The sequence below is a fragment of the Pinus tabuliformis genome, chromosome 2_1 (genome assembly GCF_031772625.1).
Source record: "Pinus tabuliformis cultivar Carrire ecotype Pingquan chromosome 2_1, CPIR1, whole genome shotgun sequence".
In the NCBI taxonomy this organism is placed as follows: Eukaryota; Viridiplantae; Streptophyta; class Pinopsida; order Pinales; family Pinaceae; genus Pinus; species Pinus tabuliformis.
The window spans coordinates 551,994,539-552,066,627 of NC_142299.1; the positions used below are offsets into that span (position 1 = coordinate 551,994,539).

Here is a 72,089-nt window from a genome sequence, read left to right on the forward strand (position 1 = left end):
TTCATCTCATTCATAGATTCTTTGAAGCTTTGTCTAAATTTCTTTAATAGATTAAAATTGAATTACCTTAACAAGTTTTAAATTGGCAAGACCACTTATAATGGAATTCATTACTTAGGCATTATTTACAAAATATTTTTTCTCATCTACATCTATTGGAGGAATTTTTGGAACTTTATAGTCATCTACCAATAAATCCATACATCAATGCCAAAAAACATTAGATGTGCCCTTAAACTTATCATTTATAAAGAATAATGTGTTCCATGAAATAAAATGTCTCTATTTGAGAAGGAAATATCCTTTTTAGCCATTTGTCCCTCTAATATTTACCTTATAGTGGTTAGACTACTTTTGAAGGAACCTATTTTTATACAAATTATTGGATTCATGATTGTACTGAGAGCGGGGTGAATTAGTATAATGACATTTTTTAAATATTTAAAGACAAAAAAGACATCATAGAACATCAATCTCATAAAATGAGCAAGTTAGGCAAGATATATTTGGAAACCCTTATGACAAAAACCAAAGAACTTCTTAATATGAAAGATCCTGTAGGCATCAACCTACTATTACATAAATTTGTAGGCACTAATGGCACCAAATATAAGAGACACTAATCCCTTCTTTTTTTTTGTAGGCACCAACCCACAAGCAACACCAATCCCCTCTGCTACTTTGTAGGCACCAACCTAGAAGAGACACTAGTCCCATTTGCTACTTTGTAGGCACCAAATTACAAGAGCCACCAATCCCCTTCGCTGCTTTGTAGGAACCAAACTGTAGGAGACACCCGTCCCATCTTCTATTTTTTAGACACCAACCTATAGGAGACACTAATCCCCTTTGCTACAAATATTCATTAGAAACAACCTACTCCACTGATTTTTCTTGCTTCTTCACAATGTTTATTATTTGATTCTTATTTCACCTACTTTGCTTGTTTCTTCTGCCTTCAATAAAGCTATTCATTTCTTCTTCCTTCACGAGTTCTACTTCTTCCTTCTTCCTTCACCAAGTCTATTTTCTACTTCTTCCTTCACCAAGTCTACTTCTCCCAAAACTTCTTGTTTTTGGGTTATTCCCAAGAATGAACTTGCACAACATGCATGTATCTAATTTTGTAAATCTAGTGCTATTACTTCTACTATAGGTACCTAGAGATATATTATTTGTCTCTTCCATATTTCATAGTCTCAAAAACACCAAAAAGAATGTTATAACACATTTTCCAAGCTGGGAGTGTTTAACACATGTTTCATGAACATTTAGGAACATCAAATCCTTTAGAGCATATATTTGAGATTACAGTGAAAGAAGGTATGAAATTTCTACCACAAGTAAATTGAGATCTCTTATTTGTCTTCTCCATATTTAAGAGTATGAAACATAACATAAATAATATTATAGTGAAAATACCAAGATGAAATGTTTGAATTAGATTTTATGAGAATTTAGGAAGCCTAACATCGTCAGACCATATCTATGAAATTATAGTGAAACAAGGTATGAGAGTTATAATATATGTACTGTTGAGCCTCAACCTTGCACTCATTTACCTATCCTCCCAATAGCTTTTCCCTATTCACTTCTCTCTTTTGTCATCATTTCCTCCATCAACTTGTTCAATTCATTGCATTATATGTCTTTTTAACATGATTTGTTGATTGTGCTAATGATTGACTGTTGGTTTAGAATTTTGGTACAAGTGCTGCAATTCCGCAACTAATACAGCGTTTCCGCAGCCGATCAGAGATTCCGCAGCCATTTTCTTGTTTGCTATGTTCCACGTGTCCTCCAAAGGAAAGGGCCACATGGGCAAGTTGGTATGACTGTGTACATGGTTTGTGTGCTATCAGCTACGCTAACTCGCTCATATATACCCCCGGTCAACGTAGATGTAACCACGGTCAAACAACAAGGTTTCAAGCGGTGGCACGGCTCTGCGTGAGCAGGTGAAGCACGTAACCACAACTGGCATCTTCTTCGAGCCACGAAGACAGCAGGGAACAAGAATCTAACTGTGGATTTATCATCCACGATGACCGTTTCCTCAAACAGTGCACGGTGTTGCTGCGTGTCTTTTGCACAGTTAATTAGTTAGCTGGTTGTTAGCTTAGTTTACGCAGAAGACAGTTTGTCTCTGCTGCTATAAATAAAGCGTTTGCATACGCTTAGTAGTTAGTCTTCAAGTTTAGTTTTCGGCTGTAATCATTTTGTTGTAAAACTCTGTTTTAAAGACTGTTTTATACAGCGTGTACACTCTTGTATTTTGACATGCTGATTTAATATCAAGAAGACTGTTTTGCTCCTATCCGTGTAGCTGATCTTTAACTGGTTGAGTAGATGGAGGGCCCCCGTCTGCCACAACCTATGTACAGTAGTTTTTAATTTCATTTTCCTGCACTTCTTATGTTTTCATTTTCACATGTATACTAATGTACAGTTTGATTTCTGCAATTTTCATCTCTTTTGACATGTATAATATTGTACAGTTTGAATTATGCCTTTACATTTCCAGTACTTTTCAGAACTGATCAGTTTGTTCTTGCAGGTGTGTTAGGAGCCCGGGATAGTGTGTTTTTACTTCTTTTTATCACTAGTGGCATTTGAAGTTGTCTGTCTTATCTAAACTGCTGATTTTTACCTTGACTTGCATTAGTTTCATTGCTTAGTTTAATTCATCAAGTTTTGTCAAGTTGCTAATCTTTTGATGGTTCTTTTTATCATAATCCACTAACTTTTATGGGACCAAAACATCATTTATTTGCAGCTTGGTTTATTTAGTTTTAGACTCATATTGCTAATTCACTCCTAACTCTTTTTCACATGATCAATTTGGCTAAAGGCAGAATGTTAAGGGAGAATTAAGTAGTGTGATTTGTCACTTAATTTTTGTATTGCTTTAAAGGAACTAGAGTAGTGTTCTTGCTTTCAATAGAGTTAATGTAGATGTCATTTTCATTCTTATCAGCAGTAAAGGTATTGGACTAGTGCCATTGGTCTTTTGTTTGATGCTTTACTTTCATTTGAAGCTTTAATTTCATTCCAAGTTATTGTTCAAGTTTTCTCTTTAAATTTCAAGAAGCATTTAGAAATCACCACATACACACACATTCACTCACTTGTTTATAACTTCATCACATCACATTAGGAAGATAAGTCAAACACAAACTAAAAACGACAAAAAGAACTAGGAAAGGCTGCTTAAGTATATATTGTACACTTCACTTCATCAGCTTACGAGCCCCGGGTTGACAATTTATGATAGCAATTTAGACAACACTAAATTGACCAAACATTTTGGAGCCGTTGCAGGGGAAGTGAAATTAGGTAGCCAATTTCTAAAAAAATTAAGAAAATTTCAAGAAAGGGAAATTGATAACCTCTCAAAGTATGCTCTCCTCTTGCACCTAGAGTGATCTGGAGGATCAGAAAAGAGAAAGTTATTGGTTTAGTAGTTTCTTAAGTATGCTCTCTTCTTGCACCTAGAGTGACCTGGAAGATCAGAAAGAGAATTATTAGCCTGACTTGAAGAAAAATAAAAAAAATGACATGCATAGAGCTAGAGATTCTAGGGGGAGGTTTTTAGCTAGAGCCAAGAGTTCGATTTTTACAAGTCCATCTACTTCAAGGAATAGACAGGAGACACCTCCCTCATCTCCAACTGACACTCCTAGCCCTAGGATTCCTGGAATTCAAGAGGCAAGAATTGACTCTCCCACACCTTCTATTGAATTTGAATCAGAAAGAGATCCTTTCCTTCCTTCTACAGAAAGACCAATTGTAATTGAAGAAGTAGAATCATCTGAAGAAGAGGGAGAAATTCCTTCTCATTCACCCTTTGTAGAAGAACCAGAATATTCTGAAGTCTCCAGGGAAACCATTATGATAGAGGAAGGAGGTGGTAGAGGTAGAGGTAGAGGAGGAGGAGGAGGAAACGATGGAGGAGGTAGAGGTCACATTGGAGGAAATAGGGATGGGGATAACTCATTTGGGTTTCCTATCGTTGATGAGGATTCCCGAGCCACTATGAAAAACATATCACCATCTGTCCTCCCAAACTTCCATGGGTTAAGAACTGAGGACCCTGAAACATTTTTATTTGAGTTTGAAGTTGTATGTCGAACTTATGACTATCTGGATGACACTCAAAAACTCAAATTGTTCCCTTCCACATTGAAAGGACAAGCTTTGAAATGGTTCATGGGATTACTCACTCAATCCATTAGGTCTTGGAATGATATGAAACAGACATTTTTGGATAGGTACCTAGACTATTGTATGCCTACCAATCACAAGGATGAGGTATTTAAAATGGTACAAAGAGAAGATGAGAACTTAGAGGATTTACTCGAAAGATTTCAATATAACCTGAAAAGAGCAAAAATGAGTAGCTTGGATGAGGAGACCTTGAAAGCCCTCCTATTAAAAGCCATTAGAGATGAATGGATAGACATTCTGAACATGATGGGGAAAGGAGATATATCTCAACTTTCACTCAATGATATAGCAGAGCTATGTATCCATCTCTCAAGGGGAAAATCAAAAACTCAAAAAGGGCCTAGAGATCCTTCTCTCCTTAGAGCAAATAAATTTGCAACTGGATCGGTAAGTAGGGCTGAGATCGGCAATATGCTTTATGAATTCAAAACTGACATCTTAGGGAGTCTTAGTGAACAATTAGACACCCTTAAGATCCACAATAAACAGAAAGCAGAAGCCGAGGCCTTGGCCATCTTTTGCCCGAAATGTAGGAAGAAACATGCTTTAAGGGAATGTCCCTTGGAAGCACAAGTTGTGGAAACCTGTGTAATTTGCTCAGAAAACCATGAGACCAAGGATTGTCCTTCAATCCCTGGGCTCAAAGCAGTCTTTCAGGAAGATCCAAATACACTTGAATCTCTCTGTTTTGTTGCAAGGAGACCTTGGCATGGGCAACAAAATCAAGGGTTTAGCAACTCTATGAATTTTCAACCCCAACCAAATTGGAATCCTTGGCAACAACCTTGGCCTCAACCTCAAAATCCTTTTCAATCATGGATGCAAAGCATGCAAAATCCTTATGGGAGATTTGCTCAATTCTATCAATATCCTCCATCTTTTCAGAACCAGCAAGCTCCACAACTTCCAAATCAAGGTCAACAACTATCATTGCCATACCCTCAACAACAACAACCTTCTCCACAAAATCAAAATTCTCAACTCTTGCTTCAATCCCAACAGAAGTCAAATCAACTTCCTTCTCAGCCATTGCCAAACCCCAATAATAGGAACCCTCAAAATGCTTACATGATGGAAGGTCAACCATTCCCTACCTATATGATTGTTCCTCTCAATGAAGTACAACTCAGATCAGGTAGAATCCTAGATCAACCTTCTATAAATATTCAACAGCCAAGCATTTCTGAGGGAGAGTCTCTTAAAGCTAATAAGGGTTCTGAAGCATCCCTTCAAAACCCAAACACTCAAAAAGAAAAAGAAAAAGAATCAACCCCCACAACTCCCATAGTTGAACAACCTACATCTTTGGCCACACCTCCTTTTCCTGAAAGGTTACAAATTGACAAAGGAGTGGAAAAGCAAATTTGGTTGCCTGACTATAATTTTCTAGATGAATTGAAGAATGTCTGTATCAAGATTCCCTTGTTACAAGCCATTAAAGAGATTCCCATTCTAGCAAAAACAATAAAGGAGTTGAGCCTTAAAAGACCAGGAAGGAAACCAAGAGATACCAGAAGGATCCACCTGGTAGGGAAAATTGCAGATATCATGATGGGAAAGATTACCATGCAGAAATATGTAGACCCCGGTAGTCCAATTGTCAAAACACATATCAATGGGGTAGAAATACCAAATACTTTGATTGATTTAGGGGCTGCTATCAACATTATGAGTAGACAGACCATGGACCAGTTAAAACTTCCTAACCTTCTCTTTACACCTACTTTACTGCAACTTGCAGATAGATCAATCATTAAACCTGATGGTGTATTGGAAGACATTCCAGTCTCCCTAGACTCTTGGGAATATCCAGTTGATTTTATGATTTTAACTCCCAAGAACAATCTAGGAGGACATCCTGTTATTTTAGGAAGACCTTGGCTAGCCACAGCTGATGCTTTCATAAGTTGTAGGTCTGGGGATATGTATATTTCTGATGGCAATTCAACAAAGAAGTTCAATCTGTATCCTCCAGCGAAAGCAATTACAGAAATAGGAGATAATGAGTGGGTTGATGATGAAGATACTATACAACCTGTCTTTACCATTTCTGAGATTAGTGAAGATAGTCAAATTCTGAACACATTAGAAAATTTTGAACCATCTTCAGAATATGACTCTACACAATTTCAGTTGGATTCTGACATAGAGTGTCTATCATCTAGACAAATGTCTCTTTTCTCTATGGAAGAATTTGGTAGTTCTGCCATTGAGATCTTTCCAGGAAAAACATTAAACATTAACAAAAACTTGGAAAAATCCCAACAGGAAAAGCTAACCAAAGTCTTGCAAAGACATTCTACTGCTTTCGCATGGGAGTATACTGACATGAAAGGAATTGACCCTAAAACTTGCATTCATCACATCTACATTGAGGAAAATAGCAGACCAATCAGACAACCTCAAAGAAGGATGAATCCAAACCTTAGGGAGATAGTGAAAGAAGAGCTCCAGAAGTTACTCAATGTAAACTTCATTTACCCCATTTCAGATAGCCGATGGGTTTCTCCCTTGGTTATAGTACCTAAAAAGAATGGTAAATGGAGGGTTTGCATTGATTACAGAGAATTGAACAAAGCAACCTTGAAGGATCACTTTCCTTTGCCCTTTATTGATCAAGTATTAGATACTTTAGCAGGTAAAAAGTTTTTCTCATTTTTGGATGGTTTTAGTGGTTACAATCAAATTCAGGTAGCACCTGAAGATCAAGACAAAACCACATTTACTTGTCCATGGGGAACTTTTGCCTACCGAGTACTTCCTTTTGGATTATGCAATGCACCCGCTACATTTCAAAGGGCTGTACTAGGAATCTTTTTAGATCTAATTCATTATTGTGTAGAGGTCTACATGGATGATTTCACAGTTTATGGTAACACATTTGAAGAAGCATTAGAAAATTTGGAAAAAGTCTTAATTAGATGTAAAGAAACAAATCTTTCATTAAGTCATGAAAAATGTTTTATGATGTTTACTGAAGGGATTGTTTTAGGACATCATATTTCAGGAGATGGAATTAAAATTGATAGATCCAAAGTTGAAGTTATCTCCAAGTTACCTGTTCCAAATTGCCAGAAAGATGTTAGAAGTTTTCTTGGGTTTACTGGGTATTATAGAAGATTTATTGAAAACTTCACTAAGATAGCATCTCCTCTTTTCAAATTACTTACCAAAGACTGTGAATTCAAATGGGATCCTGAATGTCAGTCTGCATTTGAAACTTTAAAGACTAGAATATATGAAGAACCCATTTTGAGAGGGCCAAATTGGAAACTCCCTTTCCACATTTCTACTGATGCTTCAGATACAGCTCTAGGAGCTGTCTTGGGACAAAAGGATTTGGTCCCTTATGCCATTTATTACACCAGTAAAAATTTGACTCCCACTGAGTTAAATTACACTGTGACTGAAAAAGAATTCTTAGCCGTTGTTCATGCAATCAACAAGTTTAGACATTATATAACCGGCTATGAAACTTTTGTCCATACTGATCACTCTGCAATTAGATATCTTATGAACAAACCTGTTACTAATGGCAGAGTTACAAGATGGCTTTTACTTTTACAAGAATTCAACATTACTGTGTTAGATAGACCAGGGAAACAAAACACAGTAGCTGATTTCTTGTCTAGAATCCAAAACACTAACGAAGATTCTCCTGTAGAGGATAAGTTTCCAAATGAATACTTGTTTGCAGTAACTACCAAAACTCCTTGGTATGCAGATATTGCTAACTATCTAGTTACAGGGAAGCTACCTCCACACTTATTTCCTAATGAGAAAAGGAAAATCATTCAGGAGAGTTCACATTATTCTTGGATTTCTAATGAATTGTTCAAAACAGGGCCAGATTGTATGATCAGAAGATGTGTTCGGGAAGATGAAATGCCTGACATCCTTAAGGCATGTCATGATGAGCCGTGCGGCGGACACTTTGCTGACAAGAGGACGGCCTATAAAATCCTTTCTTTAGGATATTATTGGACTTCTCTCTTTAAAGATGCAAAGCAATATGTTAGAAGGTGTGACAGCTGCCAAAGAGTTGGGAGACCAACTCCTTCAAATGAAATGCCACTATAGCCACAGGTATGCATCGAACCCTTTGAGAAATGGGCTCTAGATTTCGTTGGACCTATTAATCAACCATCTAAGCAAAAGAAGTATATATTGGTTTGCACTGATTATGTTACTAAGTGGGTAGAAGCCAAGGCATTGCCTTCTGCCACTGAAAATTTAGTTGTTCAATTTCTTTTTGAGGATATTTTTACTCGTTTTGGTGTCCCAAGAGAAATTGTGACAGATCAGGGAAGTCAATTTACATCTAAATTGATGGAGAAGCTGATGGAGGAAGACAAAATCAAGCACAGAACATCTACTCCATACCATCCGCAAGCAAATGGTCAAGTGGAATCTACAAATAAAGTTCTTGAAAGCATCATCACCAAGACTGTTCATCTTCATAGAAGAGATTGGGCAGAAAGGCTTCCTGAAGCCTTATGGGCCTATAGAACTACATGGAGGAACACAACAGGACATTCTCCCTATGAACTTGTTTATGGGAAAGAAGTCTTGCTCCCCATTGAGTTCCAAATCAAGACCTTCAAGATGGCAGTTCAATTGGGGATGAGCCTATCAGAAGCCCAAAAACACAGAATGGACCAGCTAAATGAGCTAGATGAAATAAGACAAGATGCAATTCTAAGGACCGATCTAGTTCAGCACCAAAGAACTAAGTGGCATGATCGACACATCAAAGAAAGAAAGTTTCAGAAGGGAGATTGGGCACTATTGTTTGATTCCAAGTTTAAGGACTTCAAAGGAAAATTTCAAACTCATTGGCATGGGCCATATGAGATTGATGAAGTCTTTAACAATGGAGCAGTTCGACTGAAGACCATTGATGAGCTTCAGACTCCTCTCATTGTGAATGGCCACCGATTGAAAGTTTACCACAAGCCACTCTCAAGGTAGGAATTTGTTAAAATGTTCCAAGAAGATTCTGCAATGAGGCTGGTGGAGAAGGATTCTTCTCCTCCATCAGCCTAGTCCTTGTTCCTTTCAGATAAAAAAAAAAAAGAAAAAAAAAAATCTCTTGTATAAGCCTGAAAACCAATCTTGGATTGGCGGTCTTATGCAGAAAATATAAAGTGAAAATCAGGGTCACCTGACACTTTATATTTTCCAAAAAAAAAAAAAATCTCTCTTTCTCTTTCCATCTTACTCGCCATTTTGTCCATCTCATCCATTTCATCCATCTCATCATTTTCACTTCATTTTTCCTTCCAGTCCATTCATTCCATCTCATTTCACCAATAAAGTCCCTCTCAGGACTATTTCATTCAGTCAAGTTGTTTTAATCCTCTTTGTGCAGGCAGAAAAGTGTTGCTGCAATTTCCGCAGCTAGGAGCCAATTCCGCAGCTGATATCAAGATTCCGCAGCCAATACACTCTGTTCCTGCAAATAAAATTCTGTTTTCAAAAGGAATTTTTTTTTTTTTAGCCAGAAGCACCATCATCATCAAAGAGCAAGGACACCTACAAAGTCAGCAACAAATCAAAGGTTAGCCACCATAATCAACAAAGGGATCAAATGCAAATGCATGAAGGTATGTTCCAAACTTTTAACCAACAGTTTGATATCATTTACGTATGGTTTTCAAATTATGGTAGGGGGCACTTAATGTAATGATTGACAAGATCCCCGTCCACTCCTCGTCCATTATTCTGCGTAATCCACCTCACCACCTTCCTAACGGTTCCCTAATTGCTGTTGATTCGAACTTAATACGAACTGCTCTTCCATTAACTACTCGTACCTCAGTGACGTGTACTGGTGTACTACGGCTCTACATGTGATCATTTCCGCAGCCAAATGTACGCAGCCACCCGACGTTCAGGGATTTGGCCGTTGTATCCTCTACTCATAACTCCACTTCTCGCATGCATAACCTCATCTTCGTATTGTTATCTACTCCCTCACTCCACTGTTTTCACTCTCGTTTCCATACACCACTCTCGTTCTACCGTAAACCTCTCTGTTTTATTTTCCTCACCACTCCACTCAAAACCCCGATCACCAATCCTGCACCTTACAGTCCATTACATCACGGCCACTCTGTTATAGCCATAATTCCACTCTGTTATAGCCGTAATTCCACTCTGTTATAGCCGTAATTTCCGCTGTTGAGCATTGTTTTCCCGTGAAGCTTTCTCCTCCAGCGTTCAAACACCACTGTCAGATCTGCAAGTGAACTGATAACAGAAATGGGAAAATTGTTGAGAGTAGAACCGGAAGGTTCGAAGTTTTTAAAGGGTTACCCACAAATCAAGGAAGCCCTGCAGAAAGCCAAATGGGTGAAATTCAACAAAGAAGTTACAAAAGCGTTTGCCCGATCATTTAAGGACAATAACGTGGAGGTAGGCAACCTACAGTTTACCATCACAGAGAGCAGCCTGGCTCAAGCAACCGCTTTACCTCAGACAGGAGAACGCTGGTTCAAAAACCGAACAGTTGAAGATCAAGAGTGGAAGAATATGCTAAAGAATCCAGGTATGGATACATCCATTTTCACAAAGGGAATTCCTGTACGTGTTATTAAAGAGGAATGGACTTCATTACTATTGCTTGTTCAGAAATTTTTAACATGTGAAGGCCGTTTTGGTGTCATGTATGTATATCATGCAAGAATCATGATGCACTTCATGGATGAACATGCTATCAACCTACCTTATTTCTTGCTAGCTAGTCTAAGAAAAATGAGTGCCACTGTTCAGAAACATGTGGGAAACATTGAGTCCCACTTATATCACCATGGACTCATTAAAATCTTGATTGAGGAGCAGTTAAAAATTAAAAAGGATACATGGGAGAAGTTCCTTGTTAGAAACCATTTTCAAGAGGCGGTTGAAGCCTCTAGTGGCTCTCCTAGGGTACCAAAGAGAAGTAGAAGAAAAGGGAAAGAAATGGTTACCCAAGAAACTGTTGTAGAAGAAACTGCCCCAGAAATTGCTATAGAAGAGACTGCTGCCCAAGACACTGCTGTAGAAGTTGAAGAAACTGCCCAAGAAATTGTTGCAGAAACTCTTCAAGAAATTGCTCAAGAAACTGTCCAAGAAACTGTTCAAAAGGGAAAGAAAAAGGGAAGCAGAACAAAAAGACAAAAGAGGGATAAAGGGAAAGCCATTTTGCAAGAGTCATACCCTTCACCTGAGCCCTCAATTGAAGAAGATACCCAAACATTAGCTCATAGGCTTGCTCAGCCCCATGAAACTGCCATCTCCAAAAAGAAACAAAAGCAAAAACAGCAAAAGCCAAAGAGTACTAGCCTGCAAGTGAGAAGAAGCAGTAGACTTATAGAGAAGAAGAGTGTGACTAAAGAGAAACAGTCCCATTTCATTGATTTGGGCACACCTAAGAAGACTCCAATTCGGCTAGATATTGAGCTAAGACCTCCAAGAGAGGAAAGTCCTTTCCAGCAAGAGAGAGAAAGCAGTTTTCAAGGATTTGAATTTAGGCCAAGACAAATACCTGACATTGACCCTGTCCAGCAGGAGGCATATGATTATTTGGAAACATTAGAGCAATCTATTGCTGGTCCTAGTACTGTCTTGCCCCTTGAACAGCAGGTTCAATCTCTGAAGCAAGAAATATTTGAGCTAGAAGTCCTCAATCGCCATATCAAACAGGAAAACGAAGCATTGAGACAACAGAGCAAAGTGGACAAAATGGTCCACAACAACACAATGCTTCATTTGGGTCTTTGGCAGAGAAAGAACAGGAAGTTAAAGAGGAAATGCAAGAAATTGAGCAGGGCCTTGGTTAACTTGAAATTTAGGTGCTTGGTTAGGAAACCGAGAGCAAGTTTGGTAACAAGGAGGAAAAGGAGAAGGTTGGATGTCTTGGCAGAGGCATCTGAACATGTGGACTGAAAGATTATGACAAAGTTTTGGTTGCATGAGGACATGCAACACCCTCACAGTGGGGGTATGTTGAGCCTCAACCTTGCACTCATTTACCTATCCTCCCAACAACTTTTCCCTATTCACTTCTCTCTTTTGTCATCATTTCCTCCATCAACTTGTTCAATTCATTGCATTATATGTCTTTTTAACATGATTTGTTGACTGTGGTAATGATTGACTGTTGGTTTAGAATTTTGGTACAAGTGCTGCAATTCCGTAGCTAATACAGCGTTTCTACAACCGATCAGAGATTCCGCAGCCATTTTCTTGTTTTCTATGTTCCACGTGTCCTCCAAAGGAAAGGGCCACATGGGCAAGTTGGTATGACTGTGTACATGGTTCGTGTGCTATCAGCTACGCCAACTCGCTCATATATACCCCCGGTCAACGCAGATGTAACCACGGTCAAACAGCAAGGTTTCAAGCGGTGGCACGGCTCTGCGTGAGCAGGTGAAGCATGTAACCATAGCTGGCATCTTCTTCGAGCCACGAAGACGGCAGGGGACAAGAATCTAACTGTGGATTTATCATCCACGATGACCGTTTCCTCAAACAGTGCACGGTGTTGTTGCGTGTCTTTTGCACAGTTAATTAGTTAGCTGGTTGTTAGCTTAGTTTACGCAGAAGACAGTTTGTCTCTGCTGCTATAAATAAAGCGTTTTCATACGCTTAGTAGTTAGTCTTCAAGTTTAGTTTTCGGCTGTAATCATTTTGTTGTAAAACTCTGTTTTAAAGACTGTTTTATACAGCGTGTACACTCTTGTATTTTGACATGCTGATTTAATATCAAGAAGACTGTTTTGCTCCTATCCGTGTAGCTGATCTTTAACTAGTTGAGTAGATGGAGGGCCCCCGTCTGCCACAACCTATGTACAGTAGTTTTTAATTTCATTTTCCTGCACTTCTTATGTTTTCATTTTCACATGTATACTAATGTACAGTTTGATTTCTGCAATTTTCGTTTCTTTTGACATGTATAATATTGTACAGTTTGAATTATGCCTTTACATTTCCAGCACTTTTCAGAACTGATCAGTTTGTTCTTGCAGGTGTGTTAGGAGCCTGGGATAGTGTGTTTTTACTTCTTTTTATCACTAGTGGCATTTGAAGTTGTCTGTCTTATCTAAACTGCTGATTTTTACCTTGACTTGCATTAGTTTCATTGCTTAGTTTACTTCATCAAGTTTTGTCAAGTTGCTAATCTTTTGATGGTTCTTTTTATCATAATCCACTAACTTTTATGGGACCAAAACATCATTTATTTGCAGCTTGGTTTATTTAGTTTTAGACTCATATTGCTAATTCACTCCTAACTCTTTTTCACATGATCAATTTGGCTAAAGGCAGAATGTTAAGGGAGAATTAAGTAGTGTGATTTGTCACTTAATTTTTGTATTGCTTTAAAGGAACTAGAGTAGTGTTCTTGCTTTCAATAGAGTTAATGTAGATGTCATTTTCATTCTTATCAGCAGTAAAGGTATTGGACTAGTGCCATTGGTCTTTTGTTTGATTCTTTACTTTCATTTGAAGCTTTAATTTCATTCCAAGTTATTGTTCAAGTTTTCTCTTTAAATTTCAAGAAGCATTTAGAAATCACCACATACACACACATTCACTCACTTGTTTATAACTTCATCACATCACATTAGGAAGATAAGTCAAACACAAACTAAAAACGACAAAAAGAACTAGGAAAGGCTGCTTAAGTATATATTGTACACTTCAATTCATTAGCTTACAAGCCTCGGGTTGACAATTTATGATAGCAATTTAGACAACACTAAATTGACCAAACAGGTACCTTAAGATATATTATTTATCTCCTCCAAATTTTAGGTTCTGAAACAAAATTTAAATAAGGTTATAAAAAAGATAGCAAGATAACCTTATTGAAGTAGATTTTATGAGAATTTAGGAACCTTGACTCCTCAAACCATATCTCTAAAATTATAACAAATCGAGGAATTTTTTTTACCACATGTACATGAAGATATTCTATATGTATCCTCTAAGTTTCACATTTTGAAACATCCTAGAAGAAAATTTATAGGGAAAATACCAAGATGACATGTTAGATGAAAATTTCAAGAGTATTTAGAGGCCTAACATCATCAGAGTATACCTCTATAATTATAGAAAACCAAGGTCTAAAAGTTAACCATAGGTACATGAAGTTCTTCTCTCTAACACCCCTAAGTTTCAAAATATGAAACATTCTAGAAGAAAAGTTAGCCAAGATGACTCATTCACCCCATGAATCATATTTTCTATCCACCTTTACACTCCAAGAATCACCCCAAAAATTGGAAATCACTTTTGGGATTCCACTACGTTAAGTAAGTCAATCATCTATGACCATTTCCATGAGAGGTACTCATAACTGACTCATTTCTCATGATGTTTGAATATTCCACTTAGCACTCATTACATCGGGTGATGCTCATATTGGCGAAGAAGTGAGATTGAAACTAGTGAAATTAATCACATAGCATCAATCATCACTTCCGGGGCTTGCACCTGGTAACTAGGACTTCCCGGGGGGTCACCCATCCTAGATCACCTTTGGTTCAAGTGCACTTAACTATGGAGTTTTCACCACAATCAAGCCCACTTAGCTTGCTACCCCATTTTCAAAACCTTAGCAAGTATTGTGCCTCATTAACCATAGATTTCTGTTCACTCTTTTGAATTTAAGTATTTAGGGGTTTTCGCAGTGCATTATATTGGATATCATTTTTGGGATTCAAATGCCTGAAGTAAGTCATTCATCTATGACCATTTCCATTAGAGGTAGTCATAAATGACTACTTTCTCATGATTTTTGAATAGTCCACTTAGCACTCATTGCATCGGGTGAAGCTCAAAGGGGTGAAGAAGTTGTATTGAAACTAGTGAAATGAATCACATAGCGTCATTCATCACTTCCAGGGCTTGCATGCAGTAACCAGGAATTCCTAGGAGGTCACCCATCCCAGATCACCTCTGGTTCAAGCATGCTTAACTGTATATTTTTCACCACAATCAAGTCCACTTAGATTTCTACCCCATTTTCAAAACTTTAGCTAGTATTGTGCCTCATGAAATTATTCCCGAGCTACTCCATAAATTATTCCCCAGCTCCTCTTGAAAACTCAAAACTATTATTGATTAAATGGTGTTTAAATGTGTTCATATTACTTCTATTTATAGTTTTTGTATAATCAATTATGGGGATAGCTTATAAAACTTCTTGGGTCAACCTTCTTATACTTTGGTTGGATCATCCTAAAAAAATATTGTATATCTCCTCATCCCTATGGGATTAGAGGGAGTTCGATATACCATTAAAAATATCTCATAATATTATTTATGACCATATACCATATTCCCCTGGTTGAGCTATGTAACTAGACTAAAAATTTACTCAAAGATATTGTAACCAAATGGGGTATCAAAAGCCTAAAAAAAGAATTCTCAACAATCTTCATTTTCCAATCATTGTCTTGGAAAAAAGTAGTCTCCCTGTGTCTTTGACATAAATAACAACAATATTTCAAATGAGAATATGGAGAATTGAACTACCCTCGAATATTTACATACAAAACTTAATTTTGTACATCCTAGATCGAAGAAGTTGTATGTAGACATTAAGAATATTTTCTTTTGGGTAAGCATGATGTATGACATGGTCCACTTTTTTTCAAGTGCCTTGAATGTTAGTGAGTGAAAGATAACCATCACCACCCATGAGGACTCCCACAACCACATGAAATTCCTATGTATAAAGGGGAGGTCATTTATATGGATTTTGGTGTGGGTTTTTCACTCACGTCACAAAGGCACAATGTTGTCTTGGTTTTTGTTGATAACTTGACCAAAATTTCCATTTTCATCCTAGTGAGAAACAATTATGATTGCACCAATGTGGCATGAGTGTTTATAAGAGAATTTAGCTAGCTACATGGGTTACCTACAAATATCATTTCTGATAGAGATTCTTGATTTACATTTAGGTTTTGGATAATTTTTCAGTCAATGATGGGGAATTATATGAAATTGAGCACCTCATATCATATGGGAAAATTAAAAGAGTAAACTAGCATTTGCAGCTCATGTTGCAAAGGAAACGCCGTAAGGCATAGAGTGTGGAAGAATAGGGACATGTGAATGGGCATTGTTGAAAGCAAAGGTGGATGATAAAGAGTTGCAATTGAAATTGTTAGTTATGTGTATGCTGAATATAGATATTCTATAAATAATAGTGTGTAGAAGAATAGTGACATGTGAATGGAAATTGTTGAACGCAAGGGTGGAAGATATTGAGTTACACTTGAAACTATTAGTTATGTGTGTTTTGAATATGGATAAGTAATAGTAGTGTGTGGAAGAATAGCAACATGTGAATGGACATTCTTGAAAGCAAGGGTGGATGATAATGAGTTATAGTTAATGTCATATAGAGGTTATCCATTATTCATGTAGCAGTTGTTGTTTATGTGAACATATTTTTGTACATTATTTTAAGTTTTTTTTTTTGTATTTGGAGATTTTGTTTTTCCATATGTTACATATTTAAGAATGAATTGTTACTTTTAAAGAGGGCACACAAGGTTGCTAGCTGTCACAAACCATCATGAGAGTAAAAATTAAATGTCCTTTTCCTACTACATGGTTATGTCAACTAGGTGTTTCGAAAAATACAAGTGAAAGCCATCAAACTCCTTGCTGAAATCAAACTCTTGGTGAAATTTTCGTAAATACAGGGATGCACAAATTCCTTAACTTGCCAAAACTCTATTAAAATGACATTTTTCACTACTAACTTCATATGAGATGTCATGAACTTTGGTATTCTTCTTCTACAATGCCAAGATTTCAAATCATGAATCATACGTAGATAATCTACCATAAATTTAAAAATGAATGCATATTTAAAACATGGTAAATGCTTAGAATTTTCATTATATAGTGAATATCAGTACATTATGATATGAAATAAGGAAACATTTTTCATCCCTGTGGTGGAAAATAAGCTCGAGGGAAGCAACTAAGAGCCATGGACTGTTTTATGATTGAGAATGTTGCTGTAATCAATGCTTGACTGGCTACAATAGTTGCTAAAGTGGCAACAATGAACATTAACCAATACACAGGCTGTGGTATTGCTTTGTAAAATGTAGAGCCTATGTCCCCTGGGTTTTTTAATCAAATAAGCCGCTTGTCTCATATATGTGATAAGCAGAGATGGGTAAACCAACACACATAAAGAAAGCTGCAACAAGCAACCCAAATTTCTCATTATGGTACTAAAACTTGAGGATGAAGCACGCAGGTATGATGAAATACTAATAATTCTATCCTTGACATATAGCTTGGACCTGGATTGAGTTCATGTTGAAATGGCCCAAGTCTGCAAACATGGCCTCGGCACCTGGATCCAGTTAGAACAAAGCACTGATGTTAGTGTTTCTATTTGTATGACTTAAACATAAATAATTGGGATGAAGTTATGAATTTTGTTTGAGAAAATCATTGGTATGGATTTATCAAATGAGTTAGAAAATGGTTCCAAGTATACTATATGATAAAATGAGACACATATCATCATGCGAGTAATCAATACCTATTATACATAAGACTACACCTCCAAGCATCACCCATCCTTATTAGTGATATTCATGAAAGTAATAGTATATATAATATGAGTTGAATGCCTTCAATGCTCCAGGATAATATTTCACAATATTATATTGTCCTATCATGATGTACTTTTTTGAAACCAAAGAGACCTCAAAAGGCTCAGTTGCATGGAAGCAACTTGGAAGGGGGGAAAGAGACTCACAGGTCAACCACAGGTGCAGTTCAAACCAAAGGGTCAAAGTTTGCAGCTGCACATAGCAATGCTAGAGTCGACATGCCAACACATTCCAAGTCAATCTTTCTCAAAAATCTACCGAAGTATAACACGATCTTTCAACTCCTTCATAGGAAGAGGATCAACAGATGAAAGATGTAAGCACCCCAAAGAAACCATGTTTCTTTTTGGGTCTTACATCCAAAATGGGGGACAAATTTCAAGCTGAGAGTAGAAAATCAGCAATGTATATCAAAGAAGTCCATGACCACTTGCCATTCATCTATACTTTTATGCTCTTGGGAGAGCAGTTTCCATTGTGTGTTATTTCAAAAACATATCATATAATTATTTTTTACCAGGAAAAGTGCTTGAAGGAATTGGTTACCATATTAATTCATTCCATCCTCCTTCACCGCAAGAAATAAGAATGGAATGATAGTTCTTAGTTTGGCCATCAGATTGAGGATGATAAGATGAGCTATGAGCTAATTGAGTATCGAGACAAGAAATTAATTCTGCCCAAAAATTTCCAATGAAAATGGGATCTATGTCACTTACAATAATATTTGGGTTTCCATGTAGCTTTTGAATTGTTTCCATAAATGCAGTAGAAACTATACTGGCTTTAAATGGATGTGATAATGCACAAAAGTGTGCATACTTGGTAAGTTTGTCAACTACCACCATGATGACACTCTTTCCCTCAGACTTGGGTAAACCTGTGATAAAATCCATTGAAACCTCCTCCCAACGTTGGTTTGGAATGGATAAAGGTTGTAGTAGACTCGGGGTCTTAATTGTTTCAACTTTATTTTGTTGGCAAACCAAACATTCCGCCACAAACTTTTGAATATCTGATTTAAGGCCATCCCAAAAAAATTCCTTCTTAACCCTGTGGTAAGTTTTCAAAAATCCTAAGTGCCCTCCTAAGGGAGAAGTGTGCAATTCCAAAAGAATCTTTTGTTTGAGTTGGGAATTCTTACAGAGGTATAAGCAATCGTTGTACCATAACAAATCATTTTGCCAGCTAAATGTATCAGATGTACTAGAATCTTGTTGTAACTTTCGAATAAGTGCCCACACTTCTTCATCATTCTTCCATTCCTCCCTTGCTTCATTTATCCAATATGGTTGGATAATAGAAATGGTGCACAACAATGCTTCCAAATCCTCATCCTTTCTTGAGAGTGCATCTGCCACCACATTTTGCTTCCCTTTTTTATAGATGATTTCAAGGTCATAACCCAACATTTTTGTGACCCACTTTTGTTGCTCTTCAAATGATAATCTTTGTTCTAAAAAGTATTTAAGGCTATCATGATCCGTTTTTACCTTGAAGTGTCTTCCCATTAGGTAGGGTCGCCATTTCTTAAGCGCATGTAGTATTGCCAACATTTCCTTCTCATAAATAGCTTTGTGTAAAAACTTTCCTTTGATTAAACGACTTTCAAAAGCAATGGGTCTTTCATCTTGCATTAAAACAGCACCAATTCCATTTCCTGAAGCATCACATTCCACAATAAAGGTTTTTGTGAAGTTCGATGTAGCTAAGACCAGTGCTTGGCATATTTCCTCTTTAAGATGTTTGAAGGCCTTTGTTGCTTCTAGAGTCCATGAAAATTCATCTTTCTTCAATAATGTTGTTATAGGTGCTGCTATTCTCCCATAATTCTTAACAGACTTGCGATAACACCCTGTCAACCCGTGAAATCCTTGCAGATGCTTTATGGATGTGGGGATTTTCCATTCCTTAATAGCTTTAATTTTGCTAGGGTCTACCTTAACTCCTTCATGAGATACAATATGACCCAGATATTCCACCTCTTGTACTCCAAAGAAACATTTGGATCTTTTTGCATATAATTGTTTCTCCTCCAATAGTTGTAGCACCCTGTCAACATGGTCAACATGATCCTTCCAAGACTTGCTATAGATTAGTATATCATCAAAAAATACTAACGCAAATTTTCTAAGGAAGGGTTTGAAAATGGAATTCATCAAACCTTGAAATGTAGAAGGTGCATTGGTAAGGCCAAAGTGCGTGACCAAAAATTCATAATGGCCCTCATGAGTTCTAACTGTTGTTTTTGGAATGTCTTCAGTCTTCATTCTAATTTGATGATATCCTAAACGAAGATCCAAATTGGTGAATTAAATTGATCCATGCAATTCATCCAGTAACTCATCAATGAGAGGAATGGGAAACTTATCCTATAATCCGGACACATGCGCCATGATCCATCCTTCTTGTGCACCAATACTACTGGAGCGAAGAAAGAACTTTGATTGGGTTGAATTATACTAGCCTCTATCATTTCTGCAACCATACGTTCAATTTCACTCTTTTGGGCATAGGGATATCTGTACAGTCTGATATTCGGAGGAACACTTTCTAGCAACTTCATCCTTTCACTGTTCTCCCCACTTAGATTCTCCCTATTTTTAGTGGTGTAATGGACCCAAAGAAACATCTGGATTAGTTTCATAGTATATGCAACATTCACCTATTTGAACACATTGATGTCATGATCAGAGTCTTTCTACATACATTTATGGACCAACATATGATTGGTATCTTTCACTTCCCACCTATATAATCGCTTCTTTTGATGATATGGAGGAAGTATTCATGTCAATATTTTCTTGACCAATTGCTTATCATACACTTCTTACAAAGTTTACTTAAATCCATCTTGAGAAAAATGAAAGGCTCATAATTTCAATCTCCACTTCTTTTAGACCCTGCAAGAAATCCCTATGGAGCAATGAGTGGATGACTCAATGATATTTGGATGTTACCTTAATGCTATACCATCAAATGCAAAATATGCTCTAAATCTTCCCATATTGTACAATAGAAAAATGCAACAAGGAAAACCACTATAATGGAGAAAGACATGATCGAAAGCAATGTTAAGCTAGAAAGCATCCTTGGGCTTCTCCAGAAACAAACATCCAAATTGGCATTGCCTTCACATCAATTAGTACATATACATATGCAAGATCAATACATATACAAGATCAAGTAGTAGGAAGAGGAATTTTACAAAATAGGATTTCCAAGTAGTATTTTTCAAGATCAAGGAGTTGGAATGGGAATATTTCAAGGATAATATCTGAATATAAGGAATGTTTTAAATGATATTTTGAGAACGCAACAAGAGGTAGAAATTGTGCGACTCGATTGGACTCTAAGACAAATGAAAATGATATTACTCGTCTCAAGAGAAATGATAAGCTTATCTCATGACAAATAGGAAAAACAGTGATGTTGAATTCTAGAGAACAAATTGATTAAAATTAGAAGCCCAAAGGATATGGACCAAGAGCATTTTGTGCACCAAATCCAAATGTAGTCATTTTGAAAGAAAATGGAATGTTTGAAGAACTTCATGAGTACTTAGATCCTTCAACCAATGAAAGAATTCAAGAATCAAATGTCCTAGAATGCATGCAATGTGAAGAGAGCATACAAACTTTTACCCCGTAAAACTATGATGAACATGAAAATTATGAAAAAGATCAAGAGAATTTCATTCAGAAAAGAGCTCAACTAAGTAGGTTCAAGCCTAGAAATCAAGTAGGTAAAGGAAAAGCATTCAATAATACTCCTCATTCAACCCTTCATCAAGCTAATGAATAGCATACAAGGAACAAGCTAATGCAATGATGAAGATGACTTATAACATAATGAAAGAATTCATAGAGCTACAAATCACTCATTCTTTTGTTAAAGTGATTAAAATACCTCAACAAAAGGAGAACTTGTTGAAAGCCTAGGAGAATACAAATCCATCAAGCTCAAGAATAGAAACAACTTTTATCAGTAGTTAACAAAGACCCAAATACCTCCACCTAGAGTAAGAAGAAAGATACTCCTTTTTATCTCTCTCAAAAATCATGATTTTTATCTTACATAATTGCATGGTCCATAGTTGTCTACAAATAATATAATGCCACTTTCAATTATGAAGTTTTTAGGATTGGAACACCAAATATTATGAAGCCCCAAAAAAGCATACACACTATTGGTTCAAAATAGATTCCTTCCTATGATAAAATTAAAGATTTTTGTGCATGGATAAGCTCTGCTCCACATATAAATACAATCTTCTCTCTGATTGTAGTTGACTTTCCAATGGCTTATGGAGTTGTTGTTGGTTGTGATTAATCAAATAGCTGATTGTACCTACGGTTGTATAACTTTGTTTTACTTTTGTATGATCTATGAAATGGATTTTGAAGGGTTGTAAATCTTTCAAATGAAATATTTGCTCCAGATCTATCCTATACAAATTTTTGACAGAAATAGAGACTAAGATGACCATAAAGCGATCTCTTACTTCCATATTAAAGGTTATTTGGGCACACGTACCATGTGAAATTAGATACAGAGGTTCATTAAAAAAAAAAAGTTATATTCACTTGGAGCTGGTGCCAAAGAGGATTTGTTGTCTCGTGCATAAGCTTTCACATTCAAGCTTTGGCCTGATGATGTGGATTGCATGATGTGTTTTTTATTGTTCACTGATGAAATATTTGATGCATTTTAAAAAGAATTCTGAGAAATAGTTTGACAAACCATCTAATAGTTCTAACAGATCACTTGGTGAAAGAATTGCTTAAACCATATTCAGAATAATATTTGTATTGTTGTGTAGGTAATGAAGTATGGTACAAATGAAACACTACCAGACCAAGCCTTAAATGGCCATTCAGCACAGGTGTTATTTTAGCCAATTTGGAACCCACGAGTGCTTTATCTTGATTGTGGTCTTTTATCAAAAGGTGGCAAATCACTTTTAGACAATACTTTTATTTCAAACTGGCAATCAAATGCAAAAACAAATTTGTTTCTCCGCGGCTCTCTCCTCTTTTTTATGAAACTCTGCTCAAATGTAGTTAACTATTTATCATGCTGGAATTGCGGCTCTCTCCTCTTTTTTATGAAACTCTGCTTAAATGTAATCAACTATTTATCATGCTGGAATCATACAATTGTTTGCTTGATATATACCAAACGCTAGAAGAGAATATGAAGAGGAAGAGCAAGCTGCTTTCCTAAGTTCTTGATCACATGATATTGCTTCTTCTAATGTATTTCTGTGAGACACTGAGGGATCTTCTAACACCACAAATTGTTCAGCAAGAGATTTAGAGGACTGCAACACCCACCTCTGTGTGGAAGATCTGTCAGAAACAACCAACTTCAAGAGTTAGATTCATAGATCTATTACTTGATTAGAAGAGAAAATGAAGATTAAGTGGTTACTCTAGAGTCTAAATGACAAAATAAATCTTTAATTAATGTCTAGTTTCTATCCTTGCCATTAGGAATCATGCAGGGGAACCATATTTCCCGTAGTGGAGTGTCTAAATCTTCAAACATTTCCTGGTATGTTTCTTAAACCTTTTTAGTTTTTCTTGGATAAGTTTTCTAAACATTTTCAGGTCAAGTTTAGGATGCATTTTGAAAAGAAAGGCCCAATCCTCAAATCGAACTTATACTTATTTCAATTAGATATTTGTTTGCCGAAACTTGGTAGTGAAGAGTGCTGCCCTTGAAGCAAATTTTAAGACTTATCTATTCTTTTCAGCTTTTAGGTTGCTTGGGTAGCCTTCCAGGTTTTTAATGCTATATATTTCTTGTGGAGGAGATTATTTTCTCTTCATAGGCTGTTAAATGTGATTCGAGTCTTCTTTTTGTGTGATTCAATTCTGTTTTTTGTTTCTATATCCTTTTACTGGAGAAGACTATTTACTATTAATGGGTTGTTCAATGCAATTTGCCTTTCTTAAGTGTACTTTTCAGCGCTTTAACAAGTAATTAATTGTACAAAGATAGTTTCTTTACCTTCTTTTCACATACATTACAAAATATATTTTGATTGCAACTCAAAAGTTTTAGGTTTTACATTTCTGATTACTTGTTTTGTGGTTGATGAGGTTTACAATCTGTCAATCTGACAAGGAAAGAAAAGATTCAAGTTAGGAAATATAATCGATATCTCTAATATCTAAATGATTCGTGGTGTCATGACTGTTCGTGTGAACCAAAGATTATATTAAACATCATCAAATATGAGTACAATGATATCATCTAAGCAACCTCACCAATCTCTTCCATTTTAGTTTATTTAGGAAGTAAAGACAAGAAAGGGAATAAGTTTCTCTGTATTCAACTCCAAAACATGGGCATTACTGGCAGTGTTTTGATCAGAGGGAATAGCAGGGCACCAAAAAGAGGAAGTGGTGATGTAGTACTAAGGATAAATTATGAAAGATTCCCTAAATGCAAGTTCATAAAAAATGTAGATGCAACTACTCCCTTATTTGAAAAATAAAAAAATGCAATCAATGGTGTACTTGGGAAGAGTCAGTTAATAGCTCTCATCTTGCCATATCTCTTACATGTACAAATTCATAAGAAAAATAATAAAAACTGCACTAAATCCTATAGAATAAGAATCAAAGGTAAAAGAAGAAGGTTCAGAACTTGGGAGGATTTTGGCAGTCTGAGTGAGCCCATCCAATCTGGTTTTTCTCATTGTCATAAACAACAAGGTTCTCTTGCAAAGAGATATCTGCAAAATGCAACACACTTTTGTTACTTTATCTTAATACAATCACCAACATGTAGATTAAGAACATGCCTTAACTGCTCTAGATACAAGCCCACCCAAGGTCATTCATGACATGCTTGTAGAAAAATCAGACTGACAAACACACAAACAAGAAGCAGCAAAACAATATGCTGTTTCATTACCTCCAAGAATATTCGTGTCCACATTACTGATTGCAGTACCATTCAAGATTCCCAAGCAAATGTAACCTTTTTCCTATGCATTGAAAATCATTCAGCAGTAATCTTTTTTTATCATAGCAATCATTAAGCTTGATGAATAAATAGCTTCTTCAATAATATCTTCTTTGACAAACTCATAATGTTGATCCTTGAATGCTATCTCATGTTACAATCTCATCTAGTGGTAAAATACAGTTCTTATAGAGTATGTCAAAGCTTATGCATGCTTACACTGATGACCAAATAACCTTCTGGGAAAATTTCCATCTGTTTTGCTCTGGCACTTCTAAATTTGAGTGTTAACAACTGAAAGTATGGTGCCACCTTTGCAACAGAGCTGATACATTTCACAAAACTCGGGAAGCATTCAGGATACTAATATCTTTCCAATGGCCATAGTTTTTATAATTTGTACTCTAAATAATGCTAAGATGAAAAGGTTGACTTTCTGGCCATAGTTTTTATAATGTGTACTCTAAATAGGCCGGATATTGAAATTGAACTCACACTTGATTTTCAAAACTTAATCAAAACCATTTACCTGAACCTATTTTTCCCTCGCCAACAGAGTGGTAGGAATGAGTCTGATGAATCTTGTTCCAACTGATTCCTGGCTAGGTTTTTTTTAACATGTCAGCATTGCATTATTAGAAATAGACAAATTCCTTATAGTACAAGGGAAGGGTAATTTGTGATACTTACAGCTGGAAGGAAAGCACTATAAGCTTGATTTGTGAAGTATCTGTAGGAGCTACCACTATCAAATATTATTCTTCGTAGTCTTTTTCCATCTCCATCTTTGTCAAGGGGTTTGTTCCCAAACATCATCTGTGCATCCCCCACATCATAGTGTTTTCTGTAAAACAAGAGAATAGTATGATAATAGAAGTTCACAGATTATTTTAAATAACAGATTAAATCAAGAAAGTTTATTTTAAAGGGATTCCAAGTTCATTCTTAAAGCAGAAGACATGGGAGTTGTTTCTAACTAGAGGCCTATGATGCAACTCAGTGTCCCTAATACCTATGAATTATGGGCCAAGTCTAAAATGCAAGATGCTACGGTAAGTAAATAGCAAACTGGCTTTAGGATGGGAAGATACTTGTCAGAGAATATAGTTAACTCGTAGGAAATTCTGGACTGAGCTTCAAGAACAGATCAAAATATATTGTTAGTAATGTACTTCTCCAAGGCTTAGACAAAATGGAGTTACATGTTTTCATGTTGATGTTTCTGAAGGAAGAAATACTGTTGCAATGACATCTCTTTACTTCATCTTTTTCTTAATAAATATGCCATAGGGTATATGATAATAATAATTTCAGGTCTTAAACAAATACATCTCCTACAAAGTGGTTCTTAGTTGATTAACAATTATCTTGCAACAGACATAGTTTTACACCTACAAACAGATCATATAATGTGGAATGGACTAGAAAGCCTATTGACAACATTTGTTTAGTAATTTGAGCTTAAAGTGGATGTTAAGGAAGAAGTTATAGCCACCCATTCTATGAATCTATTCAAATGGAGTAATGGCTTCTTCAGCAAGGATGGAGATAGTTACAGAAAGAAGAAAGAGGTGGCCTCTATTGGAAACCATTTTTCCTACAAGTTTCCTCTTGCTAAACAAGGGAGTGAGCTACAAATAAAATAAACATAACAAGTAAATATGAATGGATAACAGTTATATATTCATAGTTGGGGAATCTATCATCTTTTGAAAGGGTATTTGCACAATGTCTATTGATTATTCCCCTCCAAAAAGTAAGCATCTTGGTCACATGATTGCATTATAGTTTATAACAAATGATAAATGGTCAAATAGAAACTAAGCAAGTAAAATGAATGAATTAATTCTAAAGTGTACAGCATGGAGCTAAAACAATTAGTTATTCAACACTATACATTTGGTACCAACTTCCAAGTATAAGGCGGTAGGCTAAACATATTAAAAACATGAGCCATGGAAATGGCTGATAATATGAAAGGAGAAAAAAACAACTTGCTTGAAAGCAGAAAGAGTTTTTCATATATTTAACATTATGTATATTATAGAAGTAAAAGATGAATCTTTTATCATATTGTTCAAGTTCCTTTGGAGACGATGGTGAAAATGTTCTCAGATTGTTATTCACATTTGTAATAACCTAAGATGGTCCTCGTCTTATCTGGTAATCTAACTCAAAATAGTTGGTATCCCACTCTAAGATAGCTGAGGCAAATGACATTTAAAAGGCTGCAAAGAAGAAGAAACCTTGATGAAGATCAAGCCTACTAAGTTGCATGTGAAAAAACAACTGTTTAAGATCTTAAGCTGGAACTAATGTACAGACACTTGAGTGACAACTAGAAACATGGAATCTAGCTCAATATCCTTTTCTAGGATAGCATGAGGCAAAGGAATGTTTTAAGACATCTGGAAGTTGGAACCTTAGATTTTTATATCAGAAAGGTCACAAAGAAAAGGAAGAACCTTGATGAATATTAAACCTGCTAAGTTGTATATGAGAAAAACATCTAATTAAGATCTTAAAATGGAACTATTATACTTGGGTGACAACTAAAAACATGGAATCTAGCCTTTGACAATTTTAAATTAGTCGTTATCAAAACAAGATGAAAGAATGTAGTAAATGATATTTATAGACAATATCCACACTAAAGAATAGTTAGACAGAAAATGAGATGCTAATATATATGTCACATAAAATGTGTAACAAAAATGAAGGTGGCATTGTTTATTTTGGGAAATTCTAATCTATTTACAAGCGTTTCAGGTATTTTTGTTCCAGGGCATGGAAGTAACCTTTAAGGAAAATCAAAGAGAAAGATGTAAAGATGGGATTATACAATGTGATACAAACCAAGTCATTTGTAGATAAATTGTAGAAGAGGAAGATCTATGGTTTATATGTTAAGCTAAAAGTGCAACTCTGAGTAGAAGCTATGGGTTCATATTATCACCTCAATGTACTATTATGGGTATTATTCTTCTCTTGAAATTGATGTAACTATTTTATCTCTATTTAATAATCCTCGTTGTTGTTCAGCTATGGAAATCTCTTTTGAAAAAGGGTTCGATAAGATGCTAGTGTTGTTCATGGGGCAACTCAAACTGTCAGAACTTAGACCTATGACAACATGGAGAGGAAGAAATACTCAGAGAAAATGCAGGGTTAGATAGCCTAAAAAATCTATTCCTATACAGAATCCAGATTGCTGTGGAGACTTGAGGAAGGGATGGAATAACATCAAGAGAAAACTATCAAGATTCAAAACTAGTTTAGATAGATGAAGAAGGACAATAGTTTTGGTGTTGTATCTCAGGGTACAAAAACCAGAATTACTGGAATTAACAGCAGATGTGTCTGAGCAAGTTGAAAACTCTAGGAGACCGTTTTTCTGTAAAACAGAACACAAAATGAAGATGAAGAACAACATTGTGAATATTCTGAATCCTAAAATGACCATGGGGTGGATCTGGAGGAATTTCGTCCCATCCATATAATCAAGACTGTAGATGAATAACCTTATCCAAACTCTCCATCGTTCTTGTACTGAAGCATGTTAAAGGACAGAAAACGGGAACTCATACAATTTACACAAATTTTGGGTCAATTAAATAATCAGCACAAATGAATTCAAAACAAGAGGGCTTTGCTGATTCGGAGAATTCAAGATTAGCAGTTCAATGAGGCTAAGAAGTGAATTTATACTATGTTCCTTGAGGTTGAAATTAAACGTGAATTCTACTATGTGATGAAATAGTATTTGGTGCCTATTATATTGATCAAATTTTTGTGTTGAGGGTTACTTTTATGAAATATGTCGAGAAAGATTCTACTTGATTATTCTTAACTTTAAAATGAAAATACAGAAGAGAGTGGATTTAATTTGATCTTACGTGGATGGCTTGCCAAGCATGGGAACCCAAGTCATGGCTGAGGTGGATACAAGATCATCACCAAAGAACATGTATCCCCCTTCTTGTCCTCTTCCAGAAATACAGTGACCTATCACATTCTTGACGTGGCCTTTCTTTGCCCATTGAGATGGAAGACTTGCGATACCACTTCCAAGACCCAAAACACCATCCATGTGTGTCACTGCCAAAGATCCTTGCAGGTTATATCGACACCTGTCACAAAAAACATCTATGAACATGGGTGATCACCTCGATTTATTTTAATGCCCATCACAACCACTACGATGTTCACCTAAAACACTTTTTCCATTTTATTTTTCTACATCCTGCACACCAGGATGGTCTATCAAGCCTTATTAAAATATATAGTGACATTTTTTGGATAATCAAGATTATCAGATTCCATAATTCAGTAATTTTTCTACATCCTCCACACTAGGACGGTCTATCAAGACTTATTAAAATATGTAGTGACATTTTCTGGATAATCAAGATTATCAGATTCCATAATTCAGTAATTTTCATAGTTTTAGAAGCTGTTTGAAAGAAATGAATTCCACCTGACACAAACAAATTAACTAAAAGAAGCAACACATACCCAAAAACAGAATTTGCTGGCACATCAACCTCCATTGGTGAGATTGGTGAGAAAGGCCCAAACAGTGTCTCTAACAAGGAATCCCAGAGAATAGCTATGATCGGCATAACCAATATCATAATCGCACTGTTGAGACATTCGTTTGTGGTTGTGATTATGACCACTTCCTGCCTGCACAGCGGCACACAGAGGATTGGTGCTTGGCACCAGGGAGCCTTTCTTTAGCTTGTACAATGGATGTGATCCCTGCATAGAAGACATAACCCTCTCATGTTGTCTCAAACTACCGAAACCAAGATAGAATGAATTCAAGAAATAATAAGTGTCCACTGATGACCCAAAAGCTGAGAGTGTAGTCAAATGAATCCATTATAGTAAATCAAGGAAGTGCAAAAGACATATCCAATAGAGGAATGCAGAAAGACAACTAAAAGAACATACAACAAATGCAACCCATGATGCAAATGATAACAAGTAGAAAAGAATTTCCATATGCATCAATTGGGTCCTGCCAAGCACCATGAATATCTAGAAATCCAGCATGCTCAATGCCAGATTGGAATGCATGCTTAAACAAAAAGAAAGAAATGCATGGGATACTGACCCACAATGCAGAGGCTAATAACTTGGCTTATAAACCCATGATAACAACATAAATCCCAGTGTCCAAAACGGTATTCACATGCAAATAAAGCCACTCCATTCATAGAAAGAACCTCGAAAGCGATGAACCCCGGGACCCTGAAATTACCCCAAAAAGCCCATAAGATCGGTTAAAAAACTATATAACCATCCAGAATTCACTTTCCAACACTGTTAAAACCCTTTAGTCTCATAGATCATTAAACCACATTAATGGCACCACTTAGTCATCAAAAACTGCGAGGATTTACTCTCGTACCTTAACGCCTCCTGAAGAATGAAGAAAAGGGTTTCAAAAACATTTCTTATGAATCACATCAAAATTTTTGAAATTCAACCCTACGTAATATTTAATTCCAGCATGTTAAAAAACATTTCTTATGAATCTCCAGGGATTTCTGTTCTGCAATCCTGAAGTGTCTCAACTGTCACAAAACCTTAAAGAAAATTTTGAAATCTAATGTCCATGAAACCTAAAACACAAACCACTTTATGCTCAACAGGTAGAAAGCTTGGAACATTTAATCTACCCCTTCATCTTGAGCTTTGACAAAGGCTTCTTCCTCAAGTTTGCGACCAGCAACAATTTCTGTCTCACCATAGACTGGTAAATGGGCTTCAGAATCATCTTTTCTTTTTCCAAGAACATTGTCTTTGCCAGTCTCTGTTGTCTCCTGCTCCTTTGTCTTTGCCATTCCTAACATGCATATTGAATTTATATTTTTCTTAAATGCTCAAGACAAGGAAGGCCTGAGCAGAAGGTTGGAAAAAATAAAAAAATCAAAAAAATCAAAAACCACTTTAGCCTTGAGTGATTTAAAAAGTATCGAAAGGAAAAAATTGAAAAAATAAAAAACTTCTTTAAACAAGATCAAAATAATCTAGTTTCTCTGCGAAATCCTTTCAGAATTCAAGTCTGGAATTTAACTATACATAAACTATGACCAGTATAGTAAACTGTGACCAATACAAACACGATTTTCTGCAATTCCTTGAAGCAAGCTTCGAAGCAGTGCATTATTGTTTAAATGTATAAAATATTGCCCTGTTTTGTAAATTTTCGAGCAGCGAGAAAACACACAGAATAAAACCCTAACCTTACTCGGCCTGTCTCCGATCACTTCATAAAATAGCTCAAATTGGAAGGCTAAAACAACAAACAAGCTGTCAAAACAACCATGTCATACCCTGCCATGGCCTAGACACCTCCTGGACTTTGTTTCCATAATCAGTGCGACGGACCGCTTCTTTGTTCAATTCTTCTCAATGACAGCTTTGAGGAATCAAGGGGCCGACCTGACTGAACAAACCCTTGGCCCTAAAAATTTGACAGATGAAAGAAATGCTCACTGTGGAGAGCTAATGATCCTCTGTTCCATTAGTATTGTTTTCGCTTGTGAAAGCTTCTTGGATCTTGTGATCGTTGTCCCAGAAAGGAGGAAATACAAGCATGGAAGGGAAATTACTGTGCAGGTAAAAGGGGCATTCGATAACAGTGAAAGCGTCCCATTTATCAACACATACATACAACTGATATAGTTGATGCTCTCCCTCCTCGCTTCTGTTGCATTCGATTCTTAGCAGTTGTACAATGCTTTCTCTAATGGCTTCTTTGATATTCCTCAAACTGTATTCTCTTCCGTCAGGTTTAATACCTGCAAACAAACTACCAATTACTATTACAAATCTAAATACTGATTTTGTATGAAAGAATTAATTTGGCAGCGGTCTCGTGGTATCTGATCACCTGCTTCTTTAAGCGCCCCGAGAATGTCCATATTTTCTCTCAAGGAAAGAGCCGACTCAAAGTATGAATGCTCATCAAGATTGAGAGAGCAAGTGCCATGCTTCTCCCATTCGTGCCCCCAGAATTTGTGTCCATCACTGCTAGGACAGCTTAAAGAATCCCAATATTTGTTCAGCTCTTCCTTCAGATCTGAAATCTCTAAATTCTCTCACAATACATAAAATCCGGCCATGATCATATAAGTCAAACATTATATTTTATTACCACGCATGGAAAAGTATAGAGTGAGCAGCACCTTTGAGTAATCAAATTCTCTGGAAGAATCACAGAACTGTGGACATTTCCCGTCGCTATAATTGGGCCAGAGACCATGAATGGAAAAGTCGGAAGTAGGCTTTCCTGTGCGAGGGTAACAACATCCTCTACACGTATCATAGTATGAACCAGGCCACTACATTTACAAGCAATTGATTTCCATTAACATACACTACGAGAAAGAATACTGAAGCAGAAAAGGAATTTGATGTTCAGAATGAATAGATACCTATTACACGAAATAATAGAAATCCAAGGATCTCACAATAACAACAATGAAATAGCACTCAAATATGATGAGCACCAAAATTATACTTCAGAGGAAAGTCGGGCATTTGAAATCCCCCTTCAGATCTTCTAATACATCACTATCAGATTTGCATCTGGAAAGGCAGGTAGCCCGCCAGGAGCACAAACTTTGCAGGGCCAGATGTTGGCCTTGGCTACGTCGTATCCAGAGGGTAATCACCTGCGGTGAAACGTATGACAGCGCGCCGCACGCTGTGTGGAGAAGGTCCTCGGGTATGAACTGTTCTCACAGCGCACTGAGGCATATCGCCATTTTCGTCTACTGGTTCTCCGACTTCCGGTGACATGAACCCATTTTCGTCTACTGGTTCTCCGACTTCCGGTGACATGAACCCTGGTTCTCCGACTTCCGGTGACATGTGATCCAATGGTTCAACCTTTCTCAATCGTCTAACATATAATCTAACGGTATTTAAGGGTGACAGATAGACAACAAAGGGAGTTCATTTCAGAGGGAACGCCTTACAGCGTAATTAGATTATGGAACACATGCTTATAATGTATGTTATGTATAATGCGATTTTCCTACAATAATAGTTATTACAACTCAATTGGGATGCCCATTATCAAGCTTTGTATGAGAGGCCATGTAGGACACCTTTGAATGGGGAAAGGATGGAGGACATACTAATCCTAGAGCTAGAAATTGTTCAAAAAATGGAAGATGAAGGAAAGTAGATTTAAGAAAGGTTAAAGGAAGCACACGATAGACAAAAAAATTATGTCAATGTACATAGGACTATTAAAAGTTATAAAGTGGGATACCGAGTTTTTATTCATGTATCTAGTGCAATAAGAACAACATTCAGTTACCTTCATATGTATGACCTTTTAGGATCAAAGAGAAAATTGGATCAATTATCTATCATATTTTACTCCCATCCCACTAGCTTAAAACATGTGATCTTTTTTCATGCATGTATTCTATGAAATTATGTTTTTGATGAATCTCACAAACTTGATTAGAGGGAATTGTAGGTCTTAAACATGGGATGCATTACAATCAAACTATTACGCACAATGGAATATAAAGTTTGACAACTTAGGAATCACTTGGTGAAAGAGGTTAAGGTCAAGTGGGACAAGTATATCTCAGGGAATAATACCTGGTAGAATGCAGAGACTATACGTTGAGATTACCCCTCACTTTTTGACCTCATGTGATGCCCATTTTGACCTGGATAGCTACTTATGCTAATTCCCTATTTGTATTTTCATGATGTTTTATTTATGAACACTATGTAACATTGATTAATTTCAATTGGATAGATGGACTTACTTGTATAAAACACTCGATAAATTTAGTTTATGTTTGTTAAATATCTTATATATGATTTATGATTTATTTGACGTATGATTTTCTTTTAGCATTCTAATGTTAATTTAGAAATTTTGGGGTTTGGATACTTGATCTAATAATATGATCACTAGGATCACATGTATATATATATATAATTTTTGTATAAATGCTTGGATGAGAGCTAACCTTTAGATTGGAAGTGGGCTATGTGATAGCTATAGATCTATGTTAACAACTAATGGATGTCGAAACCTCAAATAATGAATGGTACAATGTACATTGTTTTATTATATTTTATATGGATCAATGGTTTTATGTATAATTTGATGAGTAAGTGGTCTCTTCATATCCTTGTTGTATTTCATTTTGAATTCTTGTAAGTGTACCATTTCTTCTCTACTATTGGTTGTCCAAACTCTTCATCTCTTCTTGATATGTCCCTTATCAAGACTAATAACTAGTGGAGGATATTCCCCTTGATCATATTGAACATTATTGGGATAGTAGGAAGATTTATTATGGTTTGAAGTTATCAAAACCTTCTAGTGGTGTGGATATTGAAATGATTTTAAAGGTGACATTTCATCACATTTTGTTTATGTTTTATGCATGCACATGCACAGATGTTGAAGTGTCATTAATAAATATTTATTATTGGTTAATTAATATTTTATGTTTTATCTAATCATGATATCAAGTGTGCTGACGACAACAATGGTAGGAAATGACAGTGACTTGAGAAAAGGATAGCTCATGTTTAACGTTGTGGAAGATAAATATTTTTTGGTCCATGCAGATTGAGGAATTCAAACTATAGGATCACCCACTAATGGAAACATTGACTACAAAAACATAGATATTTAGGATTCATGGGAAAAATGATATCATGATGATTGTAATAGCTTATAGCTAGCTATCTTTCATCTAAGATGATTTTTATATGTAATATTTTATGACAATGATCAAGGGATAGACTCCCTTATAACCATTAAGTGAGGCTTGAACACCCTCACAAGCATTTACTAATAAAATTAAATGTTTGATGTATTTCACCATATGGGGTTTCCAGGGTATATCGGTGTCTAATGATGTGATTCTTCACTGTGCCATTCTTATGATGTTAATTTCTTTCATGATGTGATTTTTATATTATCAAGTATGCGATTTACTAATTGGGTTAATAGAATCATGGAATCAATGCATAATTATCGAAGGAAATTTAAGTTAATATGGTACAACAAAGGCAGTTAATGGTTGTGTAACTCACTATGCTTTTACTAAATATTTCTCTATGTAATGATGATGGTTATTCTAATGATAATTGAGGGAATATAGAAAGTAATTTATAAAGTTACACATTGGCAAATGCCAAAATTGTTTCCTAACTCCATGCATTTTTCTCCAAGGTTACGAGGGACGTTACAAAATTAAGAATATAATATAGTTTAGTTTTTGAAATGCTTAATTTTATTTTATACATATATAAAATTAATTTAATAAAACAGTGTAAATCCATCTTAGCTATGGATTTATCAATAGTGGAGGGATCAAATCTCTCAATGTGAAAACCTATCTTGTGAGTGCAAAACTTGAGGAAAGATTTTCCCCTAAAGATATTTGAACCCTCTAAGATGGATTTAGGATGGTTTAATTATTAAATAATAATAATTTATTTTATTATTTTATTTTATTTTATCAAAATGTTTAGTTTTCATAACATAACATAACCTTACGACAAATTTTCCATACCGAGCTAGCGAGTGTTGAGTTGGAGAGTGTCCCTCCACCTAATAATATAATTAACATTAATTTATATAATTTTTAATAAACCAACCTAGATATATCTTAACTCTAGATCTATCAAGCACTCAAAGGTATTAAATACCTCTAGGTGTAAACCTTTCCTCAAAATTTTCACTCGAAATGTAAGTTTGATCCTGAAGAGATTTGATCCCTCTTAGCAATTAATAGATCTACATTTAAGATGGATCTAGGTTATTTTATGTAATTTGGTTGTACTTCTTATTTATTTATGTGATTTTGTTAGAAATTTAAATTACTAAGCCAATGAGATCTTCAAAAGGTTTCGAAATTAAATAAAATTGACTGATCACTCAGGTGGTTGTACTCAGGCACGTATGTTTGTTTATGTGATTTTGTTAAATATTTAAACCACCTTGTCAATGGGATGCTTAAAAGGTTTCAGAATTAAATAAAAGGATTAAATGATATAGTCTAGAGCAATCCAAATTTAATATTAACAGTGGGACCTGACCAACCTCAACCTTCACATCACCCTAGAGGCTAGAAGGCTAATTGTCTCTAGGCTTAACTCTAACCCTAAACCTCAACCTTCACCCTCACCATAAATCCTAGAAAGATACATGTCTCTAATCTTTTCTCATTTGAGATCTACTTGCCTCTTTCCTTGACCCTTCACACTTATCCATCATTTTACTCAACATTTAAAGACAATGGTGGGTGGCACTATGTAAAATAGATTGTAGGTGACACTTAATTAAATCAAATCCTTTTCAACCCTCATATAAGAGAAATATAATGTATATTTGGACAAATTTCCTCAAAATTATATAATTATATATATAGCAAAATTACTTTCATTGATAATAAAATATTTTACTTTATCTATGGTTCTCGTAAATAAATTTTCAAACCTTTTTTTCAATAAAAGTATCGCCATAACCTAAACAAATGTCACTCGTAGTAAAACAAAAAATAGTGAGAAAATTCAAATAATACACAACAACTTTAATGAATGAGTTCTAGACAAAATACCATGAAAATTGTTTTAAAAAATGGTTTTCCCAACTCTAGTTTATAAACTAAGTAATTTTTCAAACCCTCTTTCCAATAAAATATGGCCATATCTTAAATGAATCTCACCAATATTGAACAATTTTACTGCGAAAGAGGATCTCTTAGTTTATCTATCCTTCCTATAAATATTTTTTCAACCCCTTTATGCCAATAAAAGTTTGTCCATAACCTAAATTAATATTTATTTTATCAAGAGGAATGATGTATGTACCTAATATCTTCAAATAATGTGATTTTGTTTTGGAAAAAAAAAAATTAATTGGAATGTAATTTGACCTAGAAAAAATGCTTAGATAACATAACATATAATGATATTGCAGAACAAGACATTTCAACATCTCTTCCATGCTAAACTCAAAAATACTCGACAAAATAATTAAATTTTATTTACATTATTAAGTTTAATTTAATTACTCAAAATATTATTAAAATTAAATTTTCAATTTAATTGTTTAAAATTATTAATAAATATTTATATCATTAAAACATTACACCATTACAAATCATTTTATTTTACACAAATTGTGTTTCCCATTTGTGATATATTTTAAAAGTTTCTTTTTTATATAGAAAATATTAAAAATTAAAAAAAAAAATTTATTTAAAGTGATTTTTTTTAGTAAGTTTGTTTTTTTATCAAAATAAATTTGTTGTAGGATATTTATACACATCTCATATACCAAAAAAAATAAAATAAAATAATAATAAAAAAACAAAAATTCTCTTCCACAAAACTTCATTATACAATACATTATGCCATTGTAATACATCTGAAATAAAATGAAATAAAATAAAAAGATTAAAAAATTCTCTTTCACACAACTTCATTATACCATACATTATGCAATTGTAATACATCTGAAATAAAATGAAATAAATAGATAATTTATCGAATAATTACATTGACCAGAAATATGCAATTTAGTTGTTGCAGTACTACTCCATGTTAACCAATTCTTTATATTCTTTCACTCTCCGATCGTCCCTCCAGGTGGGGTTGTTTATAAGAAAATCATCGTCCTTTCATGATTATTCATGAAGAAAATATGGTAGGAGCATCGATGGCGTAGTTAGTATCTTTTTCCTTAAAGTTTTAGAAGAACATTTTATTAAATTTGTTATTTTATTTATATATTTAAAGGGATATGGCAAAGTGTATTTTTATTTTTTATTTTTGAATTAAGGTTATATAGTAATTATTTGAGAAATTGTTTAAATAAAATATTGTTTTCATGATTTTAGAAATGGTGGAATATGAGTTTGTTGTTGATTTTGATTAAAATAATTTATTTCATATTTCTATTATTAAATGCCTAATTAAAATGTGAGGATATAAAATAAGTATTAGAGAAAATAAAAATGTGCTAGTCAATGATTTTGCTTCGAATTACAATAACAATAGAGGTGATGTTGATCATGTACATACTTTTCAAATATTAGTAGGATGTTATGAGTACAAGACCATCACATTATTGGTTCAATTGCAAGAACATATTACCTCCATTAACCCAAAACAACAAAATGGGACTGGCAGGTCTGGGTGGGGGTGTGTAAGGATCTTGGTTGGTTAATAGTGCCTTGTATATGCATATAAAAATTTAGACAATTAATTTGTTTGACTTACAATATTATGAGGATTCAATATTTTTCTCAATTCTTTATCTTCGTGGATGAGAAGGGAGTGAGGATATACCTTCACCTAAATTCCACTATTTTAAGGATATAATAAATATAAAATGTATTGCAATTGTGGGATCTCATTCACCGAAATATCGTGAGAAACCAAAAGGTTTTCCAATATTCGAGGTAATAGAGGCAATTCTTTTTTATTTCCTTTCATAGTTGTAATAAGTCACTTTAATGGTTTTTGGTATCGTAGATCAAATTTCCTTTCATAGTTGTAATAAGTCACTTTAATGGTTTTTGGTATCGTAGATCAAATTTGTACTATTTACGTTATTTGAACAAGACAATTAGATTTTGAAAGATATCTTATTTCTAATGTTTTTAATGATAAAATTTCATAATATTAATAATTATTAGAAACTTTTTGAGGTCTCGAGTTAGGGCGAAGATCAAACATTTTTGTTTGTTCCCAAATTTAATGCATCAAATATGCTTATAACCAAAATGCATATTTAGATACACCTCCCCAATTAATGAATGCAATTTAAAAAATTAGAATTTTTTGAATACATTAGGAATATCTTGGGAAAAAGCTAGTGTTATATATATCTATATATATATATAAAACTAACTTTAAGCTTAGTCTTTTTACTCACACATCAACATTAACATTTTGATTATGAAATCTAGCATTCCACTATCAAAACTATCAGAGTTGTCAATAAGTAGATCATTTTCATAATACATGTCCTCAAGCATAAGATTATCTTAAAATGAAAAAGTAATAGAAACTAAGACCCAAAGGATTCCTATCATTTGAGCAATAATTGCAATATGAATAAAATGCAAAAAATTATAAGATTATAGATTTACAGAAAGATACCAACAGATATGACAAAAATAAAATTTACATTAATATATTGTTTTAATTTTTATTAAGATAGGAAACATTCAACTTCTTTTCAATAAAATAAAATAATAATTTTTTTTATGAGAAAAGAAAAATAAATTAATAAAAATGAATCTATATAATAACCAGATCAAAAGAGTTTGGTTTCTTATCTTTCAGAAAGATGAGATGAATTCCTTAATGCTTAGTGATGTGAAGGTAATATTCTAAAATAGAAGTTTTTCGAAAGAGATAATTGATTTGATCTATTGATTTTACTTGATGATGATGATTAACATTCATGATCTTAAGGAGGTTTAAAAAAAAATTGTTTCCAAAATTTTTTAAGAGGAACATCCAAGATTGCCATTGGTTTATTGAATTAAAGGCTAGAAAAAAGTCATGTGATAAATATTTTGAAAATTAGATCTAATCTCTATATACATAGAATATCCTAAGAGAAAGTGTTTTACATATTCAATGCTCTTAGTGTAAGAAAGGTGATATACTCTTTCAATGCTCTTAGCGTCAGGAAGGTGATAGATTCTTTCAACCTAAGCCGTTTTGAGAATTCACTAATGATCAAATTCACTATGGTTCTCATGAGAATTAGTTCTTTTTCTAACAATTTTTATTGTCCTCTTTCCAATGATGAAAAAAAAGAGATATTTTTTATGTTTTAGATTAGGATTGATCACCTCCTTATAATATCTCAATTTAATTTTTATTGCACAAAATTTTCTAAAATTTTGATGCAATAGTATTTTTAATATTATCCTTATTTGCAAAATGATCTCTTCCTTTATTTCACAATGGTTTCACCAAGACTAGGCATCCTTATGCTATCCTTGTTTGATCCAAAGGGTGGTTTTATGTAGAGCTTGAACTAATTTTAGGAAGCCTCTTGTCTTCCAAGTTTTTTAATTTGTTCTTATATAATAGGTACTTGGTCATGGTGATTCTCTCAATTGGGGAAGGCTTGCTTTCTAGAAGAGAACATGATAAGATGTATTACCTTTAATTTTGAGATTACAAGTTATAAAATTATTTTGGATCTACCCTATCTTTCTTTGTGACTCTCTAGACATATTGTATCCCCAGACTTCACATCCAAATAATGAAAGTGTCAAAAATAAACTATTTTTCCTTGTCTCATATCAAGAGGTCTATTGATTTACAACTATTTCCAATTTCATCATAAATTTTCACCCTCTATTTCTCTTTTTCTCAATATTATAATTCTAATTTAACTTGTGATGAATCAAAATTTTGAAATAATGGTATAAAATTACTTCCTCTAAATAATTGTCATTACTAAATGATCTTATTGAATTTGATTATCCATAATTTCATTTTCTTACGGATTATAATCATAAAATCATAATCGCTTGCAAAATTGATAAAGACTATCTTCCATTAAAACAATATCATCACTACAAAGAATACAAATAATAAAAATAATAAGAAACCAAAAACCTAAATAAAAACTAATGATGTCACGCATCATTCTTAGAAATTATATGTGGTGGGACAATGCCAACCAAAATGAAAATGGACGCAATTTAAATTAGAATAAAATACCACGAGTTCCGAGTCTCTTTTTATAAATGTTCAGAACCATTATTAACACCTCCATGAAACACGATGTCCGTCTTTATATATAAATAATATGTTCTGTTATAATGCAGAAGTATTTGCGTAAACAATATTGCAGTATTGATTTTTTTAATATTGTATGCAAAAGTACAGAATATTGTATAGGGAAATTGGCAACTGAATTCCATAAGGTCAAATTTCTGTAATAAACATTCAAATGTTCAAGGCCCGCCTTTGATAGTCGATTTATCACGAGAGTTGAATTATCAGTGCAAAATTAAAGGAAAAAATATCAAATACTCGAGCCCCTCCGAGAGTTGGTTTTTCGTCTAAATACTTTGATGTGAGGCGAGGTTTTATTTGGAAGTAATACGTACGGTATATATTTATTTTAATTTTATATTTATTAGGTTTAATAGATTAGTTTTTTAGGTGTAAATATGTTTATAATAAAATATCAAGAAATGTTGGTATTGTTTGAAAATTTAATAATTTAAAATTAAGATAGATTTAAGTTAATTAAATATATATTAATATAAATGTATTTTTAAGTACGGATTTACTATGTTTTTAGAGGAATCAATTTATTTCAAGTGCAAATTTAAATTTAAAACATAATTATATCTTTCTTATTCCGTGATAGATTCGAATGAATCTATCAGTGGTTCTTTCTTTTTTTCTCTCTCTAGATATATATAGTACATAACTTAAACTTCTAAGGCCAAAAACATACCTAAAAATGACCAAAGTGTAAAATAGTAAGAATACTTCAAACATTTTAACAATTATTTTTCTTTCTTTGCTTTATGTGGTACTCACATAATTTATTTTTAAACCATATATAATATATACCTAGTTAGACATCATAATATTTTACATAACATGTGCATTGAGACATTTTATCTCTCCACTATACTATAGATATAAAATGAATGTATTTTGTTATTAATATATTTGAAGTATACATCAATATTACCTAATGTTACATACAAAAATATTTCATTGATCATTCACATTGAATCTTTTTTATTATTATGAAAAATTTAAATATTACATATTAGTTTTATTTTGAGGATTGAATAAATTACACATCACTCTTTTATTATTCTTATTAAGAATAATTTTATTTTGTTTTTTTCAATATTTCAGTTATGTTTTTTTTATTTAGATATTGAATATTTTATTATATACAACAACAAAATGTTTTCCTTTAACATATTATTTCTACATAGAGATATATATAGTTGATATCCACAAAAAATAGTTAACATATATTTTCAAATTGTTTATTTAAATTTTGTATTAAAATATTTTTGAGATGTATAAGGTTTAAACATCTTATACTCTTTTTTTACTTCTAATTATTTTATCTCATTTTAATGATGATATGAAATAATATTACATTTATGAGTGTGTGAGTGAAATATTTTCACTATATTGGGTTGTAATATCAACAGTAGGTAACCTCAATGAGGTTGGGACTTTAGCCCCAAGGGATAGCTCAATTGGTCGAGTTCCATTGGCTAGGTAGTTTTCCAATTGGGAGGTCACACTGTCAAATATCCTCAATGCCCTTGGGGTTAAGCCCCAACAGATAAGTTGGAGGGTAGATGTAGATCTCTTAGGATGGATCTGCCTGGATTATTACCCGTGGATGTAGCAGCCACTTTGCTAATTTTGGTATGTTCTATGCTAGAGCAATTTATTTAAATTTTCACAGTTAGCAATCACATCAGCATTACGATAAACTACAGATAGAACATAAATATAATATGCAAAAGACAAGCCAAGACAAGAGGACACAAGATATGGCGCAAGCCAGGGACAAACCCCACAATGTGTGGGGAAACCCTTTGATCAAATCTTCTTTTATCTTCAAAGTTCAGCAGAGAAAGAGAGAGAGAGAGTACAATTACAACAGAAGTCAACACTTTGACTTGTATAGATCTAAGCATAGATCATCTTTTATGACAATGAGATCAGTTGAAGACATATTTCTTCAACTAATTCTCCAAGGTGACTGCTTCACCTATCGTAGTGTTGCATTTCGTCCATTAGTTGCACCTTACCGTGTAGCACTATGTTGTACCATCACAGTGTTGGATCTTGACGACTAAGCTGCTCTCATCTGCTTTCATCATCATGTTTCTCCTTACTTAACATGCCTATTATGCTGCATCTTCCATCATCATGCAACCCTATTTATCCTCATGATCTAAGACTGTTCATCATTCTCATTATGTTGAGACTGTAATCATCATGAACATTACTGCTTATGATCCTTGTCATTGTGACTGCATATTAATATGCTGAGCAAGTGTATGGTACTGATATTCAAATTAAGATCATAGATCTAAATACTATGCATCATGGAAACTCATTCCATCAACACGGTTCTGCAGAGATAGTATGTCGAGAGTTACAGTTCTATCACTGTTGTTCATTGTGTTTGGGCTGCTATAGGTATGCCATCGAGATTTATATACCAAGACAATATGGTACCCTCTTCCGAGCTTTTCTCTACTTCTAATCATAGGTATGTCGAGAGTGTGTCCTCATCACACATCCTAGATCTGGTTATGACTGTCCCTCAAAGATATCTCTATGCCAAGACTGTCTATTTGGTGACCTTGCTGCTCCATCAATCTGGGATCCAGCTTGACTGCACCTTATATGATTCCTTAATTCAATGCGGATCTATTACTCCTTAATGATATCTATCACCCTGAATGCGGGTCCCTCTACCCAAGTTCAGTTCACTTCATCTGCAGATACCTTATGCTCACAGGTAATTCGAGAACGAAGTAGCACCGAGATCCATATACAATGGCTGATCTAAGATAGATCCACCCAGATTTGAGATGCTGAGATCGTTACCCTTCATCGAGATGGCTTCACTGTTATTATGGCAGTGGCTTATTGTGTATCTGAAGCCTTGTCTACTTGTGGTGAAATATTGGTCCGAGATCATGTCAATCCACGAGCAGAGGAATGTCCGAGGTTGTTTCACCCATTGGAAGTATTCGCTCTGCCAGACATCCGAGACTTGTACCATGCCTTCCTGCACCTATACCCATCGAAATTTCAGAGGAGAATACCAAGTTCTTATCTTCTTTGACTGCGTGAACATGTCTCCTCTAACTGCGTGAACATGTCTCCTATGACTGCGTGACCTGGTCTCCTTTTACTGCGTGAACAGGTCTCCTATGACTGCGTGACCTGGTCTCCTTTTACTGCGTGAACAGGTCTCCTATGACTGCGTGAACTGGTCTCCTTTTACTGCGTGAACAGGTCTCCTTTTGGCTGCGTTTAGATTTCCTCATAAGCCTACGGCTTACTGCGGCTAGGGCATTACTGTGGCTAGGACATCACTACAGCTAGGGCATTACCTGTGGCTAGGGCATCACTACTGCGGCTGGGGCATCACTATTTATCCCAGCGTAGTCTTAGTGTCTCTCTCCTTCACCAAAAACCCAAAGACGTGGAGAGGAGGAGATCACATGAAGAGTGTGTCTAAAAGACTTCACATCCTCTCTTATTTATACTAAAAGCATAAGGTTGAATAGACATGACGTTTTGGCTTCTAGAGCCTACATAAGAGCTGGTCGGCTTGATAATAATTACATAAACAAAATAAATTCATATCTCCATAAATACTTATCAGAATTGGATGATCTTTGGATCAATCCTACACCTCTCGACGAGAGGGATCCAATAAAATTATCATCTGCCATAAATAAGCTGACCCACATGGATTTTTTCCCTAGTTTCCAATTTAACACTCCCTCTCAACTAGGGGGAACTCCATCTGTTGATCCATATGTCCGACTATACTATCTCTGCCATCAGTGCCCTGCACTGCTCTGCCCATATTTGCTCAGCTCTGCTGGCTTTGCTCTACTCTACTCTGCTGGCTCTGCTAGCTCTGCTCAACGCTGCTGGTTCTGCTAGTTCTACTTAGCTCTGCTGGCTCTGCTAGCTCTGCTCTGCTCAGCTCAGCTTAGCGCTGCTGGTTCTGCTAGCTCTACTCTGCTCAGCTCTGCTGAACTATGAAGAAGAAGAATTTGATTGAGAATGTCTCATACCATTCTCCACTGACCCGAAGTCAGACTCAGAGTGTGTACCACTGGTCCCAGACCAGTCTCAACCGACCCGAAGTCAGCGTCATAGTATGTACCACTCTCAATGGTTCCAGACCAGTCCTGCATTGACACGAAGTCAGTCTCGGAGTATGTACCACTGGTCCCAGACCAGTCTCAGCCGACCCGAAGTCAGCGTCATAGTATGTACAACTCCTACCACTGGTCCCATACCAGTACTATTGATCCCAGATCAATGGAGGACATCCTAGTGTAGGGAGTACGGTAGATACAACGATGCATCCATCGGTACTAATATGGTCCCTAACTTCATTTCCCTGCTCATTGATCAGATGAGAGGTACTTCCCATGAGTCCCAAACTGCATGGGTAGGATGCCTCGACAGGAGAACTTAATCAATCCTGTCCTCACAGGAGAACACATCAATCCTGCTACAATTGCCATGGAGAACACATCAATCTAGGCCACCATGGAGAACACATCAATCCAGGCCTCACAGGAGAACACATCAATCCTGCTACACAGGAGAGAAAATCATCCTGTTCCACAAGAGAGCGAATCATATTGTCCCACAAGAGAGCGAATCATATTGCACCACCAGGGGAGGGTGACTCACCCTGTGGTCGTATGTTGCTCCAGTAGATTCTATAAGCCCCACAAAGCTCCCAGAGCTCAATGTATGCAACATGTAGGACCCTTTTACAGAGGTCTCTTGATGACTCCAAGTCATTCAGGAAAATCACAAATTTGATCTTTCCCCCGGGGCTTTAGCGACCTGTATATCATCTTAGTGCGATAGAGCCTCCTTGCTCATCGACTTTCCATATCCCAGATAAGGCAGTATCTGATGTCTGTCCGCTGGAGCAATTTTCGAATACAGGATTCCTCAATAATCGAAAACAGCTAAGAAATTCCGCAACCATGCAGCTTCATACAAGATTATACTCGTAGCCATGTATTCGGTCTTGGAAGTGCTTATAGTGACCGACTTCTGCTTCCTGCATCGAAGCAGAATCTAAAGAGAACCAACACTGAAAAGTGCTCTAGTGATCCTCCACACTGCCTGCCCACTCATCATTCGAATAATCATGTGGTTTCATATTTTCGGCAATGTATCTCAATCCATGAGAGATTGTGCCCCTGAAGATATCTCAGAAGATTCTTGGTACCAACCCAGTAAGGCTCAACCAAATATGAGCTCACCATGCCAACTGCAACACATATGTTCGAACAGAGGTTCTCCAAGAACATCAATGCGAATGAGTTTATGAAACTCAAAGGCATTTCCAAAATCCGGTCCGACATCATTACCATATAACTTCTGAAAGTTAAGATCCTCGAGGCAGTCACAAGCTTGCAGCTTATCTTCCCACATTCCGAATCCAACTCCCTCTGTCTCCTATAAATGAGAGGGTTTGCACCTGTCATACATAGGTGCTGGTACGAGAGGTTTATCATCCACAACCTTCGAGTAATGGTTTGGATCAGTTTCACTCCTAGTGAATCTCAGCTGCATTAGACAGCTATCAATCCTCTCATACTATGCCCGAGGTGTTTTTCTTCAAGCCATAGAGGGTTTTCTTCCACCTGTATACATGAGATTCCTTGATCATGATTCTCAAACTCCTCGGGTTATTCCAAACCTGTGAACCTGCTGCATGAGGGGAATGGTCCCCTTATAATATTTTCCTTCAGTACATTTTAGACATGTACCTTCATGCTTCTTTTTGAATTCAGGCATCCGAGTCACCATCTGTCTCACAGACCTCCGGTGCTGAGTCAATGGACATGGTCCCCAGTGGACTTCCTGCAACTTGATACAACCCTGAACTCAAAAACATCTTTAAAAGATCTATTTTCAAACACGTACCTTTCCATCGATAAGTGCCACCTTGTAACCTTTGACTTCCATTTTCGAGATGGACATCAGGTTCAATCAGGTACATAAAAGAGATTTTGGGGTTCCTTGCTTTCGTGGAAGAGTTGAACATTGTCTTTGATGACCCGCATCTTTGTCATTCGGTCACTCCTTCGGATAGGGGCCGAACTCATAACCAAGACATCTACCTTTCCTTCCTACCCTTAGATCTGAACTTCCCAATGAAGTGATGCCATCAGAAGTTTTGCTGTGCCATTCTAATAACATTCTCTGCTTCAACTTCACCCTAGGTGAATTATGAGGAACCCATTGATCCTTTTGTCTTGTCCCAACTGTATTTGGTGATTACTCTTTCACTCTTGCTTGGGCATTGTCTTCACCTCAGCTCTGATACCATGTTAATTTTGGTATGTTCTATGCTAGAGCAATTTATTTAAATTTTCACAGTTAGCAATCACATCAGCATTACGATAAACTGCAGATAGAACATAAATATTATATGTAGAAGACAAGCCAAGACAAGAGGACACAAGATATGGCGCAAGCCAGGGACAAACCCCACAATGTGTGGGGAAACCCTTTGATCAAATCTTCTTTTATCTTCAAAGTTCAGTAGAGAAAGAGAGAGAGAGAGAGAGTACAATTACAACAGAAGTCAACACTTTGACTTGTCTAGATCTAAGCATAGATCATCTTCTATGACAATGAGATCAGTTGAAGACATATTGCTTCAACTAATTCTCCAAGGTGACTGCTTCACCTATCATAGTGTTGCATTTCGTCCATTAGCTGCACCTTACCGTGTAGCACTATGTTGTACCATCACAGTGCTGGATCTTGATGACTAAGCTACTCTCATCTTCTTTCATAATCATGTTTCTCCTTACTTAACATGCCTATTATGCTGCATCTTCCATCATCATGCAACCCTATTTATCCTCATGATCTAAGACTGTTCATCATTCTCATTATGTTGAGACTGTAATCATCATGAACATTACTGCTTATGATCCTTGTCATTGTGACTGCATATTAATATGCGGAGCAAGTGTATGGTACTGATATTCAAATTAAGATCATAGATCTAAATACTATGCATCATGGAAACTCATTCCATCAACACGGTTCTACAGAGATAATATGCCGAGAGTTACAGTTCTATCACTGCTGTTCATTGTGTTTGGGCTGCTATAGGTATGCCACCGAGATTTATATACCAAGACAATATGGTACCCTCGTCTGAGCTTTTCTCTACTTCTAATCATAGGTATGTCGAGAGTGTGTCCTCATCACACATCCTAGATCTGGTTATGACTGTCCCTCAGAGATATCTCTATGCCGAGACTGTCTATTTGGTGACCTTGCTGCTCCATTAATCTGGGATCCAGTTTGACTGCACCTTATACGATTCCTTAATTCAATGCGGATCTATTACTCCTTAATGATATCTATCACCCTGAATGCGGGTCCCTCTACCCAAGTTCAGTTCACTTCATCTGCAGATACCTTATGCTCACAGGTAATTTGTGAATGAAGTAGCACCGAGATCCATATACAATGGCTGATCTAAGACAGATCCACCCAGATTTGAGATGCTGAGATCGTTACCCTTCATCGAGATGGCTTCACTGTTATTATGGCAGTGGCTTATTGTGTACCTGAAGCCTTGTCTACTTGTGGTGAAACATTGGTCCGAGATCATGTCAATCCACGAGCAGAGGAATGTCCGAGGTTGTTTCACCCATTGGAAGTATTCGCTTTGCCAGACATCCGAGACCTGTACCATGCCTTCCTGCACCTATACCCATCGAAATTTCAGAGGAGAATACCAAGTTCTTATCTTCTTTGACTGCGTGAACATGTCTCCTCTAACTGCGTGAACATGTCTCCTATGACTGCGTGACCTGGTCTCCTTTTACTGCGTGAACAGGTCTCCTATGACTGTGTGACCTGGTCTCGTTTTACTGCGTGAACAGGTCTCCTATGACTACGTGAACTGGTCTCCTTTTATTGCGTGAACAAGTCTCCTTTTGGCTGCGTTTAGATTTCCTCATAAGCCTACGACTTACTACGGCTAGGGCATCACTGTGGCTAGGACATCACTGCAGCTAGGGCATTACCTGTGGCTAGGGCATCACTATTGCAGCTAGGGCATCACTATTTATCCCAGCGTAGTCTTAGTGTCTCTCTCCTTCACCAAAAACCCAAAGACGTGGAGAGGAGGAGATCACATGAAGATTGTGTCTAAAAGACTTCACATCCTCTCTTATTTATACTAAAAGCATAAGGTTGAATAGACATGACGTTTTGGCTTCTAGAGCCTACATAAGAGTTGGTCGGCTTGATAATAATTACATAAACAAAATAAATTCATATCTCCATAAATACTTATTGGAATCGGATGATCTTTGGATCAATCCTACACCTCTCGACGAGAGGGATCCAATAAAATTATCAGCTACCATAAATGAGCTGACCCACATGGAGTTTTTCCCTAGTTGCCAATTTAACACACTTAAGGACCGTGAACCATATTTGAAAAAAGAAATGAGATTGAGATTATTAATATTTTATAAAACATCTTTCTATTATATATATCTATATATATATATATATATATATATATATATATATATATATTTGTTTTAAATATATCTCATATGTGTGAGAGAGAATGATAAATCTTTATATTTGTTTATTATTGATAATGAAGTATTTGATTCAAAATATCTTATTTAAAACATTATAACCTAATTTTTTATTATTTATATATTTTAAATATACATCTCTCTTATGATGATGATTAACGTCTACTAAGATCGATGCACTTTATCAGACCTTAAGAAGAAGAAGAATCTAAATGTAATTCTTTAGAATCTTATTTCTATGCTCAAAACAAAGGGAAAGAAGCACACTAATATCACTATAGTTGAGTTGACTTAACAAGTCAAGAAGAGTGGAAGTGTGACAAATGTTTTGGAAATGAGAGCGAATGTGAGTAAGGGATGAACAATCTAAAAGAAAGTGCTTTCATCCTCCACGCTCTTAGTATCGCAAAGTGTTGAGGGTGCTAGACCCACCAACATGTCAAGGGATCTCCCCGGTTAGAAGTCCCAATTAGACCTCAAACCGTTTGGTGTAAAGTCCCAATAGTAGGTCATATGGTAATGCCTTGACCACGATTTCCCATAGAGGCAAATAAGATAACTCTGTTGATAGCAAGGGTGTGATAACTGCAGTCAGTCAAGGAAGGTGCATGAGAGGTTCTAACAAACAAGGGTTGAGATGAGTGCGCCCCTTGGCAACATGTAATAGTACTCGGCTTGGAAGTGAACAAACGAGCAAAGATACATCACAACATGCATGGAAAGTTAGTGAGCAATTCAAAGTGATGGTTATTCATACATACTTATACAGAATAGTCCATACATGCATGCATAAGCAAACCAATACATATATACTTTAGAGTAAACCAAATAGCATAGAATACAATACAACATATGCATGAAATGGGTTGGCCTTTATTATATAAAGAAGTGTAAGTTCCAGTCATACAACACATCCATGTCCAACCACTAGTTCCAATAGTGGAACATTACAGCCACATCTTCCTGTTCCTCCAAAGAGATGTACTAGCTCTATACAGTGGAGAAGCCAAGGCTCATTACAATACTGTCCAAGCTCTCTCCAAGATAGTCTTATCGGAAGTTTGGTTAACTAAAGGCCTTTACAATGAGTTATGAGGTTTTATTTATAACAAACGGTGGGGTGACCCTTGACATTCCCCTTTGTGATAGTTCTTCTACCCTTATGACTCTTCATCTACTCTATGACTATTACATCCAACTATTGACACTTGAACTTCCACTTGACACGACATTACATTACAATGCACATGTTCTCATGTGAGGCATAAAAATTTCTTTAATATGCATAAGCATTTTACTGTAACTATTATTATCCTCCTACGGTTAATTTGATGTCTGTTGTTTGATATTTTTTACATACATTTTAAAGTCATGAAATAATGCACTCATAGTGCACCACAAGTAGAGAATTCAGACACATTTATTCCTAGAACATTAGTTACTAAGTTAAGGAGTGGACTTCACAAAATATGGTGTCAATGTAAAACCTACTGTCATCAAATCTCATTTCAATCATGGGATACCATATCTGCACTTCAAATATTGCAGGACACTAACACAAACATAAACAAATATTACATAAACTATTCCAGGAAATGAGGACACCAAATATTTTGGTAGAGGGAATATATATATATATATATATATATATATATATATATATATATATATATATATATATATGACCAAATTTCTTTTCTCATCCTCACCTCGATAAGATGGTTATTATTATTGTTTTAAGGCTTCTACGATCAATGCTTTGTGTGTTGTTTTCTTCTAGAGTTTTTGCATCCATGATTTGTTTGCATCGATGTTTCGAGCCCTCCACCGTGACTCATCATCAGGATAGATTAGTAATTGTGTAGGATAGATCTCCTTGGTTTCAATAAATAGGGATGAGAGATGCACAGGGAATGGAAAGCCGACTTTCTTTTTTATAGAATAATAATTTTAAATTGAGTTAGAAATATTTAATTATGTAATTGAATTGTTTAATTTTAATTTTATGTTTATATAGTTTGATTAATTAATTAATTAATTTTATTTATTTATTTATTTTTAGAAATGTTTAATTTTGTAATAGAATCTTTTAATTTTTAATTATATGTTCAAATAATTTAATTAATTAATTAATATCTATTTATTTATTTATTTTTCAATATTAGTATCATAATTGAATTGTTTAATTTTTAATTTTATTTTTATATAGTTTAATTAATTAATTATTTTTATTTATTTATTTATTTTTAGAATTGAGTTAGAAATATTTAATTATGTAATTTAATTTTTTAATTGTTTAATTTTATGCTTATATAGTTTGATTAATTAATTAATTAACTTTATTTATTTATTTTTAGAAATGTTTAATTATGTAATAGAATTGTTTAATTTTTAATTATATGTTCAAATAGTTTAATTAATTAATATTTATTTATTTATTTATTTTTCAATATTAGTATCATAATTGAATTGTTTAATTGTTTAATTTTATGTTTATATGGTTTAATTAATTAATTAGTTTATTTTATTTATTTATTTTTAGAAATGTTTAATTATGTAATAGAAATGTTTAATTGTTTAATTTTATGTTCAAATAGTTTAATTAATTAATTATTATTATTATTATTTTCAATATTAGTAACAAAATGAGTTTTTAATTTATTTTTATTTAATTTAATTTTTATATATTGTTTATTTATTTATGATTACTTGTATTATGTTTGTTACTACCATATTTCATACTTGATTTTATTTTAGTTTTGTTCTTATTATTCAGAAGATGAAAAGAACCATCTTATGAATGTATTCACAGAGAACGGATACAAAAAACACCAAGTGATCAAAGCCTTCAAGGATGCTGAAAATCCTAAAAACAAACAACCACTAGATGATCATCTAGGCAAGGTACACCTCCCTTACATATTAGGCACAACAGATAAAATTGCACACATATTAAGAAAGAACAAAATTAGAACCACATTCAAACCCATGAACACCATCAGTAGATGCCTAAAATTAGTCAAAGATCTTGTTGATCCTAAATGCCACAAAGGAGTTTACATGGTTTCGTGTTCCTGCGGAAAAACATACATTGGAGAAACTGGTTGATCTATCCATACTAGAATTCAGGAACATGCCGCCGATATAAAACATAACCGCTCAAAAACCTCAGCTCTGGCTGAACATTCCAGTAAAACCAATCATCACATCTGCATTGAAAACTCTAAAGTAGTAGCCAAAATTGATCATTATCACCATAGAAAACTAAGAGAAGCCATAGAAATAGGTAAAAACCCTAACAACCTCAATCGAGACGAAGGATGGAAAATAAGTGACAATTGGATTCCTACTCTAATGTCCTAGAACAACCCCTTCTAACCTAACCTAACCCTCTCCCCCATTAAAACTCTTCTCACCTACCCAAACTCCCAACTCTTAAAATTATAATCATTAATTTACATCTTAAAACTATAATCTATAAATCTTAGATTAACAATATTAACATTAATATTCATTAACATTAAAATTATAGAAACAAACATTAGAATTAAACTAGTACTAAACATTAAATTATTATTAAATTCAAACTAATTAATTTACTCTAAATAATAAGAACAAAACTAAAATAAAATCAAGTATGAAATAGGGTAGTAACAAACATAATACAATTAATCATAAATAAATAAACAATATATAAAAATTAAATTAAATAAAAATAAATTAAAAACTCATTTTTTTACTAATATTGAAAAAAAAATAATAATAATTAATTAATTAATTAAACAAACTATTTGAACATAAAATTAAACAATTAAACATTTCTATTACATAATTAAACATTTCTAAAAATAAATAAATAAAATAAAATAATTAATTAATTAAACCATATAAACATACAATTAAATATTAAACAATTCAATTATGATACTAATATTGAAAAATAAATAAATATTAATTAATTAAACTATTTGAACATATAATTAAAAATTAAACAATTCTATTACATAATTAAACATTTCTAAAAATAAATAAATAAATAAGATTAATTAATTAATTAATCAAACAATATAAACATAAAATTAAACAATTAAACAATTCAATTACATAATTAAATATTTCTAGCTCAATTCTAAAAATAAATAAATAAACAAAATAAAATAAATTAACTAATTAATTAATTAAACATAAAATTAAACAATTCAATTATGATACTAATATTGAAAAATAAATAAATTAATTAATACTAATTAATTAAACTATTTGAACACATAATTAAAAAATTAAACAATTCTATTACATAATTAAACATTTCTAAAAATAAATAAATAAATAAAATTAATTAATCAAACTATATAAACATAAAATTAAAATTAAACAATTCAATTACATAATTAAATATTTCTAACTCAATTTAAAATTATTATTTTATAAAAAACAAAGTCGGCTTCCATTCCCTGTGCATCTCTCATCCCTATTTATTGAAACCAAGGAGATCTGTCCTACACAATTACTAATCTATCCTGATGATGAGCCACGGTGGAGGGCTCGAAACGTCGATGCAAACAAATCATGGATGCGAAAACTCTGGAAGAAAACAACACACAAAGATGGTCATTATTTTGAAGATAATTAATTTCCAGGCTCTAGTTTCTAGTATGAGGACTTACAAAATACTCATATTTTATAAGCATGGTCCTATCTGGAATGTAAATTTGATATCACTACAGATCATGTGATGGTGGAACTTTCTGGCTACTCACATGAGAAGGGTAGCAGTAGATTAAAATTAATACACAACAATAGATAACTAAAAATTTGGATTCTCTTGTGACAACAACAAAAACCTATATTGAATATCAATATCATCAGCGAAAGTAAGGCCACTAACAACTACTATCCAGAAAATTTATGATGCTAATTTTTTTTCACTGATGACTTTCTAGTGAATTAGGAACATTCTTTCCAAATATACACATCTGACCATAGTTTCAAATTTTAATTGTTTATATTTCTGCTTATCTTAGTTGTTTCCCTTCCCTGAATTACAATTTTGTTGCTTCCAAATATATATTTTTTCACACAACTTTCAAAATTTCAATCTACTGCATCATCAAGAAATGGTTTAGAAAACTTACCAACAAACTTGAATGTTGATATTGAACTCCCCTTTCAAATGAATCTTCCAAACACTTAATCAACTTCAAAAGGCACCTTTAAAAAAATCAATTCAAATATGAAAATATGTTCAGAATGATAAAAAATAAAGTTGATAGTACAAGTTCTTTTCCACAGAACGACCATGTTTTTTCTTTGGATTTTGGCTACAACATGAATTAATTTCCTCATTTTTATTTATGGGAATCAAGAGTGATTTTTAAAATTAGGTTGACCATTTAGAGCTCAAGAGATGAGTCCATAACCACTGCAACTGAAATATGATACTAAAAAATCATAAAATCAAATTGAAGCACAAAACAAGGTGATACATCCTTTATCCACTTGCATTTTTTTGGAACTCCAAATAACTATTGGGCAATGAAAGAAGGGATAACTTGGCTGTAAATCCAATGAATTTATTAAAATGAAAGAAAAGTTATATAAAAATTACTCTTCACAACACGTCAATATTACTAATCACGTGTAAGGTCAAAAATTGCCTTACAAAAACCGAAAAACTACTCCCATAAGCTCCAATTAAAATATGGCACATAGGAACAATAATTTGCAAACAACAAAGATTAGTATCAGAATCTCCAACTAAATTATGGCACATACCAAAAATAATTTGCATCAATAAGTCAGTGAAATACCTTAAGAGATAAGGTGGGACTATAGAATGCACCATAAATATATGAGAAATGTCTAAGAAATTCAACTAGTCATTGTCACATATTTTGTTATCGCTCACTCTTAATGTGGCATAGATGGGTTACTACACTGGGAATGTTTAACAGGTTTACAAACTGTTTGACAAAATATTCCCAAGGGATGTTTTCTTATGGAATCTAATGATTAAAGAGTATACGAGGAAATGGTTAGGTGAGGAAGTCCTTGGCCTTTTCTCTCAAATGCTGGAGAGAAAGATACAATGAGACAATTTTGAATTTCCCACTCTGCTGCATGCATGCGCCAACCTTTTGTCCCTATAAGATGCCCAAGGGACTCATTATTACAAAGCTAAGAATGCGTTTCAAACATAATTGTTCTTTGGGAGTTTTTCTTATCGATATCTACGTTTAGATGGGGATTGTAGAGAATGCACTCCAAGTGCTTGATAAAATGTATGTAAGAGACATGGTTTCTTGGATTGCTATGTTTTCTCGACACGTTTAGAATAGACCAAAGAGGCTTTGTTAATGTTTTGTGAAATGTAGTACACGGATGTGAAACCAAACTCAGCTACAATTGGGAACGTGGTTGTAGAATATGCCTAATTACTGGATGTATAAGAAGGAAAGTGATGCATGGTTTTATAATTAAAAATAGCTATGAGTTGGATGCCCCTGTAGGAATTCACTTGTATAAATGTATACCAAATTTGGCAGTATAGATGATGAATTCCATGTATAAAAAAATTTCTATACGAGATGTTCTTTCATGGGAAAATACAATTACAAGGAATGTGTAGAATGGTCATCCTAAAGAGGTTTCAAATCTCTATGAAAAAATGCAACAGGTAGGTGTAAAGTACAGAAAAGTCACTATCAATAGAGTTCTGTCAGCATGTGCTAATTTAGGAGCTCAACAAGAAGGTAAGTGGATCCATGACTAAATAATGTTTGAAAATGGGAGTTGGAAAGGGATTTTTTATGCCATGTGTGTATGTAGACGATGAAGGATGTGTTCCTCATGGATTTCAGCCACAACTTATGCTGCATGTGCATCATGTTGCATCTCAATAACAAGAGCAATTTCCCCTGCTATCGCCTCTACCTCACAAACAATGAGCTCTTCCCCAATTTTTTGCTAAATAAGCTTTCGAAAGAGACATCTGCATGTCAAATGGAAATCATTACTTCACAGGTAGAACATCTTCAATTGTCACTACAATAGGGAGCATAAGTCTTAGAAAAGGATTTGGATTATCTCTTGACTCTTCTTGTTTAGAAGAACCAGAAGATGGAACAAGAGGATTAATATCGAGATACTCCAAGACTTCTTGCATTGATTGAGGTAGCAGAAGAAGGAAGAGTTGAATGAGTTACAAGTTGATCTCCATTACAAGGATCTCTAGAAAATAACATTGTTTTGTGGACATGAGTGGATATCTCTTCTTGACCCCAGATTGAATAGGGGACCAAGAAGGTTCAATGCTCTTTCAAAGAAGATTCGACTGAGGTTTAACTGTAGGCTAGAAATGAGAAATCAATCTCACATATTTAGCTCATTAACCGAAGCATTATGCAATAGAACTATGACTGGTGCAAATGTAGCACCCAGAATATGACCAAGATCATGAAGAACATGATCAAGAGGAAGGTGGGGAGAGCTTGTAGTTTCTCTTGAAGCGCGACTCCTTCCACTAATATATAAATCTCATTTTCTAAGGTCTAAAAAATATCTCACTAATAAACATTTGGATCTTATTCCCGAATAAAATCAGAATATCCTTCAATAAACACCATCTTCTTAGCCAATAATGCACCAACAAATCCAAAATAAAAGCCCAATTTTTACATGTTGTTCCCGGGCCTTCCTTTTTACATTTTGTTGATGGAAGACTCGGCTAATCAATGAAACATGAAATAGATCTATTGAATATATACTTTGTTCCAATTAGTTCTGCGATAGATCAAAATTTTATTAAAGTATGGAGAGGGTGTTCCATATGAGAGAGGAATTGGAGAAACGAGAAATGAAGATTGGAATTGTCTAGAGCTAGAGAACGATATTCTAGGAAATTACATATGCTTTTAGATGAGCCAAAGGACACTACATTAGGTCATGCTGCAATTGATGATGGAAATAATGTTCGCATGACTTTTGTATGGGGTTGCCAAGGTGATGCTATGCCTAGGAAATTTCAGCAGAAAAAAGGTTGAAATCAAAGCACAAGCTAGTTCTTAAGGGATGCAAAAGAGAGCTAATTTTTGTCACTTTGATTCCCATGTTTTTCCTACTTTGTTAATACTAACAATCATAAGGAAAAAAGAGTCCTTGCAGAGTTTGATTATTTACAAGAGTGTTACTTGCAAAAAGGGTGATGCTGCAATTATGAAAACAATGTGATCATGGTTTTTGAAAAGAAAGGAATGGGCAAAATATTAATAAATAATGTTATCATGGAAGCCTCGAGTAATTCCAAACTATTCTCACAAAATTTACCCAATACAGCCATTTGCGATCCGGTTTCCATGAAGATCTAGTTTCCATTAAATCCATTTTCCATTAAATCAAAAATTTTCTTGAATATAAAATCTCAAACTCAAACACAAACTTCATGTAAATTTCATCATGTTTTTAAGAAAGTGAATAAATAAAGAGGTAGTCTCACCTTAGCAATTTCTTCAGTAGCTCTAAGGGTTTCAATAGCTTGTAAAATGGAAGAAGGATAACCAGAGAAATTTAAAACAAAATGTGTGGTGTTTGGTATCACCCACGACATGCTTCCATCCTCAATTACTCCCATTTCTGCACCATTCACAACACACTGTCATGCTTCGAACCCCGCATACACCCTCTTCAAGAATCGTTAGGATTGGATTTGGCCTACATTCCACTGTTTTTCAAATTCCTTTTACTTTCATGGGCTCTAAAGAATTCCCGTGTCCTACATATGACGATCAAACATCCACAAAATAATGCTTAGCATGGTATATGTCCATTTGATTTTAAATAAATTATCTGGATAATTTTCATTTGAAAAGGAGGCTTGATGGCATATGTACACTTGATTTTAAATAAATTATTGGATAATTTCCATTTGAAAAGGAGAGTCGAATCTAGGTGATTACTGTCGGGGGACAATTTATGAAACATGATATAATAGGAAGCTATATATAACTTTGTTGATTTTAGGGTGATTTCTTGAACTCTTTTTTTTAACCATGGTGAATTAGTGATTCGTTGGACTAATCTGGCCCAAGATCAAATTTAGCGGGAATTGAGATGTTCTGTATTAACCACGAACATAATAAACTCCCTAGGTTTGCCTATTCATCTAGCCTCATCACAATAGGCTCAACATGACGTTATAGGGAATCGAAAACAGGTGGTAAGGGAAGTAATAACCTGCCTCAACCACCTAGTCTACCCTTACATAACGTTAATGTTATCATTCTTTTACATGAATGTTAGATTTTGTTTCCAAGTGCACTCACATTATCATTAATTGGCTCTTCCTTTGTTCAGAATTTGTGTATGTTTTTGTAATTAATTTTGTTATAATGTAAGGGATAACCCTTCTAGTTTCATTTCAATTATCTTTTCAAATTTTTTTCATCAATGAACTCTTCGTTAGTTTAAGCTATGTATGACATCAATTCTTTCTAATAATTAGTTGTAATATTTTATCATTAGTATCCATAAATCTTACACTACTCAAAGCCTAGATAAATGAGATTCATCCTTGTTAAAATATTTTGGAAATAAATTCTATAGATTTTTACCCTATTCGAGATTTTGGTTGAACACTCCACCCATCGAGAGGGACTCGAAAGTAAACAGATGATACTTTATCTTGTCCATAATTTATCGATTTTAATTTATGATATGCTTCCATTTTGTAGGTCCACGTGAGGAATAAATTATTGAATGGAAATTGCTTGGTAAAGATTTACCTTCACATTTTTACTAGGCACAAATCATGTTATTTTCCAGAAAAAATTAAAACTTTCAAGGGAATGATTAATTCTCAATGGTTTTCCAATCACATGATTTCTCTTTCGCATCACCCTCTAGATTATTAATAATAATGAGTCAATCGAATGGTAGCGTAATATTCATAGAAGCAACAACTATCAATTAGGCATTGAGACTATAAATCATACCCATGAGATTCAACATATAATAGAGTTATTTCTTAGTTTTGAAAACCCATGTTTTCTTTAAGTATTTCCTTTAAATTTCTTGTTTTCTTTAAGGAAGATGGATTTATTTTGGGAGGGGTCTATTGCAAATATTTTCAGGAGGTGAGTCAATCCATGGAGAATGCCTCTACAAAGACATGTTAAGCACATTACCTTCTAAATAAGTCTCATCTCATGTTCCCTCAAAAGAAATGCAAGAGTCCTCTCCCTATCTCTTTCTTTCCACTTTAATGTGAATAAGTGCATTGAAGCTCCTTAATTATCACTCATTATAGCATAACATAAAAAGTCAAATGAGTAAATTGGGTTTATCTCAGGTGGTTGGGCAGAATGGTTGTTATCTACCACACCCATGTTCAATTCGTTACAAGTGACATTATGGTGAGAAATATTGTTGTAATTTTCTAGGTGCCTATGAATATTGTCGTATTGACCCTTACACTCACTCTTGGGCTAAGAAAGAGGATAATTTCCCTTGAAAAGTAAATAACTCAAATGAAAAGACGAAACCATGGAAACTTGAGTTGATGGGTAGAAATGAATGAAGTTTTGTTTATTGTGAGAGAGAAATTTGGAGGACCAAAGAGAGAAGAAACACTTATATTCTCTTGAATAACCATGTCAAGAATGTGGGGAACCATGTAGGATATGTCATTTCGACTTCTTTAATTGGCATGCACTTTTCTTTCTTTCTAGATGATGGCCATTATCTAGTAATTATGTGCATTGGGCAATTAGAGTATCATAATATCATAAATAAAAGAGATAAGTCATTCCATTTATGATTTCCTTTTTTCATTAACACTTGACTTGTTCATTAGTGCAGTGACACAAATAATGAAAAAAAGAAAAGACGAAAATGACCAAAAGAGTAACAAGTAGCTTTATTGTGAAGCTAAATCAAAACCAAGCATAAAGGGCATGCATTAAAGTAAACCCTATCTTTCTTCAAATGTTAGTTATCTTTCCTCGTGACTTTGGAATGACAAATAAGGCTTCATTACTTCTTGTTGCATCCGAGAGAGTTACTTTACCTCTACATGCACATGAACATAAGTTGAGTTGGCGAGGTCACATTTAACTAAGCTCCTTAAGGCCAATCGATGTTGATCCCATGTTTTTGCTACATGGCTATGATAATTTTAGAGTTCTTATCGAGGATATTACATAAAATCATGATTACATATATAAAAATCAAATAAGTCACTCATATACCTGTAGGTAAATGGGTTGTTAGTCTAAGGTTTTATAAGTATTCTGACTAAGTAATGGTATTACCTTAGTTAGAAGGTAAGGTTCTCCTTATTTCTTCACCCCCCACCACCCACACTTCAAATGTTAGACCAAATAAGAAAACATTGACACCCTTATTCTTGTGAAAATTAGAAGAATCGAGACTTAACTAGTTTGACTCCCCTCCTTACTTCTTGAAGCATTCACTCACATTAGTGAAATGGTTAGATGATATTTTAGTTTCACCTTTCATCATATTCACATTGTCATGAGGGTGGAGAGGAACTCCATGTTTTCTCCCTGGCATAAAAAGTATTTTAATGGGATCTATCTAATGATATGTTCCTATATTGATCCCTTTTGTGTATGAATTAGGTGTTCTATACTTTATCATGGTTAATGAAGAATACGAGGGAGAAGACTCAAAGCCCTTGGTAAAGTGAACCGACTAAGTGATGAAGAGAAAGAGAATGGTGTTTGTTGATGGGAAGGGAATATTTAAGGTCAATAGCTACATTGGAGTTTCACTTGCAACTTCTTTCTTAATCCAAGGTTCATTTGTCATCTTGTTTGATATTGCGGTGTTTATCATTCCATTGCATGGTTTTATTGTCTCATAACATAGGTGTGATTAACTCCATCATCTATACATGAGTGTTTTTATGGGCAATAGGATAGTATGGTTCCAAATAGTAGGGGCAAGTATCTTGGCCTTTATGATATTGATAGGGGATTGAAAATATAGATTGGAGGCTTTTCAAAACAAAATAAAGTTGTTGTGAATATCAAAAGTTCCTACAAAAACGAAGGGAAACTATTTAATTAAATCAACATTTCATATAAATTCAGAATTTTTTATATTTTAAAGGTTGAACTTTGATCATTGATATTCCTATGCTATTTTTTTACATCAAATATATATATCGTAAGGAAACCTCCTATGAAAATCCCCTCATTCTAAAGATGGTACCCTAGATAAAATGGATTCTTTGAGGCTCAAGTCTAATACAACAATATACTTATTAAGGGCTCAACATGTCACTTGATAGAAACTTATCCTAGGTGAGAAGGAAACTACTTCTCTCAACCACATAGATGAGACCCAATTGACTAATATTGCTATGCTCTATTTCAACTATGAAACCATAACTTGATGAACTTTATCTCAATCACTAGATTACACTTCCACATATCCAAGAAAGAATATTGAATATACAAAAAATATGGAAAAATATAATAAAATGTTGTGCCAAAAAAATAACACAAATTTGTAGATTATATGTATTAATGCAATGAGTTTTAACCTTGGGCACACAAACTAAAATTATACCATCTTATTTATGGAGGGAGGAAGGGGCTAAGGAAACCATAGCTAGTATAAGAGAAAATGTGTAGTTAGTTGACTCTAAAGATGATCCTACTGAAGGTGAGCATATCTTTGATTACTGTTTCCATGTGTGTCATAAACCCAAGAAGTTAAACTAGAAAGGAACATAATGAAATTATAATTAATAAAAAATCTTTGCATATTACATAATTAACCAAGAATTGTGCAAATGACCTCAATCAACCAAAAAATGGGGGGTGGGGGTGTTTCCCGAGTTTCTATAGAAATTTATATTTCTTTGTGTTGGAGCTTTTTATTTACCATGAAACCAATCTAAACAAGAACCTTAGTTGTGATATAATTACTCCTAGATGAGTGAGCCACTATATCAAACCATAGAGCTACTACCATTATTCCAAGGAGATATTCCTTTTATGCATAGAAAGCTTTTGAATGCATGCATCAAGTGGTAGAGGGAATATACTGGCATTTCCCTCACCCACCACATACTGTTGAAACTCGAATATCATTCATGATTGTCACCCACCATGGGAAAATCAAGGTTGTGTCATTAAAAATGATTCATATTTTTATATTTTTTATCTTGTGAATTTGACCTTGTTTTATTGTGATTTGAAAGCCCTACTTGTGAAAATTTCATCGGGGGAGAAATTCTCTCATCATGGGCCCTTGATTTAGTGAAATATGGAGGAGTTGAATGGAGATGTTTGAATCTAGGTAGTCTGGCTAGTGTCAGTCCTACTATATAGGTGCCTATAGCCAAAGGACATAACATTGCCCCTAATAATACTAGAAAGGTGATGAAAAAGTGAGATTAAGAGAGATAAGTATGTATTAAAAGGAAAGGAGGTATTAAGAGAAGATATTGGGAAATAATTGCAAGCGTTGAAATGTTTCCTTTGTTAGAAAATACAATCTTAAGTATATTATTTGCAAGGAAAATGTTAAGGATGGAAAATTATCTTGAAGTTTAAAAACACTGGCTAATCTCACTAGTCCTCAATATGCAAAATATAAAATGTTTATTGATGTATTTGTAAAATTATACAAATTGATAATGATTTTATATATACTCTCCACATAATGTTGGCGATTTTTAAGGCAAAATAATTTTCTACTGTAAAATTTGGGTGAATCATTTTTATAAAAATTGAAATTGGCGAATTTTTTTTTGGACAAATCATGGAAAATTAGCCCACCTACAAATATTAGCCCTATCCTGAAAGGTTATTATTTCCAAGAAACTCACCAAACTGAGATTAATGTTTACTTTCAAGACTATCAACATGATGTCATAAGTTGTCAATATAGTCACTTAGTGTGTGAAACACCCATAAAGTTGATAGAAGTTCAATAAAAAAGACAATTGAAAGTTAAAAATGGAGAATGTCAAAATTTTACCAAGAATGTCTCATTCAAGATGGCATTCCATTAGAAATTTTTTAATTGAACTGCCCAACAATTTCTTCTAATTAGATACATCTTTGAGAACTTAGAGTTCAAGTACATTGTTAGCATTTCATTTTGTGCGCTCTTAATTTGTATATTCTTAATAATGTGATGATGTGAAAGTGATACTCAATGGCGCTTGTACTAAGTTACAAAGTTATATGTGTACTGCTTGTTATGTAGACTTGTATTGGTGACTTACTGCTCTATTAGTTTGTGATGTATATTGCGTTGTTATTGCTCTATTAATTTTTGATTGTGGTTGGTTGAGTCGAGCACTATTACTTCTCTCTCAATTTATGATTTTGGTTGGTTGAGTCATTTACTAAGAATCATTTACTAACATTATAGGAATGATTAAATGCAAAATGTACCAACTAAATTGAAATTTATTTTCATTTCTACATATTCATGAACTTAAATTATATGTAAAACCTTTAAAAGAATCAAACCATGCACATGCATCATGCAAATTTTTATCGTTCTTGTAGACATCTACATCAAATTATACTTGATTGGTTCAAATGAAAAATGAAGACAACATTTTGTAATTTACAATTTTAATAGATTCATTTTAAATACGTCAAGACAAAACAACTTTAAACAAAACCTAAGAATAATGTACTAACATTATAGGAATGATTGAATGCAAAATGTACCAACTAAGTTAAAATATGTAAAAAATTTAAAAGCATCAAGCCATGCATGCATCATGCAAATTGTGGGCCATGTTTTATAAGAAATTTTATCTAACTTATGTAAATGTGCATTCAAACAAATTTATATTTTTTAATTTTCAATTTTAATAGATTCAATTTAAATAGGTCAAGACAAAACAACTTTAAACAAAACCTAAGAATCATCTACTAACATTGTAGGAATGATTGAATGTAAATTGTACCAACTAAGCGAAAATATGTGAAAAATTTAAAAGAATTAAGCCATGAATGCATCATGAAAATTGTGGGCCATGTTTTATAATGAAATTTTATCTATCTTATGCAAATGAGCATTCAGATAAATTTATATTAAAAGTTAACTATCAACAGGCATCCATAGTATCCCTTCTATAGATGAATGCCAAATGTAAATGTACCCTATTTTATAATGCAATTTTAAGTTATCATTTTTTTAGATATCTACATCAAATTATACTTTATTCATTCAAATGAAAAATGCACACCACATTTTGTAATTTTCAATTTTAATAGATTCAATTTAAATAATTCAAGACAAAATGATTTTAAAGAAAACCTCAGAATCATCTACTAACATTATGGAAATGATTGAGTGCAAAATGTACTAACAAATGAAAATATGTAAAAAATTTAAAAGCATCAAACCCTGCATGCATCATGCAAATTGTGGGCCATGTTTTATAATGCAATTTTCTCTAACTTCTGTAAATGTGCATTCAAAAAAATTTATATTAAAAGTTAACTATCAAGTGACATCCATAGTAGCCTTTCTATACATGAATGAAAAAAGTACATGTACAATATTTTATAATGCAATTTTATTTATTATTATTTTAGACATCTACATCTAATTATACTTGATTCATTCAAATGAAAAATGCAAACCACATTTCGTAATTTGCAATTCTAATAGATTCAATTTAAATAATTCAAGAAAAAAAATCTTTAAACAAAAACTAAGAATCATCTACTAACATTATAGGAATTATTGGGTGTGAAATATACCAACTAAATGAAAATATGTAAACATTTAAAATCATCAAACCATGCATGCATCATACAACTTGTGGGCCATGTTTTATAATGCAATTTTAACCAACCTATGTAAATGTGAATTCAAACAACTTTATATTAAAACTTAACTATCCACTGACATCCATACTCGTCTTTCTATACATGAATTTAAAATGTACATGTACCATGTTTTATAACACAATTTTAAGTTATCATTGGTTTAGACATCTACATCGAATAATGCTTGATTCATTCAAATACAAAATGTAGACCACATTTTGTAATTTGCAATTTTAATAGATTCATTTTAAATAAGTCAAGACAAAACAACTTTAAACAAAACCTAAGAATCATCTACTAACATTATAGGTATAAGAATGATTGAATGAAAAATGTACCAACTAAATGAAAATTTACTTTCATTGCACTACATATTCATGAAATTAAATATGTAAAACCAATTTTTAAGCATCAAACCATACATCATGCAAATTGTACCATGCAAAATGTACATAAACTCCAAAATTAACATGTATTAAATCATAATAAAGATTTCAACATTTAAAATATGTCCAAAATTTTAAAATATATAATAAAAAGTTGTCAAATAATAGGATGCATTAATTCATATTAAAGAGTTTTACTTTAAATATCTCAAAAAAATTTATATCATGATAAAAGTAAATATAACATTAAAACACTGTCAAATAAAAAGTTACATCAATTTAGACAATCTTTCTCAAATATACGATCTATCAACCTCCTCGTTCTCTCCTATGAATCATGGGTGCCCTGCACAACATGTGTAATTACACATATACATAAGATTATGTACTTTAAAATTAATTTTTAATGTTCTAAAATTAAATGAGAATGTAAGATCATAAAAAAAAATTATAAAAAAATTCAAATTCCATGCAATACCTCATGGTGTTCACCCTCCATTGTGACCTTTCAATTTTCGCCTTGCATTGCACCCTTATGGAGGCCCTATACAATACATGTACATGTATATATTAGAAATTTTAAATTGCATGTATGAAAATTCATAAATTTGCAATATTAAAAAAAATCGTTACACGACTTTTTCAGATTGTTTGGATGATCTTATCCCCGATCCCCATTGTCAACTCCATCACTAAAGTCCTTGGACAATGGAAATCATCTCCCCAAACCTAAAACTCCAAAATTTTAAAATTATAAGATAAATCTATAAATAATTTTTTAATGAAACTTGCACTTCAATTTATAACAAAAGATAAGTGAAATATTCAACACTTGTGCCACATCTCCTGATAGGGAGGAAGAGGGTGACGCTATGTCCAAAAGATCATTCAGAATCAAAATCTGTGGACATTTAATTACATATACATACATATTTCTTTTAAAAATATTCCAAGTCATAATATACTGATATAATAAAAGTAGAATAATAATTGTATCAACATGAACTCTTAAGAAAAAAGATCTCTCAAAATATCTTCATTGAAACGTGAACCTCAGATCATGACATTATCAAAAAATTCATTCAACAAACGAGTTAACTACAAATGGTGAACATATGATACATTTCTATTAGATTGTATCTGAAAAGAATAAAAAAATGTATGTGAATCAACATTAACATGTATACATTTCAAATTACATTAGAATATTAACCCTAACCATTGACACATATTGATCCCACACCCTCTTCTTCATGAATAATTAGGTCTTGCCAACCATTCCGACAAACCTTTGCATATGATTTAAGCTCATCAATATTCATATTATATATATCCTCATATGTTTTATATACAAAATTATTATGTTCATTAGCTTGTGCTATTTCCTGATTTAGACCAATATCAATTCCAGTCTATGCACTCTATATGTTGTCTATAATGGCATCCCTTCTTTCTCAACTAATTTGAGAAGTCACATCCATCTTTGACCGTAAAGTTACCAGAAGAGGAGGTTGGCGAACCAAAGTTATCTGAGGGGGAGGAAATTCAGTATCACGTAATGCACCCTTACGATTATATAACTGACCTTTCCTAATACCATAATATTTTGATGGAATGTCATTATAATCGGGTTTCATACCCAAAAAAGATTACATAAAATAATTTTGAAAAATAAACTAGAACCTCATCATTCCATGGCAGCTTTCCATACACTGCAAGGAACCTATCTTACAAATGGCAAGCTATGTCAGGGTGCTTGAAATATTTCACCATGAGCATCTTTCTTTTTGGCCCTTCTTTGAAATTAAACATAGATTTTTCATCTTCTTCTGTAACCCTTTTATTAACCTCAACCCATTTATCAGGACCCATCATCACTTCCTTTCTACGCCTCATCATATTTATAAATGAATCTGTGGTGGCCCAATATTATCATAAACATCAAGAAATGAGCTTAGAGAGTGCATAACTATTTCTAAGCTTTCTGTACTCTCTGCAGGGAGCTCCAAACTCCCAAGATCTTTCCTCAATTTAGAATAATGAGTTCTTCACTTTTGTAATGTGCATTGTTGGAGGTTTGTCTCCCAAGGAATCTCATTCAGAATATCAGATGGATATGTTGGCATTATGATGTATGTGTTCTACTTCATGGCAACCCACTTGTAGCAGAACAACTCACTTGTATATAGTAACTAGATGAATCTACAGAAGAAATATCAGATGTGATAGAATGCATGACAGTAATGTTTATAGATGTGATGAAATGTAGGGTAGCTTCAAGGAATCCGTTCAGAAGGAAACTCACTCAGATGAAAGATCATAGTATAGCAGGTAAACAACAAAGGATTAAAGATCACTCTTCACAGAATGAATAAAGAGAGGTATACGCAGGTTCACCATTGACTAAGCTACGTATACACACAGGTTCACTGTATACAAGTTGTGTATACATACACACGCATTTTCATAGAAGGAAAAGTGCGTATACATTGGAAAACTAAATTTTTGGTCCAAAGTACTTGGTCCATGGTATTGGTCCAAGGTATATGGTCCAAGGTATTGACCCCAGGTATTTGGTCCAAGGTATTAGTCCTAAGTGGTTTTGGTCCATGGTATTGAGAAAGGCCTAAAACTATGAAAGGAGGAGAAGATCATTAGGTCAAGGTGTGCAGGTATTGAATATCTAATGAAGTGTGAGATATAATATGCAGGTTATTGGATTATAATGTTGTGCTTGACCTGAAACAAGGATGAACCTTAGCGTTTAATGAAAGATAAGATCTAATGATGTATCAGGATCTTAAGGCTTGAAGTGAATTATCTTTATGTGGTTTGATCATGTATCTGAATAATTGGTGCATGTTGTAGTCTGTAGATATGATGGTCTGGGTATGACTGAAGTCTGGAATAGTTGTAATGTTTAAATCACCATTTACAGATATGTATGTAGGTTCACTTTAGAAAAGAAGTGTATACACGCTGGTTCTGCATATCAAAGTAGTGTATACATCATAAATTTGATTTGCAGATCTTTACGCTGGTTCGCTTTGAGGAAAGCACGTATACACGCAGTTTTGACACACAAAAGTAGCATATACCTTATAAAATATGTTTTAGTTGCTTATGTTTGCTGTTGCAGTATTCTGGGTTCTGGCTTGGGTTCTGGTTATTGTATTCTAGTGACAACATTCTGAATGATCAGATTGATGGGTTGTCAAAGTGATTGATTGATTCGGTTGTGTTTGGATCAAAAGGAGATTGGTTGATGTAGATATATTTAATGATTGAATGATGTTGTTGATGGATCTAGTCTGAAAATTTATGAAATGTGGTCCCTAGAAGAAAAGAGAAGGTTGTAGCCTTCTGTAGGCCGGCTCCTATGTAATAGTAAACATATCAACTAGTACAAGAGCTAGGGGGTTGTAGCTCCCTTCCAATAGAAGCTGGAGAACGAGAGAAGGTTGTAGCCTTTTGCAGGTAGAAGCCTACATACCGGTATAAGACTACACCAATACAAAATTTGTAAACAGAGTTTTCTTATTATTAAAAGAAGACAGAGATGGGAGCAGTAGGTGGTTTTCACCCACATTGGGTTTCCACCATATATCATAGCGTTCATGTGTGTTGCTTACATGTGATGTTTCATTCTATTTTGACTACACTATATAATGAATTCTTGATATATTGGTTAAAGTTAAATGCATGATAATTTGGGTAAATCAAAAGATCTCTACATATACGCTGGTTTCATTAAGTATAGTTGCATATAGACACTAGTTCACTAAGCTGAAGTAGTATATACAAATCAGTTTTGAAAATTAAATTATTGATCTGATAATACTGATTCACCCCCCCTCTCAGTATTATTTCCAACAATTGGTATCAGAGTAGGAATTTCAGAAGAAGCTTGATCACTTGAAGGAAGATCCAGCATCATGAGTAATCAAGAAAGCGGGGGATCCATCAGACCACCAATCTTTGGTGGGAGCAACTTTGTTTATTGGAAGGTAAGAACCACAGACTATCTTCAGTCACTTGGAACATATGTCTAGGAAATCGTGGAAGGAGGATATACATTTCCATAAGCAATTCCTACAGATACGACAGGTAAAAAGAAATATGAAACCAATGCCAAGGCTGTCAATACATTATTGGGAAGTCTGTCACAATCAAAGTTTGTCAAAGTTATGCAGCTCAAATCAACCAAAGAAATATGGGACAAAATCGTTCTAAGCTACAAAGGAGACTCTCAGGTAAAACGTGCTAAACTAAAAACTCTGAGAATTCAATATGAAACTCTCAAGATTCACAATGATGAAAGTATAGCTAGTTACTTCTTACGTATAGATGAGGTTGTTAATTGCATGAAGAATCTGGGTGAAGAGATAAAGGAATTTACCTTAGTTGAAAATTTTTTAAGATCCTTGTCTGCTAAATTTGAATCAAAAGTATCTGCCATAGAAGAAAAGCAAGATCTATAGACTATTACTATGACACAGCTTCACGGAATCTTAACTGCCTTTGAGATGAGAAAATGAGGTCCATCAGATATGAGAGAAGTCACATTCAAAGCTTCAGCAAAAGGAAAAGAACAAATCAATGAATCATGACATATTTCAACAGAAGAAGAGGAAGTAAACTTTGTCAAGAAGCTTCAACGGGGTTCCGGAAGATTCAGAGGTAAACTACCTTTCAAATGTTTTGCCTATGGTAGAGTCAGTCATAAAAACGATAAAGGGAAAGAATTTTCAAAATGGAATAGAAAACAAAGTGTAAGTAAAAAGAGCTACTATACTCATGAATATAGTGATCTGGTTTATCAAATAGTGATGAAGATGAAAATAGTAATGACTATAGACTTCTGATGGCTGATGAAGATGATGATTTATTGGATGCTTTAGATGAAGATGGCCATTATGAAGAAATCTCTAAACTCAAAATCTGTTTAGAAGAAAAGAATATGATTATAGATACCTTGACATACCAACTTTCTGAAAGAGAAAAATAAAATGAAAAACTAGAAAGTGAAATTGTGAGTCTAAGAAAGGATCTTAAGAAAACAAAAGCTCTCAATCTTAAATTTGCTAAAGGATCAAAAACCTTAAAGGAAATTATCAAAGTGCAGCATTCTCCTCTAATAAATACAGGACTTGGATATACTTAAGAAGCATCTCAATCACAAAAGTCGTCAACCTTCACTAAAAGCTATCTTGATGCAGCAAAGAGCAGTGGACAGTTTGACAATCGTCAGCAAAGGCATAAAGTAGATCACCAAGTAAATCAGGCTCAATTCACTTCAAGGATGAATAGAAGCCACAACCAACCTCAGGTAAATCATACTCAATTTGCTTCAAAGATGAATATCAATAGAAACTACAATCACCAGGCCAGTAGGATAATTGCAGGAACTTCTTTAATGGTAAATGTTTCTCATGTCATAATTTTGGACACAAAGTTGCTCAATGTGTTTCTTAAAAAACCATCATGACTAGAGAAGCAAAAAATCAAAGGAATGTGATAGGGATCAAGAAAAGTTCCTATAATAACTTTTCTCTTCTTGAAAATGAAATAGAATGCTCAATCTGCAACAACGTTGGCCATGACGAATCTGAACGCATGAGTAAATTTCAGCAAATATCTCAAAAGGAGCAAACTCCATTAAATCCCAAAATATGGAGAAAGAAAGAACCACAAATAGAAAGATGTGGTATAGCCTTGTATGTAGAAGGAAAAGAAAACTAGTGGTACATCGATAGTGGATGCTCAAAGCACATGATAGGTGACAAAGAAAAACTACACTCATATAATGCCTTAGAAAAGGAAAAGAGTGTCTCATTTGGAAATGACACTCCCGCTGTCATAAAAGGTAAAGGCTCTATTGTCTTGAAATAAAAAGTTAAAGTTGGGAATGTTATGTATGTTGATGGCTTAAAGCATAACCTGTTGAGTGTGAGTCAAATGTGTGATCAAGGAAATGAAGTAGTTTTTCGATCAAATGGATGTGTTGTTCATGAGCTTGATACAAGAGAAACCATGATCAAAGTTACAAGAACTCCAAACAACCTATACATACTCAAGGGAGGACAACAACAATGTTATCTAAGCAAAAATGATGAAAACTGGCTATGGCACAGAAGATTGCGACATCTAAGCTTTTATCAAATAATAAAAGCATGCAGGTTCCAGGTTGTTTGTGATCTTCCAGATATCAACATTCCTGAAAACACTATATGCTAATCATGTCAATTCGGTAAGAAAACTAGATCTCACTTCATTGAAAAGGAAGGATCAGCTAGTAAGCCTCTTGAACTTGTTCATATTGATTTATGTGGACCATCAAGGAAAAAGTCACCTCGTGGAGAAGAATACTTTATATTGTTCATTGATGATTTTTCTAAAATGTGTTGGATAGGTCTTCTAAAGCATAAAGATGAAGCATTTGAAAAGTTCAAGGCCTTCAAAGCTTTGGTTGAAAATGAATCAGATTGCAAAATCAAATGCCTCAGATTTGATTGAGGAGGGGAATTTACCTCGGATGAATTCTTTTACTTTTGTGAAAAACATGGAATAAAAAGGCAGTTCTCCACCGCAAGGACTCCTCAGTAAAATGGAGTGGTATAAAGGATG

The 72,089-nt window shown here is 34.2% G+C and overlaps 1 protein-coding gene and 1 pseudogene across 1 annotated transcript; both read right to left on the bottom strand.

Moving 5' to 3' along the window:
- Positions 1-24,514: 24,514 nt before the first annotated feature.
- Positions 24,515-30,694, bottom strand: LOC149201552 (aspartyl protease APCB1-like; annotated as a pseudogene).
- A 474-nt stretch (positions 30,695-31,168) lies between these two features.
- LOC149201553 (ribonuclease 1-like) lies at positions 31,169-32,569 on the bottom strand. Its single transcript, XM_089399768.1, has 2 exons — positions 31,747-32,569; positions 31,169-31,654 (listed from the first exon to the last, which is right to left on the bottom strand). The coding sequence occupies exons 1-2, from the start codon at positions 31,775-31,777 to the stop codon at positions 31,359-31,361; spliced, it is 327 nt and encodes a 108-aa protein (XP_089255894.1). The 5' UTR covers positions 31,778-32,569; the 3' UTR covers positions 31,169-31,358.
- Between the last annotated feature and the right edge of the window lie 39,520 nt (positions 32,570-72,089).

What these genes read in the sequence shown, in the direction of transcription:
- LOC149201553 (XM_089399768.1), bottom strand. Translation starts at nt 31,777, where the DNA reads ATGGACATTCTCGGGGCGCTTAAAGAAGCAG. An exon ending in CGGGGCGCTTAAAGAAGCAG is followed by an intron (nt 31,655 to 31,746) that starts GTGATCAGATAC and finishes GTTTGTTTGCAG; the next exon opens with GTATTAAACCTGACGGAAGA.